General features: G+C 37.8%; 1 long non-coding RNA gene across 1 annotated transcript; it reads left to right on the top strand.

The window, feature by feature from the left end:
- Positions 1-24,575: 24,575 nt before the first annotated feature.
- Positions 24,576-43,949, top strand: LOC146889210 (uncharacterized). The gene is made up of 2 exons (XR_015000439.2): positions 24,576-24,654; positions 43,065-43,949. It is a non-coding gene; the product is annotated as an uncharacterized LOC146889210 (long non-coding RNA).
- The last annotated feature ends 28,140 nt before the right edge of the window (positions 43,950-72,089 follow it).

A 72,089-nucleotide genomic window follows, 5' to 3' on the forward strand; every position in this document is an offset into this window, starting at 1 on the left:
AAGTAGTCAGAATTTTCTCTTTCCCAAGGTAAATGTCATTTATGTCAGAACTAAGACAGCCAAATCTATGAAATAATTCATGTGGCCTAGCAAGAGGCCTAGGTTGAAATGCTTTAAAGTCTTGGGCTCAGGTAGGACTCTCCAACTGCCTTCACTTTTCATTGCCTTTGATTTTAATTCTCAACTGGGAGTGAAAAGCACACATTTGCAAAATGATGTCTATAAGGAGACCCTGTGATGTTGGACTAAGAACATCTTAAATGCTCAATTGTGCCACAAGGACATGTGCTCAACTATGTTCACAGCAGCATTGTTTGTCATAGCCAGAACCTGGAAACAACCCAAAAGTCCCTTGTTTGAAGAATGGGTAAGGAAAATGTGGCAAATTTACACAATGGAGTACTACACAGCAGAAAAAATAATGACATCTTGAAATTTGCAGAAAAATAAAAACATTATTTTGAGTGAGGTAACTCAAACACAGAAAGACAATTATCACATGTACTCAGTCATAGGTGGTTTTTAAACATGAAGCAAAGAAAGCCAGCCTACAAACCACAATCCCAGAGAATTTAGACAACAATGAGGACACTAAGAGAGACTTACATAGATCTAATTTACATGGGGACCTTGGGGAAGGGTTGAAGGGGAGGAGAGGCAGGGAGGGGAGCAGAGAAAAAGGTAGAGTTCAATAAAAATCAATAAAAATATAAAAATAAATAGGGGGAAAAGATTCAGTGAAGACAGAGGATATCAGTGTTGAGACAATTGATAAGAGCAGAGCATCATATTGGGGTTGTTAAAAGAAATGGTGAGCCAAACTAGTCGGAATGAACGAATGTCTTCAGAAGAACATTTTTTGCAGATAGGTTTGTGCAGGAATATTTGTTTCCTTGATTCAATTACATTGGAAGACACCTGGAACATGGTTAAAGAGCAAAGAGGAAGTTGCCAGTCATAATATTTTGAAATCCAGAGATAATCTTTATTTCAAATACTCATGCTATTTTAAGTCAGTGTTGTGATTTTTTTCTTTTCTGACAATAAGGAAAGTATCACCAGGAGGCCCAGGCCTGTTGATTATGAATACAGTGAAGTTACTAACCATGATTTTCTGCCTACACATGGTAGAACTGTATCTAAATCTAATCATAGATTGCATCTAGATTACAGATGTTCTTGTATCAATCATTTTCTATTTATAACTGCTATGCTATAGGTGAATTAAACATAAAAATACATTGGTGATCTGGAGGAAGAGTACTTAGACTTTGGACTGCAATGAGATAGGCAGGATCACTAACTGAATTTTCAGGGTTATTCCACAATATCATAAGGACATGACCTGCTATCTCTACTGAAATATTTATAAATGATAGCTCTGACAAAACACTTAACTTATATATCACAAGACTATATTAATCCTGAGCCTTTTGCAAAGATCTGCAACAGATCAACATTGAAAACCTGGATATTTCATCTCTTTAGGCCTCAGTTTTTAGAGTAAAGGCAGGGGACTGAACTATATAATAGTCTTCTAGTTTTCATATTTGCCAAATATGCAGTAGTGTTAGATAGAGAAATGGAGTTGGACCTTATACTAGGAAAGCAAACTGAGATTGTACCTTTTTTGGTATCCAAGGGAATAAGAGTACCAATAAATACCTTACAAACCTTTCTCTTATTTCAGTATTATCAAAATGTGACCCACCACCTTCAAGGGAAAAGGTGTGACTGTGGGTAAGACTAGGAGTGGTGTTTATGCTCTGAGACTTTGCCATGTGTTTGCCTAGATTTACACATGGTCTAAAGCTTGTCTGTTCTGTGCCTGTATTGTTCCAACTTCCCTAATTTCACCTTTTCTAGAAACCAGTTTTAACCTAGTTCTTTCTGTTTTGGTCATTAAAGTTCAAGTTGATCCCTGGCTTTGTCTACAATCATCTTCTTTCTTTGATAGTAGATCTCCCTATCCAAAATGATGATTGGAAGCTTGAAAGCAGCCTAGTTCATGCTCCTTTCATTGGATTCAGTTTCTTTCTATTTACCTTCTTCAGCATTTATTCTCTATACCAGTGTCTAACATCTTGGGCCTCACATTCCTCTTGAATGAGGTGAGAACCTTTAGGTGTGAGGAAGCTAGATAATCCAATACCCTCGGAAATATGTTGTTAGGATGGCCACAACAAACATTACTCAAGTGAGGAACTGAACAGAGCCAGTCTGGTCCTCATACTTGGAAACTCTTCATCTGGCAAAATGCCCTCCATATTTGCCAAGAGTCTCTAGGGTCCCAATGGCCCTTACCTGACAACATAATGGTGCTGTGTGTGACACAGTGGCAGTCGACCCTGACTGGGGATGTGTTAGGAAATATTTGGAAACTTTGTGGTTGGAGATAAAGCCCTACTTTGCCAATTTTCATGGTGAAAGCATGGCCACTGTGGTCAATTATAAGCGAGTAGCATGATGCTACAAAATATGAAGCTGAAAAGAGAGGATACAAATTGCCATCTAGAGGTAGTATAGGCAAACTCTGGTATACCACTATACCACCCAGTAACTGATTGACTGACCTGGGGCTTTGGGGGTTATTAAGTCTTGAGGAAAGGAGAGAGAGTGATACTTAGACAGTACTGCCTCCTCCACCTGTTCCTTGGAAAAGAAGTTTAAGAAAATCTAAAAATAGTTCACTGAACTCAATCCCTGAAGGTTTTTCAGGTGTTCACCTGGTGACCTGGAGTAACATGAAACTTTATATCCTATCTGCATGAAGCAGAGCTTATATGGGCTGATGTGGAGTGAGAATGTTCAACTAGCGTTTCTTCATTAGCCTGCAATATCATATATGCTGAGCTCTTCAATGGGAAAGTGGAAAATAAATTTTAACACAGAAGAAGTAATTGCTTTCTCGTTCATGGAATGCCAAGTTTTAATTCCAAACCAATAGTCAGACCAAACAAAGGACTATCTACTTGGCAGTGATTGAGGCTATTGTAAAATGAAATTGTAACTCTGATTTAAGGAGACTTCTCTAGACTCTGCCAAAACAAAGATGAGTGTTCATGGTTTGGTTGGCTTTAAAATGAAGATATTTTTCATTATGTGTGATATGATAGCCAAAAGAACAATTCCATGTTTATAAAATTAGATTTTAGAGCTAGAAAGACCATAGAAAACAAAATGGAAATACCAAGAAGCATCATCATCTACACTGGGGCTTAATCCTACTTCCCCTCCCAAATCAATCTGAACAAATGGCAGCCATCTTGGAAGAAGTTTAGCATGCTGCAAAATGTATACTGTACGTATAAGTCGGGAACATTTTCTTGGGCAGCTGACCTTGCAGATTTATTATTTTCTGCTCTTTCTTGACTTTCCCAATAAAAGAAAAGACACAAATGGCAGATAAAATTATATATATTGGAGAATGTGACTATTTGCCACTATAGTTGGGATATAAATGGTAACTTGAAAAAGCTTGTTTTAAGGTTGAAGCAACATTTGATATCAAATAATGAATATAGCATTGGAAATGAGTGTAGAATATCATTTACTTAAAGATCCCAGGAGGAAAGCTCTGTCCCAGGTATACTCCTGAAAACCTTTCTTTTTATTTTTTCCCTTGCATTTAACTCAAGAAAAGTTTCATTTCCATGTCCCCCCAAAACACTTCCTTTTTATTGTTTTTATTGAGCTATATATTTTTCTCCACTCCCTTCCCTTTCCCCTCTCTTCCCTTCTACCCTGTCCCATGATACCCATGCTCCCAATTTACTCTGGAGATCTTGTCTTTTTCTACTTCCCATGTATATTAGATCCATGTATGTCTCTCCTCAGGGTCCTCTTTGTTGTCTAGGTTCTCTGTGGTTGTGAATTTTTGTTTTATGCCTAAAAGCCATTTATGAGTGTGTGAATATTATATTTGTCTTTCTGGGTCTGGGTTATCTAACTCAAAATGGTATGTTCTAGATCCATTAATTTGCCTGTAAATTCCAAGAAGTAATCATTTTTTTTTCTGCTGTGTAGTACTCCATTGTGTAAATGTACCACATTTTCCTTAGCCATTCTTCAGTCGAGGGGCATTTAGGTTGTTTCTAGGTTCTGGCTATTACAAATAAGGCTGCTATGAACATAGTTGAGCACATGTTCTTGTGGTATGATTAAGCATCCTTTGGGTATATACCCAAAAGTGGTATTGTTGGGTCTTGTGGTAGTTTGTTTCCTAATTTTCAGAGAAATTGCTACACTGATTTCCAAAGCATCTGTACCAGTTTGCACTCCCACCAGCAATGGAGGAGTGTTCCCTTTACCCCACATCCTCTCCAGCATAAGCTGTAATTAATGTCTTTGATCTTGACCATTTGGACAGGTGTAAGATGGAATCTCAGAGTTGTTTTGGTTTGCATTTCTATGATGGCTAACGGTGTTGAGCATTTCCTTAAGTGTCTTTCAGCCATTTTAAATTCCTCTGTTGAGAGTTCTCTGTTTATTTCTGTACTCCATTTTTTATTGGATTATTTGTTGTTTTGTTGACAAGTTTTTTGAGTTCTTTGTATATTTTGGAGATCAAAGCTCTGTCTGATGTGGGGTTGGTGAAGATCTTTTCCCATTCTGTAGGCTGCTGTTTTGTCTCCTTGACTATGTCCTTTGCTTTATGGAAACTTGTACTCCACAAAATTGGAAAACTTAAAGCAAATGGACAATTTTATGGATAAATATTATTTACCAAAATTAAATCAAGATCAGATAAGCAAATTAAGTAGACCTATAAGCACCAAAGAAATAGAAACAGTTATCAAATGTCTCCCAACCAAAAAAAGCCCAGGATCAGATGGTTTCAGCACAGAATTCTACAAGATTTTCAAAGAAGAACTAATACCACTACTCCTCAAACTGTTTCACACAACAGAAACAGAAGGAACACTGCCAAACTCTTTTTTATGAGCCTACAATTACCGATACCCAAACCACACAAAGACATTACTAAGAAAGAGAATTACAGACCAATCTCTTTCAACAACACTTTAAAGAAAGCATACACCATAATAAATAAAGAAATCCCCTTCTTGGTACTTAATGAGCAAGAGCATCTACATTGATAGTTCAGCAGAACTGCCTAAAATGAGATTGTATCTTGAAATCAATCACCAGATTGATGGCTCCACAGTAAAGACAATTTCTTTCTTTGATTTATTTCATATATGTTGCTTGATAGATGTTATAAGTAATATTGATGTATATTATGCCATTTATTCAATTATGTGTCTACCTAACCAATAGTTAGTAAATCCTCAGATATTTTATAGAAGGGTGAGGAGATGACTTAGTGGTTGAAGTGCTTGCTGTGGAAGTGGGAGGACCTGAGTTTAGATTCCCAGTACTTATGTAAAAGCTTCAGACCTCAGCATATGTGTCTGTAGCCCAAGCACTGGGGAAAGGGTGGTGGTGGGGTTGGAATAAATACATGTGAATCTCAGTGCTTCACTAGCCAATTAGTTTAAGTGAAAGAGTCAGTGAACTTCAGGTTCAGTGGGCAACGCTATCTCAAACAAAAAAATAAAAACACAATACGAGAAGACATTTGATGCCACCTTCTAACTTCCACATGCATGGGCAACGATACTAACACATGTATACACATGCATATACACAATGTTATATAGATAACATCTCATGTATTGTGTATTGTATACTCACTATGCACTAAGTTTTGCCCAAAAGGTTCTAAATGTAATATCCTATGTAATTTTCCCTAAATGTTCTCTGAAGGAGGGATTATTTTTAATCTCATTTTATAGTTGAATAAACCGAGAAAGAGTCAGTTTCTTGCTTAGGATCCCACAGCTAGGAAGTAATAGAATCTGAATTCAAACTCTGGCAATCAAGGTCAGTAGTCTTTGTGCTTAACCACAATAAATACCATAAACACAGAATTGAATGACCTATGAAATAAAACAGCTCTTTTAACTCTATAGTCTTAAGAAGGCTGAGTTCTGATTCCGACTATATGAGACCTAAACTCCTGTTTTCATGCATCCCTACAACATACAAATATCAAGAGAACACGATGGAAGGTGTTGAAGCACCAGCAACTTTTCAGAAGAGAGTTGAAGGGGTTCCAGGTGTTATGCAGTTTTCTACTGTCTTTCACAGATCCTATGGGGGAGGAAAAAAGAGTTGCTTTTGCTGGCTGTGTGTTTTGCAGTTTGACCCTTGTTGTTCTCTTTTCAGTCCCTTCAGGAGAAGAATCCTTGGAAGATACACTTGAAAAATGTCCAGTGGAGTTGTCAGCCCCTTGCTTGTTTAGGCAGGACAGCTCTGCATGACGCACCCCATGTGTTTTTGTTTAGTGTTTCCAACATTCTAAACAAAGCATGCCTCTTCCCTTGAATTCTTCCTTGGATATTTTGTCCAAATCTTTCTTGTCTTCTGTAAAGTCAATCTGCTGCAATGTGTTGTCATCTTTCCTGCAAATATAAAGCATTGAAAAAGCACCTTTGTTTGTTTTTGAAAGCTCTGGCCATGAATATTCCTCTGCACCATCATCATGACTGCAAGATACTGGATTTTGTTTGCACCAGGAAGAAAGGCTCTAGTTCCCAGGAAGTAGCATAATGTTGGCTGTGTCAGGGGTGGGGATGCGGAAACCCCTGGTACTTAGATCTGGGTCTGGTTATTATTATAGAAATTAGAGGGCTGTTATAAGAAATCTACACCATGACTCAGACAGCAGTGCTCCCTGAACATCATCAACATCCTATGGCTTTCCATCTTTTTCTTTCCTGTCCTGTCTCTTTCCCCAGCAATAGCTCCTTGAGTAATCTAAAGTAGGATAATCAGGCAAATTATCATGTAATCAATGTAGTCTTAGAATAGGCATAATGTTTCAATCAAGATAACAGGAGTGAACTAGTTTGTCTGCAGCAAACCAAGAAACTGGGTTCCTTACCACAGAAGTCACAGAAACTCTTCAAATTTCCAGAATGTGGGTCCACAGTAGTGAATCCTATTCTGTGCCTACATGTGACATCACAGGGATGCCTAGTAGAGTTGCTCAGGACAGTGCCGTAAAATGAAGCAGCCAATTAGCTAGTATTCTCATGTAGACATCTGTGCAGCATGTTGTTGGGTAAAATTGCCGTGCTGAATGCAAGAAGGAAGAACAATTAGAGCATCAATTAATTAGAATCTTGCTTTTATTCTGCTGTGAAAGGTAATTTTTTTATTAAGGTGAATAAAATTCTAAGCTTACCCCAAGCTTTAATTATAGTGCTATTATTTTAAAATATTGGCTGGCCTTGTTCCAAGATACAGAACTGTTTATATTTCAATAATCTAAAGGTAGTTCAAACACATTATAATTTGCTGATTGATACTAATGACCTAAAAGAATTCTGGATTGTTTTGTTCAAACAGTTGATTAAGATGACAACAGACCTGGAATTACACTAAACCTTTTTCTCTCTTTTTCAATTTAAATAATATTTTTTCCATTTATTTTGCATACCAACCAGTTTCCCCTTCCTCTTCTTCTCCCATTCCTTTCCTTTTCCATCAACCCCTCCCCATCCACTCCATCTCCATTAAGAAAGGGCAGGCCTCCCATGAGTTTGCACAATGCATGCCACACCAAGTTGAGGCAGGACTGAGCTCCTCCTATTATGTCAAGGCGGGACCAGGTAATTCAACATGGGGAACAGGTTACCAAAAGTCAGCTAAGCACCAGGGAAAGGTCCTGATTTCACTGTTAGAAGCCTTACTAAGAGACCAAGCTACATGACTGTCACACACGTGCAGAGGGCCTAGGTCAGTTCCATGCACGTTCCCCGACTATAGGTTCAGTACATGAACTCTTGTGAGCTCTGGTCAGTTGTCTGATGCTCCCCCCGCAACCCCACCACGCTAGTTCAATCCCTCCTACCTTTCTTATGTAAGACTTTCTGAGTTTAGCACAGTGCTTGTTTGTGGATCTCTGCCTCTGCTTCCATCAGTTACTGGATAGACTGTCTCTGTTGGCAGTTATAGAAGTCACCAGTATGCTTAGAGTAGATGGCCAGTTCAGATACCACCTCTACCATTGCTAGGAGTCTTAGTGGGGATCATCCTTGTGGGTTACTAGGGGCTTCCCTTCACCAGGTTTCTCCCTAACCCTGAAATGGGCCTCCTATAAAGACATTTCTTTTGTTACTCTCCCTCTCTATCCTGCCTCCAACCCGCTTCCTGCACCCAGATGGTCCAGCTCTTACCCTCTAGTTTCCATCCCTCCATCCTCACAACTCCCACCCCCGGTTTACGCAGGAGATCTATTCTACTTCCTCTTCTCAGGGAAATCCATGCATCTCTCTTTGGGCCCTTTTTGTTATCTATTCTCTCTGGGACTGTAGATTGTAGGTTGGTTATCCTATACTTTACTCCTCATAACCACCTACGAAAGAGTACATACCAAGTTTGTCTTTCTGAACCTCAATAAGAATAATTTTTTTCAAGTTCCATCCATTTACCTGTAAATTTCACAAGGTTGTTTATTTTTTTTTCAGCTGAGTAGTACTCCATTGTGTAAATGCACCACATTTTTCTTTCCCATTCTTTGGTTGAGGAAAAACTAGGTTGTTTCCAGGTTGTTTCTGGCTATTATGAATAATGCTGTTATGAACCTTGTTGAGCAAGTGTCCTTGTGGTATTATTGTGAATCCTTTGGGTATATGTCTAAAATAGGTCTTGAAGTAGATTGATTTCCAGTTTTCTAAGAAACCACCATACTAATTTCCAAAGTGGTTGTACAAGTTTGAATTCCCACCAGTAGTGGAGGAGTGTTCCCCTTACTCCCCATTCTCTCCAACATAAGCTGTCATTAGTGTTTTTGATCTTAGCCATTCTGACAGGTGTAAAATGATATTTCATAGTCATTTAATTTGCATTTTTTGATGACTATAGATGCTGAGCAATTCTTTAAAGGTCTTTCAGTCATTTGAGATTCTTCTGTTGAAAATTCTCTGTTTAGATCTGTACCCCGTTTTTTAAATTGGATTGTTTGGTATTTTCCATTGTATAATTTTGACTTCTTTGTCAAAAAATCAGGTGTTCATAGGTGTGTGAATTTATGTCAGGGTCTTTGATTCAATTCCATTGATCTATGTGTCTGCTTTTATGCCAATACCAAGCTGTTTTTATTACTCTATAAGCTTTATAAGCTTTATAACTTTATAAGCTCTATAGTAGAGCTTGAAGTCAAACAATCATGTACAATACAGAAACTTCTAAAGGTATCATCATTCTTAATCCTATTTCAAAATTCCCTTGGCTGAGGAGCATGAAGATCCAAAAATGGCTATGCCTCTGCTAATAGATATGTGAATTGTCATGAAGGACTGCAAAGGAAGGGAAGAAGAGAGTGGCGGCTTTTCAGGACGCAGATCTGACTTGGCATTTCTGTTCTACTGTAACCACAACAGCTTCATGACTCGTGGCAAGTTCCTAGCTACTATAACTTTAATATTTCCATTTGGTTAATGAGTCAACATATGTAAAGTGATGAGCACTCTGTAGTGTCCTATTTGCTGCATGATACATGAAAGCAATTCCAGCTTGCTCAGTTGTCTGGTTTGTGATGGCATTTCCTCATGCACAGTTCTCTAGAATTCACATCTGAATTTGTGTGCATGATGTACTCATGGAGATGCATAGATGCGCATTTCAGTGTTCAGCAATGAGTACCTCGTTCTGCATCTGTGTGAGTTACAGAAGTTTTGGCATACAGCTGCATTCATATATTGAGGAAGAGAATGTGTGTATGAAGATGTTCTGTCTCCACAGCTGCACATATGTCTCTTTGCCCAAAGCATTTTTCCTCTACTTTTAGGATACCTTTTCTTATTTGACCTTGATTTTACCCTTATGGGAGTGACCCAAGTCATATAGATGATTTGCTTTTGTTTTTATCTGTGTTGTGAGTGTATGTAAACAAAGGATATGAATCCCATGGTTAATTATTGTACTTCTTTATTCCTTATTTGTTTCCATCCTGCTCTCAAATGTCTCTTGTTTTCCCTTTTTTAATATGCCATCTTCCTGGCTTTTTATTCCTACTAGAGCACTGGGAAGTGACATCTAAAGTGGATAGAACAGTTCTGAAATGAGGTGTGAATCCCTGATTGATCTGCCCTTAGTTGCTCACTCCTTTCAGGTACAATTCAAATCCCAGGAGAATGTTTCTGAGGGCTCCCAGAATTCTTCAGAATTTGAGATGAGAATAGAGATTCACCAAGTGGGACAGAAGCAGATCAGACAGACCATTGTGAAATGTTTTTTTGGTGTCTTTTCTGGGTTTGTTTTTTGTTTCTTTTTTTTTCTTTTGTCATTTAAGAAGCAGGCCTAACATCTATCTATATCTCTGCCTACACTTAAATAAACAGTGTCCGTATCTTCTCAAACTAACCTTCTCTTTGTTCTTGCTCAGCTAAATCTCCCAGTTCTTTCTTAGTAGAACCTGTCTAATTCTTAAGGAGGAAATATTTCCAATCATTTTCATTTGACTTACAGTATGAATTGTAACTATATTAATTTGCTTATTTTACTTAAAAATTAAGCATAATATAATCTCAAAAATAAATGTACATTTTGAGGGAAACTTGAGTCTAATAAATGGAGATAATTCTATTACCTGTTTCATAGGGTGCTGGAGTTGAGTGCATGAGAAGAAGGCTAGAGCAAATGGCTGATATATATAAGTGCTATCTTTTATTAATAATTCTATACATGCCATATATTATTAATAATTATTCACTACACTTTAATGTAGAGACTATCAATATGTTAACTTTAAATATTAGGAAACAAGCCTGGAGAGATGGCTCATGGATAAAGAGTATGCGCTGCCCTTTCATTGGAACAGAGTTCAGCAGCTCACAACTACCAATAACTGCAGCTCCAGGGGATCCAACAGCTTCTTCTGTACTCCCTGGGAACCGGCACTCACATGCACCTATCCACACACAAGACAGATGACCAGGAATATGAGGCTGGATAGCCCAGAGAACTATGATACAAAAATATCAATAAAATGATTGATTCCTCATGATATTCCTATATACTCATAGATCAGTGCTTCCAATCATTATCACAAAGGCTTCCCACAGCAGTTGATGGAGGCATATGCAAAGACCCACAGCCGAACATTAGGCACAAAGAGAACCCAAATTGGAGCTATCCATTGAGTCCATCCCTTTGGAGCTCTGTGAACCACAAGGAAGAGGGGAAAGAAAAACTGTAGTAGTTGGAGGGGTGGAAGACACCAGGAGAACAAGGCCCACAGACATTAACTAAGCAGGGCTCATAGTGACTGAAACAACAATCATTTAACCTGAATGGGTCTGTGCTAGGTCCACTCCATATGTTATGGTTGTTCGCTTGGTGTTTTTGTGGGACTCCTAACAGAGGGAGTGGGAGTGCCTCTGACTCTTTTGCCTGCTCTTGGGACTCTTTTCCTCCTACTGGGTTTCCTCATGCAATATTTATGGGAGAGATTGTGCCTAGTCTTATTGTATCATGTTATGACATGTTCTGTGGATATCCCTGGGAGGCCTGCTCTTTTCTGAAGGAAACTGTAAGAGGATAAGTGATTTTAAGGAATGTTTATAAAATTGAGGTTCAGGGAAGGCTTGATCTCATCAGCATCAAACATACAGTATGTGTACAACTAGTGCTAAATTCAAGTCCATATGGTTTTAGTAACTCAGAACCACTTTGATACTTTCTATTTTCTAGCGCATTGTTTGTTTTGTCATATTTATAGCGTATATGACAGGTAGAAATGATGATTGATGTGCCAGTTCTCCTCACACTTACTTTATTAAGTATAATACTTATTACCTTTCCATACAATTCTACCTTTATAAAATCTATTATTAAATGGTAGTAAATTACTGAGTTGTAATTCATCCTGATGCATCTAAATTTTGCATTTGTATTTTATAATAGGCACACTGGCAGTGCACACTTTCATACTCGAACATCTGTAGCCAAAACCTAATGTTTTACTTCAGTTATTAAATCAATGCACTATGCATTAGCATTATCAGTAGAATTCTGAATCATGAACTTACAAACTGTTATTTTTGCAAATGTGATTGTTTTCTTTTCAACTTGTGATTGACACAAATTCTACCAATGTAAAGGAATGGTAAACACACGTTAGTAGAAGTAAGATAATGAGGGCTAAATACATGTTTGTGGAGAGGAAAATAGCTGTGTGTGTTTCGTGTTCTGGATGAGCCTGCCTCTGCCAAAAATAAGCAAACAACTAAAGTAAACAAACCTTTGTCAGTTGTCCAATCAAGCTGAGAAGACTGGAAGACAGATAGCGTTGCCTAGGCTGTCGAAATGATGGGAAAGAACATTTGGCTGCCTGAAGGGAAAATAGTCAAGGTAGAATTGCTGTTTGGAAAAGGTTCTAAAAGATTTGGAAGTGGGGTGTGTCTTTAGAGACCCTGAAGCAGGTATGCCTTCACACGTGAGGTACAATCTCAGAGTGATGAGTGCAGTTTCAATACAAACATATCTGAATTTCATACCCCAGTAAGTGCTGTCATCTCCAAAACAGAATCTATCTTCTTAACATTAGCATTTAAAACATACTTTTGAGAATTCTTTTCTGATGTATAAAACTGTGTCCACTTACTCCAGAAAATGGAAATGGCCACCTGGTTTCTGAAACATAGAAAACAGTTCCTATCTTCTCAGCCATTACTGAAGATGATTATTTGGGAAGCTAAAGGGGCATTGAGAATCCTATTATACTAAATGGAGTCATTGTATGCGATTAAAGGCAGTGAGATTCGTATGGCCTGGGATATTCTCTTAGGTCTAACTCTCTCTTCTCTGATGCAGGAGAATTGTCTGTATTCTGTCAATCATATTTTAATAAAATGCTGATTGGCCAGGCAGGCAGTATAGGCGGGAAAGCCAGACAGGAAGTAGGGGTGGAGCAAAGAGACTGGGAGTATTCTGGGACACAGGAAGCTCCCTCCGCCATTCCTGCGCAGACCACCGAAGAGGCAACATGTAAGCTGTCACACTGAGAAAGGTACTGAGCCCGTGTGGCTAACATAGATCAGAATAATGGGTTAAGATAAGTCTTAAGAACTAATAAGTAGCCTGACCTAATGGACCAATCAGCTTTATAACTTATAGAGTTCTCCGTGTGATTGATTTTCCTTGGGAGTTGCCGGTTGTGGAGTACCAGGCAGGACAAATACTCCAACAAGCTGGCCCTTCATGTTACACTTCTCTTTTGTTTTTAAGTTGAATAGGTGCTAGTCCATCATGTAGGCATCTATTTTCATATGGAGAACTAATGAAGTTAAGTGAAAATATTTTATGAAATGTACCCCCATGAGACCCATTCATAGATGCAGACAAAAACAAATGACACCTCAGAGGGAAATGGGGTGATACAAATCTGAATAGCTAGATTTTGTGCAGGTGACAAACGTAACCGGTTTAGGACTGTTGTCCTGGAAGCCATTTTTAAAGAGTTTGATAGTGTACACAGGGTTTGTTCTAGCAGTAGCTTCAGAGAGATACACCATTTTAAAAACATACAACTATTCTTTACATGTAATCAAAATACATGAGAAAAATTAAAAAGTTTGAAGAAGTTACAGGGCATCAAAGTGACAATGGACATGGCTCAGGTAAATGTTGTGGCATGTGCATTTCATGTCATGTGTATAAAAATGTCATTACAGTGTTGTCAAAGCAGGACAGACACAGACAGAGTCAAGGGTTCCAGGGCATCCAATGTTAGACGACATGGGTGAAAAAGTAAGAATGAATTGCAATGTTTATTTTTCTAGTTTCCTTTCAGCTGTTGTCACAAAATATCCTGTAAACAAGAAATGTAGGAGATAAATGGGTTATTTTAGCTCACAATTCCATTAAAATCTATTCCATTTAGCTTCATATTCCATGACTGTCTATCACAGTAATGGGGGAAGTCACATTGGTAGGAGCTTAAGGGAGTTGGTCACATCATATCCGTAGTTAAGGGCAGAGAGAAATAAATGCATACATATTGACTTATGCTCATCCCCTCCCTATGCTTATATAGCCCTTAGCTATGGAATGGTGCTACCCACATTGTCCTGTGCTCTTCCATGTAAGTTGACAGTCAAGTTAAAACACTGACATGTCCATGGACCAATATGATCTGTGCAATCCCTCAATTTAGATTCCCTTTTCAGACGACTCTGTGTCAACTTGACAATTAAAACTAATCATCACATTTGTTAAGCATTTGCTATGTGCTAGATTTCTTCAGTACTTTTCTTTAAATCAGACGTGGAAACAAAGGCCTGTAGTCTCAGTTACTTGAGGAGCTAAGACTAAAAAAATCCTCCTCCCATCTTCCCAACATTCTCCCTGGCCCGAAAATCCTGCTATTAGGCTTTTTATGAAATCATTTACAGTGCCATATCTTCACAACGTGTAAAGGAATATTCCACAATGGTTTAAAGCCTTCCTGGGCTATAGTGAATTTCAGGCCAACCTAGGCCACTTACTAAGATTATTTCTCAAACTTACAAAACAGAAAAAAATGGCTATGGCTACAACTCAGTGATAGAACAATTGCCTAGCATGTGTGAAACCCTGAGTTCAGTCTCAGTACTGATTTAAAAAAAAAAAAAAACAGTGTGTGAACTAGAGCTCATTTCTCAGGTGAAGAAACTAGGACTAAGAGAGGTAAGGAAATATGCACAACAATGCACATATAGTAATTGGTACAACTACTATTGCTCACAGACCTCACAGACTCCCAATTTCATGTTCTTCTTTGGTTATATTAAGTCACTCTTCAAAGATAGGTGTGTCTGGATTTGCTCATGGAGAAGAAAGAGCTACAATAGAATAGCCTTTTGAATAATACTAACAGTGTGAAGGAGTGGAAGCCATAAAGGTGAGCAGCTAGCGATGGTGAATATAGGAGAAATAGTGAAGTAGTGTTTTGAATCAAGTGTGTAAACTGCTATACTGTTGACCAGCTCTAGCCAACACGCATTTTGTCTGGATTGCAAAATGAGTTTTGAAAATGTAAAACTTCTTGCCAGGGTCTAAAATGAGAATATTACACATAAAAATTCTGGTTTTCAACTTTATCCCCTGCCCCCTGGAAAAGCAAAAAGCCTGGAAACATAAAGCCTAAGATCCTGCAAGGCAAAGTTAGGTAGAGCCAAGTTGTGTATGCACTGGATACTCAGTTCTAGGCTGCAGAGTCAGTACTATAGCTTAACACGGGCTGCTTTTGCATATAACTGATCTGGGTCACTCTCAAATACTTTGGTTTATAAGTAGTAACTTAGATACTTACTGTGGATGTTTATTTGAATAAAATGCCATTTTCTGAGAGTGGTGACAAAGACAATAGGGTGTGACATCCTTCATGAGGTTCCTTAAGATGCTCAAACTTCCACATGGCTCATTGCCTAATGCTTGAAAGAAACTTGAACCATTTTGTGATATCAACTCTGACAGAGTGGAAAGTTGAAACTCTCTTCCTTTTTTTCAGTTTCTCAGGGTACAGGAGGTGGGGGTACTGAAAACTTTTGCCATATTTGGTAATTTAAGTTTCAATAGTGATCAGGTTTAGTTGGCAAATAAAAACGACAATGGCAGTTTCCATTGTCTTGGTAAGATGATGTCGTGCTTCTGACTGTATGCCTTGTCACCATGAAGAACAGTCAGATGTGGCTAGATGCACTGTTGTCCCCCTAAAGTGGAGACAGTAGCTTTGAAGTAATAAATTTAAAAGAATGCCATTCTACTCTGATTGCTACACACAGGGTTAGGGACAGACTCTAAAAGGAATGGAACATAGTTGTTTGTGGACATAGTACTTCTTCTTGGGATTGTTAAAATATTCCAAAATTATATAATTATATAATATTGCTGATTGCAAATCTTGGTAAGATTTGAAAAGAATCGAACTGTACACATTTGAGTAAATTGCGTAGTGTATGGTTAGGTTTGTAGCTCATATTCAATTACAATAAATTCCTAAAAATTGTCACTGCCTGCATTGCATTGCTCTCTAAACTTGAAGTGATTTCTCATTTTTTTTTTGCTGGGGTTTCCACTCCTCCTTACCTTACCAAAAGGCCTTTAAGTCACCATTCCTTAAGAAAATTGATTATGTCTTTAAGTTAATTAAGCAAGCTGAAGACTGCTTTTCAGGACAGTGGTCCCATTCAAATTAAAACCCTTGTTCATCTTCCCATTTATGTATTTACCTCACCCTCACTGCTCTCTTCAGTGTGTCTCTTTTCTCTCTCTGAGCACAGATGAAAAACATCATTGAATAAGAAACACAAGATAACTAGTCAACTCACTACAATACTAAAAATAATTCTCACAGTATAATGATGAAATGAAACTTAGAATGGAAGGATATGCAGGAAACAGAGATAGGTAGGAAAATTCTCTATATTAACGTATTTACAGTGGTGGGGTTGAGAGAGTCTCCTTGTCTTTTCCAGCAGTTTCTTCTATTATGAAACCTCAACACATGGTTGAGAAGCCCCATAGAGTACCCAAAAACCAACCCTAGACCTCTGGAGAGCCCTAATGAATAAAAAAATGAAGCAGGGTAAAGAACATGGTTGTTGGAGGAATTAGTTTCCACCAAAGAGTTTATAAACTAACCAGGACCCAGTACTTCAGCTCTTAGACCACAAGTAAATTACACTAGTTATGATAAAAAGCTTTTCTTTTTTTTTCAAAGTTTATTAAATTATGAAAGTTTCCATTTCCGCCCATCCTCCCAACACCCTCCCACTCCCCCCCTCCCCCTCTTCCTCCCTCTCCATCCCTAAGAGCAGTCAGGGCTTCCAGCCCTGTGGGAAGTTCAAGTTCCTCCCCCCTCCTTCCAGGTCCCGGAAGGTGAGTATCCGAACAGACTGGATCCCAAAAATCCAGTATATGCAGAGGAAACAAGTCCCAGTGTCATTGTCAGTGGCTTTTCAGAAAGACTCCGGGCCAGCCACATTCAGAGAATCCGGCCACATTCAGAAAGTCTGGTTGGATCACATGCTCGTTCAGTCCCGGTCCAATTGGCCTTGGTGAACTCTCATTAGATCAGTCCCCTTGTATCAGTGGGTGATCGCACCCCTCGCAGTCCTGAGTTTTTTTTTCATGTTCTTCCTCCTTCTGCCCCTCATTTGGACCATGGGGGGCTCAGTCCGGTGCTCCAATGTGGGTCTCCGTCTGTATCGCCATCCATCGTCGGATGAAGGATCTATGGTGATAAGCAAAATCTTCGTCAGTATGGTTATAGGCCAAGGCCGGTTCAGGCACCCTCTCCTCTGTCTAGAGAACAGTCTGGGGATCTCTCCTTGGACCTGGGATCCCATTTATAATCAAGTCTCCTGTAAACCCTAAAATGACTCCCTTAGTTGAAATATATTCATCCCTTTTCTATTGATATAGAAAACAATGACTTTAAAGAGGAAACTCCCAGGCTATTCCTAGTTTTATCTAAGACTTCCTTTTCTCAATTTAAAATGCAATGATTTCCTCCTGTGGTTTTTCTCAATGGGCCAGAGGTCTGATAAGATTGTTTCCTTTCTGCACTTGGAACTTGGCCATCTCACTTGGAAGAAGTAATAGATTTGTCTTTCTGGTCTGGCTCTGAGCTCAGTGGGATAAAAGGCACTTGAGATGTGGGTTCAGAGAATGTAGAGAGGGATAAATATGCCTAGCCTAGGGTAGCCTTTGACTCGAGTCCTTTACCTCAGTTTCTGAGAAGGCTGGCCTTTCTGCAAATTGCCTTGGTTTGCCAAGATGTTCCAGAAGTTGAGTAAAGGTGATGTGTTACTATAATACAGTGTTAACTATAAACATCAGATAATTATTTTCTAGAGGTCTGGAGTTTGAAAGTCTAAGGTCAAGGATTTACAGGTTCGGTTTCTTCTGAACAGAACAGGTTCTGTTTCTACTTCAAAGATGATACCTCATTGCTATATCCCTGGAAGAGAGGAACATTGGACCTCAGCATGGTGGAAGAGATGGATAGAGAGAAAAGAAGTGAACTCAAGTCAGATTCTTTACAAAGGCATCTAATCATATTCATGAGCATATAATCACTACATAAGGGAATAAATGAAATTGGGTTTCAACACAAATTTGCAGGAACATCCAGACTATAGTCGTACTTTTGTTCACAAGCAAAATGTATTTATTATATTTATTTTTTATTTATTCTATTTTTATTTATTACCTTAGTCATGCTTTTTTCACAAGTAAAATGTATTTATCACATTTTAACAACCTTATATGTCTTTCCAGCATTCACTGAAAATATAAAATTCAGAGTATTATTTAAGTCAGATATAAGTTAGGCTCAAAGAAACGTTTTATCATATGGCAAACACCACCCCCTCCAAACTAACAGCCTATGAAATAGAAGAAGTTATATGCTTCCAAAATATATTGATGAGACAAACAGAATAATTATACCAATTCTAAAGAGGAGAAAGGGGAAATAGATAAGAAGAAAAGAGTATTGGGTCCCAAGTAAGTTCAAAATGCAAGAAAGCAAGCAACGTTTAAATTTGAAGGTATAAGAACAATCTGACTACATGTTATATCTTCAAAACTCACTGGGACAGGATTTGGCATCCCAGAGTTCAAGGGATTCCCACTTGTACAGGGTTGCCAGACACAGCTCACATTGATGCTTTCATATGTTGATGTATCTTCCAGGTTAGGATTGCACGTGAGTACATGCTGTACAGTTCTGGGGGCTCCTGGGTAGCTCCATGGCTTCACTAAGCATTGCTTTAGTGTGAAATTTCTGTGGTGTCCCAGACCATACTCTGAATAATTTGCACCCTTTGAAATCTGTAGATAGAGATGACCTTGTACATAATGAACACCTACAAAGTCAGAAAAGCTTGTAAGTCACCAAAATAAATCACGCAAACCCTTTGTACCTTAACCACATGATCCACCAATAGGGTAGCTAAAGAGGGTTGGAGTAGAGTCTAAGGAGGTGAAATGTGAGGTTGATACTGGCAGTCACACATGATCCTAGAGGCTCCCAGTCTCCTGCTTTCAAATTTTTCTTCTACCAAAGTCTACCTTGATGGGCCTGTGATGGGACTAGATACCTTGAAAATGCGTAAAATGTCTCTGAACTCAATCTCCAACTATCTTGATCAGTAGCACACAAATATTTTTTTTATTTTTTAAAACAATCTTTCTTTTTAAATTTTACATACCAATTCCAGTTTCCTCTTCTCCCCTCCTTCCTTCCCCCCACCTTTCCACCACACAACCCCCATTCACTCCTCAGAGAGGGTAAGGCCTCCCATGGGGAGTCAACAAAGTCTGTCACATCACTAGAGGCATGAACTGTCTTTTTGGGGCCCATTCCCCATGGAGGGATACCTTGCACCCAGAGTTTTTATAGCCTTAACTTGGCTTTGGCTTTCTCTCCCAAACAAGCATGTGTGCGTGGTGTGTGTGCATATACATATATATATGTGTATGTATGTTCATATGTGTATTTGTTTCCATGCACACAAATGCACACACACACATGCCCAGGCTGAGAATTTTCCAGGTTGTTATGTTTTGCCTTTGGTTAGAAATTCCAGCTTTTAATCATGTCTCCGCTTTCACACGCTATTGTAACAGTTCAGAGAAGCCACATAGTGCCCTAATTTCTTGTTGATTATAGTTTCTCCTTAAGTCTTCATTCATTACTCACAAGTTCATTGCACAGACTCCTATGACATTGACACAATTTGGCCAATGTTTTTGTGACTTTATAAATAAGGTTGGCCTTTCTTCCACTTCCCTCTACCATTTCTATCAGACACGGCATAAGAAGAGCCTTCATGTTGGCTCATTCCTACCAGTGTCCTGTACATGGCCACTTGCATAGAGGCTTTCATTATAGTTTTCCTTTCCTGAGCCCTCTCAAGAATTTCCTTTGATGGTTAAATCTAGCCTTTCTCCACTGTCTTAGTTGGGGTTCCTATTGCTTTGAAGGGACACCATGACCGTTGCAACTCTTATAAAGGAAAACATTTAATTGACGTGACTTACAGTTAAACATTTAATTGAGGTGACTTATAGTTTCAGAGGCTTAGTCCATTATCATCACAGTGGAACATGGCTGCATGCAGGCAGGCATGGTACTGTGGCTGTAGCTGAGAGGCAACAGGAAATTATCTGTTTTTATGGGTATGTTGCTACTGCCTATTGTGAGGTCCCCATTTCCTGGGGTGGGGGGTAGATTGGGAGAAGATGCGGAGGCAATGGCATAGACTTCAAGAGATTCTAATACAGAAGCTCTTTTCGTAAATAGGTTGGGTTTTTTTTTTTTATGGGGTTGGGGAAGTTAAGCAGTCACAGGAACATTTCTGGTTGGTCCTTTTGAAACTGGCAGGTCATGGCTAGCATGTTGTGATTGGCTAGTAATGTGCGTCATTAGTCACTGTGCTTTGGTCAGCTGACAGGTTGCCTTGACCAATTTTGCCTACCTATTGTGAGTTTGAATGAGCTTGCTTGTGCTTCTGCTATTGTCCTGCCTCAGTCTGTGACACTGGGTGTGGCTTGAGCATATATAAGTTCTCAAAGTATACCTTCACAATGGCACACTTCCTCCAAAAAGGTTCTACCTATTCCAACAAAGCCACACCTACTAATAGTGCCACTCCCTTTGGGGTCCATTTTCTTTCAAAACACTTTACCCAGTATACACTAAACAAACAAACAAACAAACAAACAAAGGAACTATTCCATATTTGACTCACCACCTGGGTATAAAACCACTCCCCCATTTTCAGATATAGTTACCTGTCAGATTAGTTTCAGGACCTCTGTGAATAGCAAGAGTCTATGGATACTCAAATCCTTTATTAAAAAATAAAAAGCTGTCATTGGGCCTGGAGAGATGGCTCAGTGGTTAAGAGCACATATTGCTTTTCCAAAGTCTCAAGTTCAGTTCTAAGTACCCTTGTCAGGGAGTTCACAATTACTTAACTCCAGCTCCAGGGGATCTGACACCTCTGGCTGCTACAAACACCCACATACATGGCATATACTGCCACATACACATAACTAAAAATTTTAAAAAATAAAGGTTTTTTTCAAAAATGGTGTAGAATTTATATACAGTCTATTCTTATATTTCTATATGGTTTGAATAACTTGTAGATTATTAATAATACATAATATAATACAAATACTTTGTAACTAGTCATTATACTTTTTAGGAAATAATAACAAGAAAACAATCTTGTGTGGATTCAGTAGAGGTGTATGTAACTTTTTACTGAAATTTTTTCTTTTATTTTTAACTGAAAATAGGTTTTTAATACAATATTCTGATTACAGTTTCCCTTCCCCCAGATCCTCCCAGATCTCCCCACTTCCTCACTCCCCCAGATTCACACCCTTTTTTCTTTTTGCTCATTAGACTACAAACAAGCATCTTTAAAAATAAAAAAACACGTGATTATCTCATTAGGTGCTGAAAAAGCCCTTGACAAAATCCAACACCCCTTCATGAAAAAAAATCTTGGAGAGAAATGGGCTATAAGGGACCTACCTAAATATAATAAAAGAAAATTATAGCAAGTCTGTAACCAATATCAAATTAAATGGAGAGAAACTCAAAGCACTTCCACTAAAATCATGAATAAGACAAGGCTATAACATGAGGGCCCTGCTTGTTGGGGTTTCTGTCCCACCCAGTAACCCACAGCCGGCAAGCCCCAAAGAAAATCACACACAGGACTCCATAAGATTATAAACTGATTGGCCTTTAGCTCTGGCTACTTATTAGCTCTTATAACACATATTACCCCATTATCCTTATCTACGTTAGCCACATGGCTCAGTACCTTTTCTAACTGGGCAACTCACATGTTGCTTCTTCGGTGATCTGGGCAGGACTGCGGAGGGAGCTTCCTGCTTCTCAGAATACTCCTGTTCTCCTTGTTCCACCTCTACTTCCTGTCTGGTTTTCCTGCCTATACTTCCTGCCTGACCAATCAGCATTTATTTAAAATATGATTGACAGAATACAGACAATTCTCCTGCACCATAAGGCTGTCCACTCTTTCCATAACTATTCAATATAGTACTTGAATTTCTAACTACAATAATAAAACAACTTAAGTAATACAAATTGGAAAGGAAGAAATCAAAGTATCATTACTTGCAGATGATATGATAGTATATATAAGTGACCCCAAAAATTCTACCAGGGAACCCTTATAACTGATAAACACCTTTAGTGAAGTGGTTGAATAGAAGATTAACTAAAAAAATCAGTAGCCCTTTTTTATACAATTGATAAATAGGCTGAGAAAGAAATCAGGGAAACATCACCATTTACAATAGCCACAACAACATAAAATATCTTAGGATAACTCTAACCAAACAAGTATAAGACCTTTATGACAAAAGCTCAAGTCTTTGAAGAAAGAAATTGAAGCAGATATCCAAAAATGGAAAGATCTCCCATGCCCATGGATTGGTAGGATTAACATAGTAAAAATTGCCATCTTACTAAAAACAATCTATGGATTTAATACAATCCCCATCAAAATTTCAACGTAGTTCTTTACAAACCTTGGAAGGATAATACTCAACTTCATATGGAAAGACAAAAAACCCAAGATAGCTAAAACAACACCATACAATAAAAGAACTTCTGGAGAGATCATCATCCCTGATTTCAAGTTCTAATACAGAGCTATAGTAATAAAAACTGCATAATATTAGCATAAAAGCAAACAAGTGGATCAATGGAATTGAATCAAAGAACCAGTAACAAAGTCACACACCTAAGGACACTTGACTTCTGATTTTATAATAAAGTCAGAAATATACAATGGAAAAAAAGGAACTATTTTCAAAAAATGGTGCTGGTATAACTGGATGTCTGTATGTAGAAGAATGCAAATAGATCCATATCTATCTCCCCATACAAAACTCAAGTCCAAATAGTTCAAAACCCCTGATTGAATAGAAAGTGGGGAATAGCCTTGAACACACTGATACATTGGACAGCTTCCTGGACAGAAAACCAATAGCACAGGCACTAAGATCAACTAATAAATTGAGTCTTATGAAACTGAAAAGCTTATGTAAGATGAAGGACACTGCCAATAGGACAAAATGGCAGAAGGAAAGAAGATCTTCACCAAGCCCACATCAGAAAAGGGATTAATTTCCAAACTATATAAAGAACTCAAGAAACAAGCCATCAACAAACCAAATAATCTAATTTAAAATGGAGTATAGATCTAAACAGAGAATTCTCAACAGAGGAATCTCAAATGGCTGAGAAACAAAGAAATGTTCAACATCCTTAGCCATCAGAGAAATGCAAGTCAAAATGACTTTGAGATAACTATTTTACACCTGTCAGAATGGCTAAGATAAAAAAAACACTGATGACAGCTTATGTTGGAGAGGGAACAGTCCTACACTGTTGGTAGGAGTGCAAACTGTCACTTTGGAAATCAATATGGTGGTTTGTCAGAAAATTGGGAATCCATCTACCTCAAGACCCAGCTATACCACTCCTGGGCATGTACATAAAGGATGCTCCATCCTACCACAAGGACATTTCCTCAACTGTGTTCATAGAAGCTTTATTCAAAATAACCAGAACCAGGAGATAAGCTAGATGTCCCTCCAGTAAAGAATGGCTAAAGAAAATGTGGTACATTTGCACAAGACCTCAAGTGGAGGCATTGGTACACCAATCCAGCTACCAAATCTTCAGCCTACAGTTTTTCCTGCCTACAGAGTGTTCTGGAACTGAACCCTAGCAGAATTGTCATCAAAGAGACCAGAGAGACTTCATCCAGCAACTAATGGGAGCTGATGCAGAGTCCCACAGCCAAACATTAGGCTGATCTCAGAAGTCCTGTGGAGGACGGGGTAGGAGGACCTAGAGGGATCAGAGAAACTAAGAGGACACAGTCCATGGAATCAAATGAAAGGGACTCATGGGACCTCACAGAGATCTGGGAGCCTGTAAAGGCCTAGACACAGGTGTCATTCATTGTACTATATTCATACATGAATACAATGTCTATTGATGATGTCCAAGCATCCTTCTTTAACTGAGCCCTCATAGAGTCTGCCTTCAGTCTCCTTCTAAAGGCCACCTCTACCAAAGCTGTTGAATCAAAGATTTGACTTCAGCATCAATTTTGGCAGAGACAAAAACTTACAAGCCACAATACCACAGTGTTCCTCAAATTTTATCATGCATTTAAGTTATCCATAGAACTCATTAAAGTGTACAGTGAACACTGAGTATAAGTTTTTCTAGACCTTTTACAAGGCACTAATCCGTTTGTGAGGGCAAATGACAGAATCACTTTCCCAAGTTCCCTACCTATTCAATTACCACTGGAGTTGGTAACAAGTTCCAACAAAGAAATTCTGTGAGCCATTCAGACTGTAGTAGTTTGGAAGCAGTCATGTGTCATGCATGATTCTTGGGAGTATCCCAGGGTTCAAAAGAGTATCTTTTTTGTTATTGGCATTCTAGCTAATACAGCTTCGGAGACTTTATTCATCTGAACAAATACCATGACCCGAGAAAGTCACTGTATGGATCTTCTAAAGGTAAGAGCTCTTGAGAATTTGAACAATGGGACAGAAAGTTAAAATCACTTTCAGTGACTCTGGTGCTCCTATACCCTAACCAATTTTTTTTTAAAAAATAACAGAACAACCTTTCTTCTTTGGCAAATGCCCCTAGTGACCCAACAGTATGAGCCTCATCCCCACAATTGCCTTTTCAGAAGCAGAATAGACAGATCTCTTGTCTCCACATTTTCTTTGCTTATAATATGCTTGGTATTCTATCTTTTGAGGGTGATTCCTTTGGGTTAACTCCTATTCTAATTCAAAGATACAAAGGAATAGTGGCACATAAAGCCACCAAGCACATTTAACAGCTCTGAAAGAGTCCTCTGTGTAGTAAAAGGAAAAGCAACTTCAGGATCAATGTAATCAGATGTTACAGAAAAATTTTGAGCAGGATGCTGGATAGAGGACAATTAATGTAAAAAGGATGGTGCTAAAAAGACAGGTAGGAGGATGCCAAAGAGAGTCTGCAGTTCTGAAGTAGTACTTGAACTCAGAGGAGAATCCTTATCAAAGGGGATCTTTGTGTCTTCCCTGATCATCTCAGATAACTGGCTGATGTGACTACTTAGACTGGCACAGCAGCAAGAGGTCTGGCAACTAAAGAGACTAACTAGCAAAGCAGCATCTTTGGCAGACACTGGAAGGTATATGGCAGTTTTTAAGCAAGAAGGGATGTGACAAAGCCTTGCATTTGTAGATGTGTGGCCTACATGCCACAACAATGAATATAGGGAGAGAATGGGGACAGAGAAGAACAAAGGTTCAGTGAGTACCAGTGGGGAGAGGTGGTGGGAATACAGTAAGCTAAGTATAATATGTAAGGAATCTAAGGCCCTCATGAGTGGTCCTCATAAAAGTTCGGCACTTGTTTTTATTTCTACTTGCTCCTTATTCACCTTGGACTTCTTGTTTCACTCTAACTTCTTCTGTGCTTGGGTTTCTAACATGCCAGGGAAACTCGTTAGTGTTTCTTTGCCTCTATCCCTATTGCCATCCCAGCTGGTGTCTCTTAGGACCCATGAGGCTGTCAAAAGGCATCATATGCACAGAATTAAATCACATATCAGTCCCCAAATTTCTCATGAGTGATGTTAATGATCAGCTCATTGATGGATTATAAGCAGCTGCACACTTAGTGTGTTTTTCCGGGGCTGCACAGGGAGCCCCGGCAGCTATCACTGCCTTGGATTCTGGGTTCTGTGGGTCTGGAAGGATCAATTTGTATGGTTATAGGAGACCTGTTAGAATTTCTTTCCTTCTCCTTGACAAACATAATGGTCCCTTTTTAACATCCCTGCTGATCCCCCTCCCAGCACAGGGCTCAATACCCACCACTGTAACACAGGAGATGGTAAAACAGCAGGACTATCACCTTACCCGGCAGGGCTTTTCTTGTCCTCACCATCAATTTTCTTCCAGACCCTATAATACTAGACTAAGAGAATACAAGCATACAATGCCTTCTGTAAGGACTTCAAAGGTTCTTTGTGGTGTTAAATGGAGCCTGAAATTTTCTTTCTTTCTTTCTTTCTTTCTTTCTTTCTTTCTTTCTTTCTTTCTTTCTTTCTTTCTTTCTTCCTCTTTTCCCTGTTTTTTGTGACAGGGTTTTTCTGTGGCTTTGAAACCTGTCCTGAAACTTGCTTGTAGACCAGGCTGGCCTTGAACCTACAGAGATCTACTTCTGTGATTGAAGGCATGCACCACCACTGCCTAGCCCACTGCATGAGTTTTTGTAAAGTTAGAAAAAGGTGGAGATGGTAGTGAGTTGAGAGTGAAAGAAGTGGGGCTTTGGGCTTTTGTCCTGATTGAACATGCTGTCTTGTGGGCATGAGGAGTGTGCCATGATATCTTCATGCCAAGTACCTCTCCTTGTAGATTATAGAAACACAGGAAACCTCACGGTATTTTTTTTTACATGAAGGACACTGGCAAGAGGGTGTGGGTCACAGGAGTCCTGGCTTCTGATTTCTCTGTTCTAGAGATTGAAGCAATAGTGAGAAAACCCTTTCCCATATATGTTTCAAATGCCAAGGTTATCCCTGAGCCTCAAAAGTAGTCTAGGCTTAATTGGCTCCTTCACCCAAGAGTTCAGCTGTCATTGAAACTTATAGTTGACATGAGCAGTAAGTAAGAGGTTGGCGAGTTTGTTGGCACTCTTGGACTAAGTAGAGTCTTGGGACCTGGTGAGCTGACAAAATGGTGGTAGGAGTCAATGCATGAGAATGAAGAGGAGGCCCATATTAAAGTTTTCCAGAAAATTCAGTGGTCTTTGAAGTCTACACTGGCAACTTCCATTTTGTATAAGGAGATGAACAACATTGGCTATGCTTACTGAGCTGAAAGAGAGAATTAAATCATATATTTGAAGAACATTGTCAGGTTTCCTATTATTCATATGGATGCCTTAGAAAAAGGGGTTAGAAACACACACACACACACACACACACACACACACACACAATTTGTAAGATCCCCAAATAATATTGTGTCTTGGTTATAACCATTATACACATAAGAATAAAATTTCCTATTTGGAACACACATTAAATGTTAATTGACTGATATAATATTTGAGACCCAGAGAGGTGAAGTATCTTACTGAGTTCCTACAGTGAAAGGAGGAATATACCCTTATACTTATACTGTAACTCCTGTTTCACTATCAGAATAACTTTTCACTATTGTGACCACAATAGGAAAATGGAAATTCTGTACTTTTGAGAACTTTACACTAGCTTTTATTAATTAAGATGATCAATTTACCATAAGCAAGAGTAGTGAGGGTGAAAGAAGTGGTTAACCCTCACATATAAAAATCGCATTCCCCAAGTAAATTGTATTTCTAAGAACTCCCTGTAGACTTGTAACAATGGTAATACTACTAGTATTTTTTCCCATATTTAAAATTAAGATCCTGCAACATTACATGTTTTGTGTGTCTCTGGCACATTTCCCTTTAAAAACAAATTTCTTTTTCATTTTATAAAATGCTAAGCCATACAATGGATCCTTCTGCACATTCATTTTCTTCTTGAAAACATTATTCTTTAAAACCTTGAATCCATTGGTTTATAGAAGCAAGCTTTACTGTTAATGACACTGTATCCAAGATGTTGCTAGCCAACTCTTAATTATGCTCCTTTTTGCTAGTCTTCATTTTTCTCTATCTTGTAACTATAAATAGTGTAATGTCCAACTTAACATGCCTGCTTTTAGCATGTTCTCCTAGTCAAGGTCCTGGGAATCAGCCAGTCTTTTGTAAGTTTGGTTTGGACACATACCCCAGAGTTTGTCCAAGTCTCTAATCTGCCAAACTTGCTTAACAATCTCCTAAAATTACTTTTTCTGCTGTACTCTATACCTTGGATTTCTAGAGGATCTATTCAGTTAGGTCTTTGTCTTCCAAGAGGCACTGTTATGCTGCTCTCTGAATCATATCTATCTAAACAAACTGAGCAGGCTGGTGAGCTGCCTGGGTTGTCACCATCAGAAGACAGCTTCCCCCTTCATTCATATTTCACTACATTTTTCCAACAAACATTAAGCACTTGGTTGCAGAGGAAAAGACACATTCCCTGGACTCCTGGGCTCTTGTTCTGCAAGAGTCAGTAGGCACACAACCCATAGACACACAGATAACAATGACATGGCTTGGAAATGCCAAAGTTGACAGAACTGAACAGTGCAGTATGTGCCCGCGTGTGTGTGTTAAAACTACATAAATGGGCTAGGCAGATGGCCAAGTGGGTAAAGTGTTCTCTAGCACCTAAGTAAAAGCCAGGTGTGGTGGAACATGTCAGTAACCTCAGCACTGGCTGAGTGGGGAGGGTGTGGAGACAAACATCCAGGAGAATTGTTGAGCAGTCAGTGTAGTTGGAATGGCAAGCTCCAGTTCAGTGAGAGACCCTGTCTTAAAAATAAAGTGGAAAGCAATCTAGGAAGAGACACCCAGTTAACCTCCAGCTTCCACACATGCATAGAAGGGTACCTGTACTCTCATACAGCATGAACCCCTGTGTGCATACAAATAAAACTATGCATAAAACAGAGGCATTTTCCCCTAAGGCTTTTGTTTTTTTTTTCCAGAAAACTGGGAACTGGAAAGAATATAACCTAAATAGAACTGTTAGTCAATAATAGCCTTCTAGGCTAGTGTTCCCCATCTCTTTTTAATAAAGGAAAAGACAATCCTGCAGTGATGCAGCTATATTTTAATTTTATTTAATAGACAAAGGTCTTCCCATCTTATGGATTATCAATTATTTCTTGCCTTTTTTCTACTTCTTTACCCATTTTCGCATGTTGTTTCATAACCTTTTGCTCCTTCAATTTGCTCCCCTCACTTCCTTTCTTAACTCCTAAAGAAGGAGTTGAAGAGATGGGAGAGGGGGAGAGAGGGAGAGACAAAGGGATAAAGAGAAGGAGGGAACGGAAAGAGAGGAGAAGATGGAGTTAAATAGTCTTCAACTGTGCCCCAATTATCCATAAATACTCTACAAAGAGTATAGTCTGTGTCACGCTTATGAAGAAACCATCATTTATTTATCTGTTAAACTCATAGTTACAAACTTGCTGGAAAGGAACAAATCCAGATATTCTCCAGGACCCTCCTCTTCCCAGGGTTTTCTTGCATTTAGCTTACTGTCTTTGAAATGCTTGGCTGGTGGTCACTTAAAGCTACCCATTCATACACAACTCAAACACAAAGCCTCCGTACTTGGTGTAGACTGTAGTTGATTTTTATTTATTCTTTACTTTTAGTATGCCCACCACCCAGCTTTTAAATACATACATGGAGACTTATTCTTACTTACGAATGACTGGCCTTAGCTTAGCTTGTTTCTAGTCGGATTTCCTAATTTAAATTATCCCATTTCTCTTTAACTATGTTTTTGCTTCTGGACATTTTACCTCACTTTATTCTCTATCTTGCTTCCCCTTTTAATCTGTGGTTGGCTGTGCAGCTGTGTGGCTGGCCCCTGGCATCCTCCTCTCTTTCTCCGTTTCTTGATCCTCCTTCTTTCTTTCCTTCTATTTATTCTCTCTGCATTTCAGTCCCAGCTATTTCTCTCTCTTGCCTAGATATTGGTCATTCAGCTTTTTATTAGAAGAAGCAGGGGTTTTAGACAGGCAAAGTAACACAGTTTCCCAGAGTTAAACAAATGAGACATAAAAGAATGCAACACATTTTTGCATCGTTAGAGAAATATTCCACAGCATAAGCAAATGTAACACATTTTAAAATAATATTCCTCAACAGTAGACCAAGCTAGATATTTCACATACAGTAGTGAATAAAATAGCATAGACCAAGTTTCATGGGATTTGTTTTTCTAGTTATAGAAGTAGAAACCAAAAAAAACTAGGCAAAAATATAATCTCAACAAGTGCTATGATGAATCCAATTGGTAAGATCATGCTACTATGAATGAAAAAGTCATGGACACATATTTAAAGAAGTATTGTTTAGAATAAGGTCTGGAGAAGGACAGAACATTTATTCTCAAGGACAGAGAAAAGGCTTACCACAAAAGGAAATATACTTTCACCCTTCTAGCTAGAGTTTTGCTTTTTGACATTTGTCAACTATAATCATGCTCTGTCTAAAAGTATTAATTGGAAAGTTCTGGAAATTTTAATGCATGCACTCTTCTGAGTAGGCTTATGAAACATTGCAGCATTTCTTGTTGTTCTACCTGGGATGTGAACCATCTCATTGTCAAGTTTGCTAATGCTGGATACACTACTTATCCATTAGTCACCAAGGAGTCATCTCTGTCATCAGACCAACTCTCAGTATTGCAGCAGTTTATATAAATAACCCCTATTCAACATAACCTTTATATAACAATAGCCTTAAAGTACAAGAACAGTTTAGTTGACAATTTAGATACATCAAGGATAAGCAGAATACAGCACTTTTCCTGTAAGTGAATTCATAAAAGATTCTTGACTTAATAAAGGAAGAAAGAATTGTACATTGACGTTTTTTCTGAGGTAAGATTGAACTTTCCATTTTTGAAGTTAAAAATATGGAAACAGAAATTAATGCTAGTTTTTCTGTCTCCCCTCCCAAATGCAAAAGTTACATTCCCAGTGCAGGTCAGGCACTTAGTAGAGATATTTAGGAGGCATCAAATTCAGTCTTGTACAGGTGAAATTACAGTTTATGTAGGATTTCCTTCTACATGTTTTCAGGTACTTAACAAATGTCTGGAAACATACATACTTGAAATACAAAGGAAATATTGAAGCTCTCATTTTGTAGTGTGAACAAGTAGAACAAATATGAAGAAATGAAGGTGAAGATTGTACCCAGGGTATAAATAAAGGCAGTATATGGTAGGGTGTTATAGAATAACTCAGGCTATCATACATCTTTTTGAGTATACAGGCATATAAGGCATTCTTTCATCAAACTATGTAAGCATGATGATGCTGTTGCAAAGACTTACAGGGCAGTCATAAATCCAAATGTTTCATTGCTGTTGCCAATATCACATTTTAGAATGAGTATACATGTTGCAATTTATAGTTTAGAGAATATGGTATAGCTATCTATATCCTGAAGTATCTGCCTCATGTTTATTTTGTAGGATGGATAGGTGGGTACAGAAAGTTTGTAAATAATGAAGGAGACTAGGGTTTAATATATAGTTGGCTGTTAATATATTACTGGTTTGTTATTTTTGCACTGCTGTGACCATAATAGCTAACAGAAACAGGGGAAGATATCCTTCCTTCTGCTTAAAGTTTTAGAAGGTTTCAGTCTGTGCTAATGGCTAAGATGTAGAAGAATAGCTTAGTTAATGGCCACACAAAAATGTGGAGGAAGATATTTACATCACAGCAGATAGGAGGCCGAAAACAATGCTATAACCAGAAATCAATCCATAAATCTTCAAAGACTTGCATTTATTGACCTGCTTCTGCCAGGTAGGTCTCACCTTCTAAAGAACTTACAGCTCACTCCCACTGCCCACATAAACACCACAGCACTGCAAAAACAAACACAAACAAAAGCAAATAAATAAACAAAAAACCCACAAGTATTTAGAGCAGCAGTTCTCAACCTGTGGGTAGTAACCCCTTTGAAGGTCACATATCAGATAAACTGTATGTCAAATTTTACATTATGATTCATAACAGTAGCAAAATTAGAATTATGGAGTAGCAATGAAAATAATTTTGTTTGGTGTTCACCACAACATGAGGAACTGTATTAAAGGGTCACAGCGTTATTAGGAAGGTTGAGAACCACTGATGTAGAACAGAATCCTGAAGGGTATAACTCAGATAGTAGAGTGCATCCATACCATGGGTAAGGTCCTGGATTCAATCCTCAGAATTAAATATGCACACACACACTCCACACACACCACACACGCACCTGTTATGAGCCTGTTTGCGGACATTTTCTTTTCAAACCAGAACAAATGGGTTCTAGGTCCATGGAATAAACCAATCTCAGACTAAAAATAATATAAAACAACTTGTGAACATTTCAAGCCAGCCAAACCTGGCCTTTTAGGGTGCTGAACACTATGTGGAGTATATCTAAACCCGGGGATGTGTAGGCACACCGAGTTTCCCCAGTATTTTACAGATTTTCATCTGTCAAACTTAATCATTGTTCAACTCATACTGGATGTACATGCAATTTAATCAGGTTTATGATGACTGTGTCCTCATTGAGCAGACATAAATGCTTTTTTGCCATTTTTCCTGAAATGATATAGTGTTGCAGCTATTTATATAATATTTATGTTATATTTGCTGTTATAAGTAATCTTGAGGCACTATAAAACACAGAAGTATATATATTAGCAAATATTATAGCATTTTAATGAAGGCTTCGAAGATTCATTGATTGTGATATCCAAGGGGGTTCCTGGAACTAATAACCTCTGGACACTGAGTAAAAAGTGAACGAGGAAGGAGAATTTATAGAATCATGGTATATTAGCTGTGCATCTTTCTCAAAGCCTCTTTCTGCTTGCCACTCTCCTACCCAGAGGGCTGGAAGAGTGCTGATAATAGCCAACTATTTTCAGAGTAGAGTTTTGAGGGGCAGACTCTTTAATCAGTCAGGAAAAGCAAGGATGCTTTTTTTCTTAGTGCTGAGAGGAGCAGGAGTTGAATGTGGTAAGCCTGAGAGGGGACTGCAGTGCCATGACCGAGAAACAGTTTGACAGTTCCAAGGTCTACAGCTGGATAATCAAGGCACAGAGAAAAAAGTAAACTGCAGACCCATGAGAGGGCTCTGCAGACAGAGGTGCTTACTCCCAAGTCTGATGACCTGATTATCCTAAGAGTTTATGAGATGGCTGGAGAGAACCAAAAGTTGTCCTTTGACCTCCACAGGTATGCTGAGGTACACATGTGCCTACATTCACACACATACAGATAAAGAGATTGAAGTAGATGATAGGTAGATATTTTCATAAATAAAACAATTGTAACAAATAAATATTTCTAATGTCAGTGAATAGAAAAGTCAGGAATAAAATTTAAGGGTTTAGGGCAGTTATATTAAATGAGGTCTTGAGGTTGGGGAATTCTTTTTCTTTGGTCACCTGCCATGTAGTGTATGGGTGAATTGACTCAGAATAATGTCATGGGGTTGAAAACTCCCTCGTTTTCTCAGCAAGAATGTGTGCCTTTTTTTGAGTTAGGAGGTTGGTTCTCATGAATAGCATGATAAGGCAACAGCTTCTACCACTGCCTCTCCTCTTTCTTCCAGCACACAGGTGACATGGTGCCAGAGAGAGGGACATATGAAGGCTAGGTTTAGCCAAGGGAAGAAAAAGCCACTTAATCACTGTGTGGTTAAGGTTAATAGAAAAGAAGGCAACACTGCCAATAGTTCTTGAACTATTAATAGGCACAGCAAGATGTTTGAACACTTAGTGGAGTGGATATGATGTAATCTGAGAGGCAATAGTGTTCAGTGATAAAATGTTTGAGGATTTACAAACACACAGATTGAAATCTAATCTCATATCTGCCATTCTAGTTGTGTGATCCTGGGTGAGTTACTCTACTTTCCTGTAGCTCAATTGCCACAGATAGAGAACAAATTTAATAAATTATTATTGGACCACTTTAGTGAGGTTATAGATAAACTACTTATCACTGTACCAGGCATTAAAGTAAATGTATATGAGTGGTGATTTTTATTTGGGAACAAAGATTGGTGGAGTCTCCCATCTAAATTGTCTCCCTAGGTGCTTACAGTCTATAGGGCTTGGGTTGGTGCTTAATAATGCAGAAAGGTTGTGAGGTGGAAATTAACATTGCAATGATTGAATTCAGGGTGCATTACTGATACAAAAGACTCCTGCAGTGAACTCAACAATGAAAAGGATTCACACTGTTGTATAACCTGTTCTAGGAAAGTTCTAGAAATGTTCTGGATTATTCAGATGTTGACCTAGGATTGGACTTTTCAGTGATTGGTGGAGCAGCCACACACTGGCAGATCCAGAGGGTAAATGCAAACTTTTTTCTAAAAAGTACTGAAGATCTAGATGAAAAGAGGACAAATGAACAAATCTTAGAGAGCTGTGGGAAGACAGAAAAAGAATCCATGCCAAAACAAACTTATAGGGATCTGGTCTAGAAAGAGTGGGCACCCAGAGCAGCAACCCTGTTGGGGGAATTCTAGTTGGTTGACATAAAGCAGACTTGAAGACTAACCTTTGGTTTTATTGAAAGCCTGCTAAGTAGTGGCTTGGGTTGGTATAGGCTTGGGGTGACAGTTTTAATAATTTTATTAAATAAAATTTAATAATTTTATATAATTTTATATAATTTCTGTTATGAGAGGAAATACAGAGGTAAAGGTATGAAGCAATTTGTCTTATGACACTCAGCTGATCACTCAAAAAGATAGAAAGGTGGAAATGAATAAATTGACACCTTATGTAAGACAAATCACCATAAGTAAAAGAACATTAGTAGTTAGATTATTTTCTCAGAGAATTAGAATTGGAATAATAAAGAATGCATTATAGTTTAATGGCTAAGAAATGTTTACTGGAGTCAGACAATTTATCAGCTGTGTGGTCTGGAGCAAATTACTTAACCATTCAGTGCTGCAGGTTTCTCATCTGTAAACTGAACCAACAATAGTGTACTTACCCTCAGTATCTTTAGTGAGACTTGTTCCAGGCTGCCTTGCAAAAAATCCCAATCTACAGATGTGCAAGTCCCTGATTTAAAATAGTAGAGTATTTGCACAGAACCTGCACACATGCTCCTATATACATTAGCACTTGCATGGAACTTCTTACATGATTTTCTGGAGGGAGAAAAGAAATTTTAAAAAATGATATAATGATGTTCTAATTTCAAAAATAAAAAAATGTAAAAGTTGTTTCTACAATAGTTATTAATACTTAATACAATACAAATGTTATTACTTGCTATGTTCTGTTGTTTATGGACTAATAACAAGAAAATGGACATATTCATACTCAGTACAAATGCAAATTTGTAGATGGAGACTGCACTTTCGTTTCCTATCTGCCCAGGCCCAGAATGATCAAACAGAAACTATATTAATTACAATACTCTTTGGCCAGTGGCTCAGATATACTCCTAGCTAGCTCTTACATCTTAAAGTAACTAATTTCTATTATATATATTTTACCACAAGGTTTGTGATTTGTTACCACACATCTTGCTTTTGGGGCTGCTACATGGCATCTGCTTGTCTCTACCTTCTTTCTCCCCTCACTCAGTTTAGCTTTCCTGCCTAAGTTTTAGTCTTAGATTTATTCTTCCCTGCCATATGTCAAAGCAGCTTCTTTATTAACCAATGGTAATAAAACATATTCACAGCATGCATAGGGCAATCCCATATCATTTCACCTTTTGTGTCTAAAGAAAGGAAGGTTCTTAACTTAAACATAGTAAAATTACATATAACAAAACAGTTACCAAGCAAGAATTACAGTTACAATATTTAGCCTATTTGCATTATGCAAAAATTAAAGAAAATATTCTATCATCTATATCTCTTTGTGAGGCTAAAGTTTCATATCTAGTTTATCTTTTATAATACTAAGAAAAACCATAACTATAACTGTGTCTTCAACTCCATCAAAAATCTCCGAAGAATATAATATTACCTAAGTAAACAGGAAGTACATAGTAAGCAACTTCCAAAACTCTAGAATTGACAGAGACATCTCACTGCCTGGACAGTCACCCAAATTTCATCTGTAATATTCGGGTATCTATCTTTAGCCTACAGACCCATAGTATCTGGCAGACTTTTGCATGAAGCAGGAAATTTGAAAGACTATTTGCCTATATTGGCAGTTTGTCAGTTACTTTCTTCTGTGTTCAGCAGAATGTCTGGCAGACTCTTTCATAAAGAAAGAACCCTGAAGGACTGTCTCACTTATTTTGTTGAGTTCAATGATCATTTTTCTGTGGGTCCTGCATGTCCAGTTTATACAGAATACTGTCAAACAGTCTAGGCAAGGACAGTTTCTTGCCCAAATGGCTAGCCTTGTCACATTGAAAGCGAATTCCATAATGAAGTGCTTCAATGTCCATCAACTTCTCTGAAGTAATTGGGTCTTCCAGAAGCAGACACGTCTCACTGTTGAGAAAAGTCTATCTTCTTAAAACCTTTTAAATGCCATATTCTGTAGGTCTTTGAAGTGTTGAAGATTATCTAACTTAAACATATCTCTGTATATCTAGAAAACCTACCTAACATGACTACAGGTTTGACTATTATAAATGACTATCTATTAATCTGTAATTTTAAATTATACATTACATTTTAAATGACATGTGTAAACATAACACTGTAAACAAGAGTAGAAACATAAATATAACAAAACTGACCTTGAATTTGTATCAATAAACCAAAGTCCATACCAATGTAAAGTATCATTTCTGTAACATATCACCCCTTTCTAGAAAGAGATTTACTGTGACCATTAACCACTTATAATCAACTCCCTTTAAATGAAAACAAACATTTATAAACAATCATTTTGGGAATTTGGGCATTGTTTTTTCCAAATTGCTTTCTGCTGTTTGTTGGGCAAAATATTTTTAGGGTTTATAGAGGCCTTTTGGGGGGGGGTCTTGTTACATCAAACCACATTAACCTGAAAGGAATCCGAAGGTTCTCAACTACTGTGGAAACAAAAGCAGAACCTTGATGGAGGAGGGTTAACTATCTATGTGTTACTTTCATTGGTTCATAAAGAAACTGCCTTGGCTTTTGATAGGACAGCAGCTTAGATAGGTGGAGTAGACAGAACAGAATGCTGGGAGGAAGAAGGCAATGAGGCAGTCGCCATGACTCTCCTCTCTGAGATGGACTCCGGTTAGACTCATCCCGGTAAGCCACAGTCAAGTGGCAATACGCATTAATAGAAATGGGTTGAATCAATATGTAAGAGCTAGCCAATAAGAGGTTATAACTAATGGGCCAAGCAGTGTTTAAAATGAATACAGTTTCCGTGTAATTATTTTGGGTAAAGCTAGCCGGGAGGCAGGCGGCGGGAAGAGGCCTGCCGTTCCCTTCTACAGAACCTCTTTTCCAAAGCAACATATTTAGACTCAAATTTTGATGTGAAGATATCTTTAAAGTATACATGTTGGTTTAGCTTAGCAACACCCAGAATCAAATGTTTTTCAGCAGTTAACTTATTAACAGTCAAAATTCAAAGAAAACACAATAATATAGATAATCCATACTCTCTGTGTATATTCCATATTTATGTGGCTTATTTTTTTACTTTATTACTTTTTAATATGTATTATCTTTATTCCTTTAATCTATGGCTGTCTTTACTCTTTCTTCTTCTTTCTTCTCTCTTTCTCCTAAGCCCATGTATATCCAGCACTGTGACTCATTCAGAAGTCTTTTTTGTTTGAACCTGTCTTATTGGGTATCTTTAATCATTTTATCACCAGGAGAGGTTTTTTTTTTAAAAAAAATGCTAACCAACCATGGCTAGGACTAATGCTGTGGCTTTGTCTGTTTGCTCCACCCCTTCCAACATTATGTCAGTATGTTCACCACCTCTGTGAGAGATGTTCACCACTTCAGCTCTAGGGAAGTAGCAGGTCCATGTTGCAATTAAGCAATTTCTAATACGTTGCTTATAAACCTCATTTACGTGCTCTGTAGAAAGAACTACAGTCATGCATGCCACCAGTATAAACCAAAGAGCAATCTCTTAAAGAAGCCATGCCTCTGTTTGTGGCCAGCAAACAGTATATCTGAAAAAAGTGTGACTAAAAAGAAAATTCAATTGACTCCTGTTTTTGTGCATCTAGAAGCCCTTTTTAGCTTTCTTAGGCTTTATGTGAATGCATGATTCTGAACGTTGGGTGCCAATATGTGGATGGAGATTGCACTTTCGTTTTCTGGCTGTCCAGATCCAAATAATCACACAGAAACCATATTAATTACAACACTGTTTGGCCAATAGCTCATTTGTATTCCTAGCTAGCTCTTACATCTTAAATTAACCTATTTCTATTATTTAATATTTTGCAATGAGGCTTGTGGTTTATTACCTTACATCTTGCTTCTTGGGTAGCTACATGGTATCTGCCTAACACTGCCTTCTTTCTCTCCGCATTTAGTTTAGTTTTCCTGCCTACCTATAGTCTTCCTTGTCATAGGCCAAAGCAGTTTCTTTATTAACCAATGGTTAAAAAAACCATATTCACAGTTTACAGAAAGAATCATATTCATTACAGATGCAGTTATTCATCCAAATAACATCAGCACATATTTCATTGAATCCATAGATATAAAACTTGGGGAAATAGTACTGGTTGTACCTACTGCTTAGAGATGTTCTATGACTTAGTTAATATAAATAAGGCACTTATGAAAGTGTCTGGCTCATAATATGCACTATTTAATTGCAAACTATAAATGACATTATTATTAATAATTAGGATTATAGAGATTAAGTTAACTAACATATATAAAGCACATTTTGGGATGCCTTCACATTATAAACACTACCTCATTATAAATAAAACACTGAGAATTAAATTAATATAGAACTCAGAAGTAATGAACCAATCTTACAAAACCATGGTAGACTACCTTCCTTTTAGACATTTGGGAGAGACTGGTTGGTCAAAAAGAGTTCTTTATAAAACATACTTTTAGTTTTAAAAGCTATTTAACACATATTTTATTTTACCTTTTTGTGTTGAGGTTTAATTCAACGACTTTGTGAAAGCCACACAAGTTCTCTATCTCTGAGCAAAATCCTCAACTGTGAATGTACCTTTTTAATTGCCAAATAAATAGAGTGTCCTAGGATGTACATTGTTTCCATCACTGAAAGTAGTAAAGGACCTAGTACAAATTAATTACTTAGCGAGATTGTTCTATAGAGGATTAACAAATAATCAAGATGGTATCTAATATAGATATTTTTTAGTGTCTCTAGTCTAAAGATAAGGAAATTGTGTTGCTTAAGATAATGTAGCTACTAAGTAGCAGAGGTCCCATGCATCTCTGTGGCATCTTCCCATGACATATACTAGATTCAGTGTTCCATACTGTAATGTGCAATCACCAGAATTTGATTTCTTCAAGGAAGGAGAAAGGGAGATGATAGTCAGTACTAGATTTTGAGCTATTAAATTAAAAAGCAGAATGATGTATAAAAGAATACAATGGCTCTAATGGGATCACTTAAGTCAAACTTTATGACCCAATATTTTTTTTGAGACAGCCTTAAGAATTAGACTTTGACACATGAGTCCCATACTGCATGAGTTCTTATTTTCTTGAGCTCACAAGGGACTTCAGGATCAGAGATAGCCCCAGAGCTCCTAATTTGTAAATGCTTTGCCCACATGAGATATTTAGACCTATCCTAGGCTGAAGGGGGATACTTGATTTTGCTCATTACCATGGGCTCTATTTATGTCATGGGTTTAATTTAACATTAGTGATGTGTTCTGACAGGAAGAGAAAAGAGACTCTTGGCATGTGGAACCATTTGGAAACAGGAGTGAAGAAATCATATTTACTGACACAGGAAACAATATTACTTGCCTGGAAGAAAGAATTTAAGATAGACAGTAACAGGAACTGAAGGAAATTCAGTAAGGAGGGCTTATTAAAAGAGGGATTTGACACATAGCAAATTTGAACTTCCTATGAGAAGTTATTGAATATCTGAATAGGAGAATTATATGCAAATACCCCAGGAATATTTTTCTTACTTCTATGTCCTGAACTGGAAGAAGTAAGACAGAGGTCAAAAAGGCTTGAAGATAGGGATTTCTCTGAAAGACAATAAAGCATTCCCTTTTGGATACAACTGCATGGGAAGAAAATCAAAGCCACAGGAAAAAGACTGGAAATAAGGGATAACAAGAAAGTAAATGGTTGATATCAAAAAGGCTTGCTGGTCTATTTTACTGTTTGAAATGAGACCTCTGCCTAGAACCAACTTTTTACTTTTCTTTATTTGCCTCACACTCATTCTTCTAGACAGAATCCATTCTCCACAAAGGTTCTGTGATCTCTCAGACCAACTTAAAATGATTAGCTCATGTATATGTTTTCTGTACTATGTTGTGGGAGCTCAATCTGTTTAGTCAACGGAAGACTTGCCTTGGGTTTGGTTTTCTCTGATATGTGACCTGATAAGAACTGAAGTGAGGGGGAGCTCTTTGTCACTTGAACATGGAAGACTTCGTGACCACCATTTGTTGACCTGGTCCATAGATTTCTCCATCTTTCCATGGTGGACAAAAAGGCAATGGTGTCACTTTCCACTATATTTGTGAGTGTGTGTGTTCCCTATTTCACCCCTTAATAAATAAGTTTTCTTCCCAGGCATTTGTGGATTTTTTGCAATACATCTACATGGAGAATTTCTTCCCTTCCTCTGGACTTTCCATCCTCTTTCCCCCTCTTTATCCTCATTTTCTTCCCTTCCCTCCTCTTTATCCCCTCTCTCATTTTTTCTCTAACTATTTTTGAAGACTCAATACAATCTAAGGAAAACCAAAGAATAATTGAAGACAAGTCTTTCCTTTGACTGACTACTCCATATCTGGAAAGTGATTCAGTTTCTTATGTGGTGCTATTTTAAAGACCATCAGAGAAAATGAAATCCAGTGTTGCTAACATAGAGAGTATGGTATAATAAATAATGCATTTTGGCTAGGATTTCCCTGAATTATAGGTCTGCCTTTGCTATGCTAATTAAAGAGGCAAAGTTTGTAGGATACAGAGTGGTTGCCAAAATACCTAGCAATATAATTAGAAAATTGGAGCTAAAAGGAAACCTTTCATGGAAGTTGGGAAGGCTATAGACTGAATGAAATTGTGTGGCCAATGATTTAACTAATTATGCCTGTGCAATGGAGCTTGATACTGAACATATTAATGTATTGAAAAGGTGATGTGCCTGGATTCCACAGAGTGTTAGAGATTTTGTATCACTCTCATCCTCAAGACCTTGCCTTACATATGTCTTCATGTGATTGTTCATTTGTGTAATTCCCAATAATGTGGTAAGCATCAGTATAACCAATAACAAAGAATTAAACCTCGAAAGGATTATGGGATCCCTGGAATTTGGAGCCGACTAGGAAGAAGTGTGGGAGGGTTGGGATTACTTACATTTGTAACCAACATTTGAAGAGGTGGGAGTTTTGTGGGAGTGAGCCATCAACTTGTGAGACTCTCCACTAACTTCAGGTATTAAGTGTCCAAACCAACAACTTCGTCTTTATCTTGAGGAATTGGCAGTAATTCTATACACCTAACTTCAGGATGGAATGGATAATCATAGTAAACCAAGCCAGTACCAGACAAATAATATAAGAAATGTAAGGAAGAGTTGAAAATAATGTATTATGAAGCATTGGCTTAGCAACAGAGCAAGTACTAAAGAGAAATACCAACAATTTATGAAATGGGGATGATTATTCTAGCCTATAATGCAATTTCAAGGATCTTTAAATGTGTGAGAGTCAGGTAGAAAAGGTTTCAGAATGGTGTAACATGAGAATTGATTGATTGATCATTGCTGCATTTGAAGTTGGGATAGAAGAAACCATTAGCTAAGGTATGAAGGTAACTTTGAAGTATGAGAAAAGGAGTAGTCTGCTAACACAGTGAGCTCCATTCCAGCCTTATATTAAATTTATGGTAATTTCTAATAGAATCCCCAGAAAATTAATACAGAGTCATATTTTCTTCACTTTCCACCATTATCCATATTGGCCTGTCTTGTGTTCTGATAGGTTACAGAATATTATTTTGGTTTTCCTACATTTATTGAGACTTGCCTTGTGTCCTAAAATGAGGTCTGTTTTGGAGAAGAATAAATAGTCTTTAGTGTTTGGGTGGAATATTTTGTACATCTGTTAGGTACACTTCGTTTATGATGTCATTAAATTTCAATACTTCTCTGTCTTCTTTTTGTTCACTCGTGTGGGAGGTCCTTCTGTCTATGTGTTGCCTTTATTGGTTAATAAATAAAGAAACTGGCTTGACCTATAGCATGGGAGAAGGAAAGTGGGGTTAGAAAGACAACATGGAGCAGCCACTGGAGATAGACATGCTGAAATGTTGCTGGTAGGTCATGACCTCATGGTTATGCACAGATTGATGGAGATGGGTTAAATGAAGATATAGGAGTTAGCCAATAAGAAGCTAGAGCTAATGGGCCAAGCAGTGATTTAATTAATACATTTTCTGTGTGATTATTTCAGGTCTAAGATAGCCGGGTGGCCAGGAACCAAGAAGAAGCCAGCTGTTACAAATTGGTGCCAACATGGTAGACTAAATCCACTTAAAAACCTGAGAGCTTAATTCTAGACACAAAAATACAATTTAACATAGCTTCTTGCTGTTTTCTTGCAGAATGCTGCAGCTCCTTTAAGAGAGGTTTTCCTGATTCAGCGGTAGCAAAAAATAAAAAAAAAAGTTATTTTAAAATGCTGGCTTTCTGGGCCCACATGAATTCTAACTCTTTCAGGCAGGAAGTCTGGATAAATGTACGTAGGCTTGGAACAGAGAAGAAAAAGAGTATAGAGAATCATAAAAGGAAGTTAATGGTCTAAAAAAAGGGTAAAGCCTTTAAAGAAACAGAGTAAAGATAGTCATAGATTAAAAGGAGTAGAGAACAATAAGTCACATAAAGATGGACTATACACAGAGAGTCTGGATTATGTATATTATTGTGTTTTCTTTGAATTTTTGATTATGAATGAGCTAAGTACAAAGAGACATTTCACTGTATGGTCTGCTAAACTAAACCAGCATGTGTATTATAAAGGAATCATGATTTCCAAATTTGGGTCTAAGGATATGTTGCTTTGGATAAGAGGTTCTTCTCTTGTTTCCACAGAAGATGAGAACCTGTGGATTGCTTCCAGATTGGTGTGATTTGATGGAACAAGACCCCCCTTGACGGTTGCTATAAACACCCCCAAAAAGAAAATTGTTAGATGAAATGGACATGTAGGATTGACAGAGAAATGACTGCTGAATTTGCCTAAAGGTGAGATGATCCTTCAGGGTTCCTGCTTCATGAAAGAGTTTGCGAAACATTCTGCAGGAAACAGAAGAAAGCGAGTGGCAAACTATCAATATAGGCAAAATTGTCTTTGAAATTTCCTGCTTCATGGAAAAGTCTGCTGGATACTATGGACTTGTAGGCTGAAGATGGATGCTCCAATAGTACAAAAGAACTTTGGGTGACTGTCCAGGCAGTGAGATGTCTCTGTCAATTCTAGAGTTTTGGAAGTTGCTTATAATATACTTCCTGTTTATTTAGGTAATATATCCTTCTGGAGTCTTTGATGGAGCTGAAAAGTAGACAGTAATAATATAGTTTTCCTTAGTTATGATAAGAGATAAAGTAGATATAAATATTTTAAATGTAATTATTGCTTGATAAATGTTTTTATTTGTAATTTTACTATGTTAAAGTTAAAACCTTCCTTTTTTATTTAAACAAAGAAGGGGAAATGGTGTAGGAGGGCATTCTGTCTATGTGTTGCTTTTATTGGTTAATAAATAAAGAAACTGACTTGGCCTATAGCATGGGAGGAGAAAGATGGGGTTAGAAAGACACCATGAAACCACCACTGGAGATAGACATGCTGAAATGTTGCAGGTAGGCAACAACCTCATAGTTATGGACAGATTAATGGAGATGGGTTAAATGAAGATGTAGGAGTTAGCCAATGAAAAGCTAGAATTAATGGGCCAAGCAGTGACTTAATTAATACAGTTTCTGTGTGATTATTTCTGGTCTAAGCTACTCAGGGGGCTGGGAACCAACAAAAAACCTGCTGTTACAGTTCACATGACCTGCAATCAACAACAAGCTGTCCTTTCATTTCCAGGTGCTTGAGATGGCATACATGTGTGTGCAAACACACACACACACACACACACACACACACACACACACACACACTAAGCTATTCTCTTTCAGGTGCTTGAGATGGCATACAGGCAAATGCAAATAGACACACATGTGCACGCACACAGACACACACACAATGTACATCAAGCTGTCATCTCACTTCCAGGTGCTTAACATGGCATACATGTATATGGAAACACACACACACACACACACACACACACACACACACACACACACCAAGATATCCTCTCACTTCCAGGTGACTGAGATAGCATACATGTTTATGCAAATATACACACAATTCAAATGTAAAAATTATTTTAGATTTATGATTTTAAATATTTTCAAAGAAAACTCCAAACTTGGTTATCTTCAGTAGTGAGTGAATCCTATTATGTATTCAAAGAAAAATAAATACTAATTCTTCACAAATTTTTCAAAAATCAAGGGATAGAAACACATTTCAATTCATTTTATAGGTTCAATGTTACCTTGATATAAGAATCTGACAGTCATAACAAGGAAACTGTAAATCAATATTCCTTATAAATATGGTGTAAAACATGTTGTATAACAGTTTCCTCTGAGAGTGAATCATTCCATCCTGTAGGGGAGTTCTTTTTAAAAGAAGGTAAACAATTCAAAATAGCTTCAAGAAATCCCTGGAACTGACCAAGTTCACCAGGCTTCTTCCTTCCAGAGTAAGTAGAGTCAAGCTTCACAGAAGACTCTCGGAGGAATGGAGATGCCAAGAAGACTCTCAGACAAGCTCGGCTGCAAGGGAAACTCTAATACTAGACTAGCTTCCTGGAAAAAGCAGAAACCAGCTGAAGTGCCTAGAATGGGTTAAGACCATTGAGCCAACTGAAAGGAAATTCTTCAACCTGTTGAGCTGCCTTCAGGCTGTAGAATGTTCCAGTTTCATGAACCATCATGCATACTGCAGTGCGATTTCTTTGGTGATGTAGCTATCTTTGACTCATTTCTGCTCCTGTAAGCAATGCTTTGCCCATACTCCTGTAAGTAACCCCAGTAAAATTCATTGGTTCACCAAACTGGACTTTAGTGGTACCCATACTTTGGTCTGTCTGGGATTCCCTAACTGCGGTGAATAGACAGGTGTGTTGCATCTCTCCATGAAAAGTTTCTTCACACAACATTTTCATCAAGACATGGACAAAAAAATACATTAGCCCATGAGAATTACTATATACCACAACAAGAAGTACTTATCTTAGCAACATAAAGGTATAACAATGTACCCAAATCAGTACAACACACCACCATAGTACAATATAGGACAAAACTCACATGAATATCAAAAGACAGGGGAAAGGAATTTGAATTAACATAACACACATTCATGATTAAAATTCTCAAGAGATTTATCAAATTATTCTGGAGAACTTTTATTTAAAAACCCCTCCTAGCTCACTTATAACCCCTTGAATTCAGCCTTGTGGTATGGACCCAGGGTCCCCTGCTCTTTCACCCACACCTAACCAATCTACATGCCTTTGTGACTCTCAGTCAAACTGCAGACCAGTTCTCTACCAGATACACTAGAGCTACCACAATTAGCTGGGATCAACGTAGGCTACCTGTGACTTCCTTCCCCTTCTCCATTCTGGTCTGAAGTTTCCATTTCAATACAAAATACATACTAGAGAAAAGGCAGCATTGTCAACAAATAGTACTAAAGACACTGTATAGCTGTGTGTAGAAGAATAAAAAAAGATCTATATCTGTCCCCTTGCACAAAACTAACTGCAAATGGATCAAGGACCTCAGTGTAAGGCTGGATACCCAGGAGAGAAAGTAAGGAATAAGTTTGAATTCATTGGTACAGGAAAGAACTTGAACAAGATCTGACTGTGCAGGTACAATAACAATAATGGGATCTCCTGTAGCTAGAAAGCTCTGCAGAACAAAGAACACCACCATTCAAGCAAACCAGCAGCCGACAGAATGGGGAAAAAAAATCTTCACCAATTATATACCTGACAGTGAGTTAGTATGTAGAATATACAAAAACAAACAAAAACTGGAACAAACAAACAAAAAAACCAAGACCTTGAGCATCAGGAAATCAAATAGCCCAATTAAGAATGGAGTTTAGAACTAAGCAGAGATTTCTGGAAAGATAAAAAATATGTCTGAAAGCCACTTAAAGGAGTGTTCGACATCCTTGGTTGTCAAGGAAACGTAAAATAAAACTACTTTCAGATTTCATCTTACTCTAGTCAGAATGGCTAAGATTAATAAAAAAACAAATGACATCAGGTACTAGCAAGTATGTGGAGAAAGAGGACACTTATTCCTTGTTGGTGGAGGAGTAAACAGCTATAACCACTATGGAAATCATCATGCAGGTTCCTCCAAAAGCTGAAAATCTATTAACCAAACATCCAGCTATACCACTCTTTGGCACATAACTGAAAGATTCTATAGCTTATTACAGAGATACTGGTTCATTCACATTAATTGCTGTTGAGTTCATAATAGCTTAACCTGGAAACAGCCAGATCTATAATGAAATATGCTACATTTATAGAAAGGAATATTATTCAGATGCTTAGAAAAATGAAACTATGATTGCAAGTAAAGGAATTGGTTTAAAAACAATCATAATGAATGGTGTAACACAGATCCCAAAAGACAAATATTGCATATTTTCTCTTATATGTGAATGTTAACTTTTAAGTTTTTTAATGTGTGTGCTATAATCTGAATAAACACAGATGTAAGGGGCCTAATAAGAGACCAAGGGGATATCTCTCCTATCCCAAGGTAGGAGAAATAGACTATAGTGTTGTTGAGTGATAAAGGGGAAGCAAGAATCAGAAGATTAAATGGGGAAGAGGATGGGAGAGCAAGATAAAGGAGGAACTATAGAAAGGGACAACTAATACTAGAGATCTTTTTTAAAATTATATGAAAACATACTACTATAAAAGCTTCTTAAAATACATACATAAATGAAATGAATTTAAATGGAGTCACCACATAATGGGGCAGACAATGTCCCAAATAGACATTTTATACTACCAAGTAAAACCTCCAGTTTCAGGAATTGGTTTTATCTTTTTAAATCATTGACCAAAGGGGTCTGATAAAATACCTCCAAATATCACAGGTAATTTAAAGGGCTGTTTCAGCCTGATAGTAGGGTTATATTGATGAAGTCAAAATCTATTCATATCATCAACCATGGAGCTAGTGCCTAACTGGAGGCTTCACTCCAACTATCAATCGTGCTGGAGAGTACTCTGCTTACTACATGGGGAGTAAAGTAATCAATCATCTGCGCTATCCAGCTAAAAACTCTGTAAACTACAATAGCAAGACATACTGGTGTCATAGTGGCACCAATGTTATGGGAATAACCAACCACTTTATTAAATTGGATTTAAGACCTACACTATGAGATTTAGTCCATAACTGACACCTGCTAAGGTCATCAACAACCCGAGATTAGATATGTCATGGACCTATAAGAAAACTCTTCTTATTACTCTTCTAAAAGAACATAGCAGTAAACTAACTCCTCATGACATATTATTGTATTCATAGATCAGTGCTTCACTCAATGCTCATTAAATAATCCCCTTCTTGGAGTAGATGGTAATTAACATAAAGAGCCACAACTAGATATTGTGCAGGGATATTTTGAAGTCCTCAACCCTAAATTGAATGTCTTTATCAAACCCCTCTCCTCCAGGCTCAAGGATCTTTGTGTATGGGGAGGTTGCAAAGATTCTAAGAGTCACAGGCAGTGGATTACTCCAAGGATTTAGCGGTTTTCAAACATGACAGTGCTGATACACATATGAACTTACATACATCATGACAGCATGGAAAATACCCTGTACAATTTCAAGCCAAACAAAACTTCATATGGAGAAAGGAAAGTGGGCAAAAAGTCCTGCCAAAAAGCTATACAGTTTATAGCTGCTGGGGGAGGGAAAATCAGTTTTCTCCATTGGAATGAGATTGGATAGATCAAACAAACTCCTGGATTGGTCTCATATCCACTACGTGTTAACCAGCACAAAATGTACTCCGTGTATTTTGTTTGTTTGTTTGTTTTTGTTTTGTCTTACTGGGTTTTTTATTTGTCTGTTTTGGTTCACAGTTTTTGTTTTTGAGAAAGAGAGCTAGAGAATGATAGTAAACAAACATGAAGTTGGGGAAGATCTGAGAGGAGCTGATAAAAATAGGTTGTATGAAAAAAAAAATAAGACATAATAGCTAATAAAACAACTAATATTTTATCTCTCCAATGCATTTTCACTTAAGTTTTGCATTTGAAATGTAATGTGCAACTCAAAGTTCACTTATTTGCATTTATACCACCAACATTTGCTGAAAATAATTTTGCTCCCACAAACTTTTTCTTGAAGATTTATTAAAAAATCGATTGTGCACAAATGTGTTTGTCCCATGAATTTTATCCTTATATAAATTCTCTGTACATCTTTATGCCAATAAAATACTCTCTTCATTATCCCAGCTTTATATTTTGAAATCAGGTACTGCTAGACGATCCTAACTTTGTTTTTCTTTTGAAAATGTTTATCTACCACAGATTCTTTTCACTTTTAGAGGAATTTTACAATAAACAGCTTGCCACATTCTATATAAAATATCTCTGGGAATTTGGTTGGAAATGCATTGAATCTACACATAAATTTGGGAAAGAATAACTTCTTCATGTCCCACTTTCTGAATCTGCGAATAGAAAATCTAAATTCTCGATTGATTGAAATCTTTACTGTCTCTCGACAATATCTTTGATTCCAATGGGAAGTCTAATGAATCTTTTATCAGTTTTGTCACAAAGAAAGTGGTACTTAACATTTTAACTTTTTGTTAAATATATTTTACACTTTAATTTACTATATATGATTGTTAACATACAATCAACTTTAAATTATGAATCTTTTATTTTGCATTTTAGATGAACTCATTTATGGCCCATAGTTTGTTGGTTTAGTGTTATGAAATCTGCAAACACAAAGAAAGTTACTTTGGTTTGGATATCTTTCATAATTTTATTCTTATGTTACTGCACAGATAAGAACTTCTTGTCAATATTATCTAATGATTATATCAAATTTCCATGTCTTATTCAATATTTTAGGGAAAAAACATTCTCACCTTCACTATTAACTATGGTATTACCTGTGGTTTTATTTTTGTATTGGCTTTTTTATACAATAATTTTGATCATATTCTTTTTGGTCCTGTAACTCCTCTAAAAAATCAAAAATATATTGTAGGTACCAAGGTCTTTTTCCCTTCTTCCTGGCGATTCACAGGGCTGTGTGACCTCCAGCTCCCTGGAGATTCTGCACTAGCACTGGCTTGAGGGGATAGTTTAGGAAGAACTTGACTCTCTTTGTTATGGTGATTCCACCTGTATTCAAGGTTCTAGCAGTGGGCTCCACACGCCTGGCCCCTCCCAGCTGATTCTGCCTGAGGCGCCTGGGCCTTTAATCTTCTCCTCCTGCTCCTGATGGAGGAGGCCTTGCCCTTTTGATCCCGGTTGCCCACTGGTATAAATACCCAACTTGAGTTTAATAAAGTGGCCATTTACTCTTGGTAAGTGAGCAAGGTCTTTTGTGTGTGTCTGTTTTAAACCCTCAGGACAGTCGTCCATTCTCGTGGGCCCGAGTTCGGGAAGGCGCACGCCTGGATCGGGTGTGGGTATCCACAGGAAGGCGGGGTCCAACAATATATGTCAAGCAAAACATAATAAATGCACACATACAAAAACATAGAGTTCATTTTGTAATGGTTACCTACTCTTGAGCAAGAACTTGTTTTAAGGAAGCTCAGTGGACTTCAAGTAAATGCAAAGAAACAATTCAATGCAATAAGAAACAAAATGACCAAAAAAATTTATTAGAGATCAAAATCACAGTTATGGGTCACATAAAGAACATTTGGTACAATGATGAACCCAATATGCAATAACAGACCCATAAGATTAAATCATCTAGTCATGCTATAGAGATCCGAGGCTATGTAAGTATGTATTTTTTTGCCATCCCTACATAAATAAAGCTGTTAAAAAGATAAAAGAAAATATTAGTAATTTTCTGCTATGTGTAGGAGGAACTATGTAATTTCAATGCTCTGATTTCAAGAACTTAATAGGTTCTCTTAAGGCCTCAAATCCTCCATCACTAACTTTGGTTTTCACTGTGGCTTTAATTAATGACACTTTTCATACAACGTATTTTAATCATTTCTTTGGGAAACATCCTTTCCCAACTCACAACTGCTCCAAGATCCTTCCTACATCCATATCCATCCAACTTCATGTCCTCTCTCTTTCTCTCTCTCTCTCTCTCTCCCTCTCTCTCTCTCTCGAGAGAATATGAGTATCTGTCTGAACCACAAGGCCTAGAAGTCCAGAATTTGTGCTTCTAGGAATCGCTTAATTACCCAAGAATTGCCCTTCAGGAGAAGCTGATTCTTCAAGATTTATCAGGAAGGAAAGCCCAGTGTAATGAAAAAGGTGGTTAAGGGTTGTAAATGGCAATAGGCTCAACAGAATGCTTGGGAAACCAAAGGAAATCTACTATTTAATCTAACTTTGTTTCATTTGGTTGAGGAATTAGTAATTCATCGTGATTGCCTAATATACTTTTTATCACAAAATAGTTCTCTCTCTCTCTCTCTCTCTCTCTCTCTCTCTCTCTCTCTCAACAAGTTGGTTATGAGCTGGTATAAATTCTGTTTATCATCATATTGAGTGAGGTAACCCAGACCCAGAAAACCAAATATCATATGCACTCACTCATAAGTGGCTTTTAGACATAAAGCAAAGAAAATCCAGCCTATAGTTCACTACCCCAGAGAACCTAGACAGCAATGAGGACCCTAAGAGAGACATACATAGATCTAATCTACATGGGAAGTAGAAAAAGTCAAGATCTCTTGAGTAAATTGGAAGCATGAGAACCATGGGAGAGGGCAGAAGGGGAGGGGAGCAGAGAAAAATGTATAGCTCAATAAAAACAATAAAAAAACCAAATTCTGTTAATAAATACTCCAGTTCCAAACTGGTTGTTTCTGTGCCACTTTGAAGAAATATGTTTCTTTAGGACAAATGGGGGTGCTTTCACATGCTTTTGGTAATGAAAAAGGAAACCATTTCCATTTTCGATGGGCAACAATCTCACAAATTATAAGTGCAGAAAGCCTTCTCTTACATTTTAGTAACAAACAAATTTTGATATCATGGAAATGAATTTGGAGACACAGAAAAACTCATCTACTTAGTATGCCTTTGAAACCAAAGGGCTGCCATTCTCTGACCATCAGAGACTCCCCTCAATTTTATATATATATATATATATATATATATATATATATATATATATATATACACACACACACACACACACACTTTTAAAAATCACTGGTTGCTTCTACTTAGTGAACTCTTCATGGCCATGTTTTCTATGGCTGCTAAGGTGTTCATATTTAGGCAAAATAATATCCTTGCCCTACAAAGCTATTAGATTATTATTATTATTATTATTATTATGTTGTTGTTGTTGTTGTTGTTGTTGTTAGATTTAAACATAGGCTATTTTCCAAATCTAACTGGCTTTTTTTGCTTCATAAAATTCTATAAGTATATTTGGAAAATGGCTCTAGGCTTTTAACATACTTTACAAAGAAGGGAATAAATGCCTTTTCAAAATACTATATTGATGCATCTCCTGTTTACTTAGGTAATATTATATCCTTCTGGGGTCTTTGATGGAGTTGAAGAATTGATAGTTATAGTTTTCCTTAGTTATGATAAAAGATAAAGTAGATATAAATACTGTAACTATAATTCTTGCTTGATACCCACTTCTCATATGTAATTTAACCATATTAAAGTTAAAAACCTTCCTTTTATTTAAACAAAAAGGGGAGACGATGTGGGATTCCCCTCTGTATGCTATGAATATCATTGGTTAATAAAGGAACTGCTTTGGGCTTATTAAAATACTATATTGTTCTAAATTCAAACATTTTCTAGCATTATCCAAGACCAGTAAATTCCATTCCTGTCCCTTTCATGTTTTTTCTACTTAAAGTTGTTCAGAGAATGAGCATTCCATTCCATTTTGGAAAACTCATTCTTAATGTGCCAAAGTTTAGTTTCTCAATGGCATTGAAATGAACACTGGCTTAGGGCTAAACTCTTTGAACTTCATTTTACTAATCTGTAAATCAATAAAACTGAATTACATTTCCAAAACCACAATCTCAGAAGCTTTATTTCTGACATTAAATGATTCATAACTCATTTGCATATTCATTGAGTCATCAAGTATTTGCTGAGCGTTTGGCATGCGTCAAGTCCCAGACCCAGTAAGAGTGTGATAGGGTAGCAGATGAAAGTATTAAAAATAAATGATCTTAGTTTTTATAAAACTCTAGTAGGCTTCTTTTCATGTCCTAGACCATTTCTTTAGGGAATGAGAAATAATTAGTGGTCTTATTTTGGATGAGGAGTCATATCTTATTTGCATTTAGAAAGCCAGGTGTGATTTTGTGAAAATTAGTGAAGAGGCACTTGCAAGGTTTCAAACACAGCGAGAAGGATTTGAAGTAAGGTGATTCAGGGATATATCAAGTATTGGCCAATGTAAAGCAATGAAATTTGAGGACCTTTTGAGTGTTTAGTATTGTAACCACTGTAGGACTTGCAAAATAATATTTGATTCAACCTCTCCCAGCTTAGTTTGAGAGTACATACTTCCTTGAGAAAAGTCCAAACACATACAAACACTCAAATGGAGATGGGCAAGACAATGTTGAGGACTTCATTCTGATGATTATTTCCTCAATGTGATGCAAAACACTAAAAGAAGTGAAGGAGAAGAAAGAAATGTCCACTAACTAAAGTAGTTAAGTAAAACATCATGGAGATAGAGAATGAGAAATTTTTGATAGGGGAAAATATATGAAGGCAAGAGGACACAAGTTAGGAATGCCCCTGTAAAAGTTGTCCTCCCTCCTCCAGACCCATGATGTGTCATATGCATATCCGCATGTACACACCATAAAAAAGCCACACATAATAATAACAACAAAACAGAGTTTTAAAATAAGTAATTTTTAAAAGACAGAGAGTGACAGAAAGCTTTTGGAAAGGCCAAGAACTGGGTCTTGAGAGTTAAGAGCACTTGCTGCTCTTTCAGACAACACAGGTTCTGTTCATAGCATTCACGTGGCAATTCACAATCATCTGTAACCCCAGTTCAATGCACTCAGACACTCAGGCACCAGTCATGTACATGGTGAACAAATATGCAAGTAAAACATTAACACACATGAAGTAAAAAATAATCAATCAATTTTTATAGACCAAGAACCAGCTATAGACTGCGTATGTAGACTCAACAACTTTGAGATACCATCTTACACCTGTCAGAATAGCCAAACTCAAAAACACCAATGATAGCCTATGCTGGAGAGGATGTGGAGTGAGGGGAACACTCATCCATTGTTGGTGGGAATGCAAACTTGTGCAGCCACTGTGGAAATCAGTGTGGTGGTTTCTCAGGAAACTGGGAGTCAACCTCCCTCAGGACCCAGCAATTCCACTCTTGGGAATATACCCAAGAGATGCCCTATCATATGCCTATACATATGTATGTATGCCTATACATACATACAAAGCATTTGTTCAACTATGTTCATAGCAGCACTATTTGTAATAGCCATAACCTGGAAAAAACCTAGGTGCCCCTCAATAGAAGAATGGTTTAAAAAAGTGTGGAACATATACACATTAGAGTTTTACTCAGCGGTAAAAAACAATGACATCTTGAATTTTGCATGCAAATGGATGGAAATAGAAAACGCTTTACTGAGTGAGGTAACCCAGACCCAAAAAGAGGAATATGGTATGTACTCACTCATAAGTGGATTCTAGCCATAGTTAAAGGTCTTTGAGCCTATAATTCGTGATCCTAGAGAAGCTAAATAAGAAGGTGAACCTGAAGAAAATCATATAGTTATCCTCCTGGATATTGGAAGTAGACAAGATTCCCAGGCAAACTTGGGTGCACGGGGGATGGGGGGTGGAAGTAAGGGGAGATGGTTAGAGAGAAGGGAGAGGGGGAGAACTGGGGATGGCTTGGGGGAATGGGATGGGGGGAGGGAGGAAGGATGGATATGGGAGCAAGGAAGTATATATCTCAACTAAGGGAGCCATTTTAGAGTTTGCAAGAGACTTGATTCTGGAGGGGTTCCCAGGCCCAGGGAGAGGTCCCCAGATTGTTCCCTGGGCAGCAGAGGAGAGGGTGCCTGAACTGCCTTGGTCCATAACCATACTGATGAATATTTAGCATATCACCATAGAACCTTCATCTGGCGATGCATGGAGATAGAGACAGAGACACATATTGGAACACTAGACTTAACTCCCTAGGTCCAAATGAGAAGCAGAAGGAGGGAGAACGTGAGCAAGAAAGGCAGGACCAGAGGGAACCTTCATCTGACGATAGATGGAGATAGAGATGGAGACCCACATTGGAGCACTGGACTGAGCCCCCAAGGTCCAAATGAGGAGCAGAAGGAGGGAGAACATGAAAAAGGAAATCAGGACCGCGAGGGGTGCGTTCACCCTCTGATACAAGGGGACTGATCGAATGAGAGCTCACCAAGGCCAGCTGGACTGGGACTGAACGAGAATGTGATCAAACCGGAGTCTCTGAATGTGGCTCACATGGGGGCTGACTGAGAAGCCATTGACAATGGCACTGGGTCTTGTTTTGTCTGCATGTACTGGCTTTCTGGGATCCTAGTCTGTTGGGATGCTCACCTTCCTAGGCCTGGATGGAGGGGGGAGGAACTTGAACTTCCCACAGGGCAGGAAACCCTGACTGCTCTCAGGACTGAAGAGGGAGGAGGAGAGGGAGTGGGGGGGGGGAGGAGGAGAGGGAGTGGGGGGAATGGGAGGGTATGGGGAGGAGGGGAGGAAGTGGAAATTTTTATAAACAAATAATTAAATTAATTAAAAAAATAAAAAAAAACAAACAAACAAAAAAGAAAACTTGGGTTGATGATTGGATTATGCACAACTGTAATCCCAACATTTAGGTGACTGACACAGGAGGAGCACAAACTTGAAAGAGAGTCTGGGTTGCAAAGTGAAACTCTGTGTCACCAGAGTCAGTGATGAATGAATTAAAGGAAGAAAACGAAAGAAAGAAGGGACGAAACAAATGAAAGAAAAAACAGACTGAAAGTAAGTAAAAAAATAAAACAAAGAAGGTACTTATTATGAAAACCAAGGAAACATGGCAACTATACTTAAAGAGTAAAAAATGTATTTTAGCTAGGTATTGGTGCACACACCTTTAATTCCAGCACTCCAGGGGCAGAGGCTGGCAGATATCTGTGAGTTCAAGGTCAGCCTGGTTTACAGAGCAAGTTTTAGGATAACCAGTGCTACAAAGAAAACCTGTCTTGAAAAACAAGAAAATATAATAAAATAAATGCATTTTAACTAAAAATATTTTGGAAAATATCAAGATGGTCCTTATAGAATAATAAAGCTGTCAATGCAATACTTCATTTTTATATATGAACCCAATATCACAATATAAAAAAAATAATAACAATGCATATAGCAAATATTTACAAACGTGAAGACAAATGAACATTTGTACTTACTTGTGGGAAAGCAATGTTTTCCTCAATGATCAGAAGAGAATTCTTATTGTATTCAATGCAATACTAAAGGCTCACATAGAGCAATTAGTTAAGAAAGAAAGGAAGCAAAGAAGAAAAGGGAAAAAGGGGGAGAGATGGGGGTAAATAGGAAGGTAAGAAAGGAGTGAAGAAGAAAGGAAAGAAGGAAGAAGGTCATTCTGAATGAATAGGAAGATGAAAAATTGTTTCTGCAGATTTCATGTTATTTATATAGAAAACTCTACATACCTTGAAAAAACTCTTAGAACTAAGAAATGAATACACTAAGCTTTTGTTATACAAAACCAACGATCAATAACATTTCTATATTTTATTAATTAGGTTTGTGTTACTAGAAGGAAATGTCTGAAGTAGTTAACCTATAAATATAAAAGCTTTGCCTTTGCTTAAGGTACTGGAGATTGCCATCAAATACTGTATGTCGTCAGGGCATTAGGCCTCTTGTGAGGACATCAAAGCATAGAGATATCACATCGTGAAGCAAAATCCCTCACCACACAGGGCAGGAATAGATCAGAGTCCTATAATCCCCTTTGAGAGTGGTTTCCAATGACATAAGGATCACATACAAAACTCCACCTTTCCAAATAGTGCCACCCTTTATCACAAGGCCATTTGAGGGACCATTACACTAACCATATTATTATGCCCGGGAACATCTAATGGCTCATGGTTCATGTCCATTTCATAATAAAAATTGTATTCAGTCAATTCCTGAATCTGCACAGTCTTAACTGTTGCAACATCATTTAAAATTCAAAGTGGAAACTCTTAGAATAAAGGCACTTTTGTAAGTTTTAAAAGTGAAAAGTAAGAGTAGATGTTTGTGTTCTAAAAGGAAAGAAAATTGGCCCAATGTATGATCAATACCTAGCCAAGCAAATGAAACTTCTCAAATACCCGTGCCTGTCATCAAGAGGACATAGTGGTAGGTATGGTCCCTCAAGGGCTTGTATAAACCCACCTTTATATACTGACAGGTTTTAGCCACCATAGCCATTCTTGGTCTTGCTTTACACACTGCCTGTACCTTTCCCAATTGGTGTGTGCTGCCGAGTGACTCCTCTCCCTTTCTTAGTTTCTATTGTATCTTTGAGTTTACTCCCACAGTTCTATTACATACTAACTGTTGGGGGCTTTGCCAAGGGATTTTCACCCTGTAGTATATGGCCTGACCACACAAGATTTCCTTTGCAGTATTGATGCAAGCTGCCATGACCCTGCTCCCCGAAAAAAAAGCACCTATTATAATTCTGCATGTCTGAAAGACCACCACTACATAGATTATATCAAGTACAAACTGTACTTGGACCTCTTGGACCTCTTTAATCCTCAACTACAGCATCCTTTGAATGTCTTGGTCGGTAAATATGAGAAAATGAAGCCATGAAAAACTCCGATATGGTCTTTGTTGTAGAGAGCACCACGAAGCTCTTTTCTGAAATAGTTCTGTCCTGGAATGTTTTTAAAATCAATGTGAATTTCCATACCTTTGAAACTGTGGTAATGATATGAGATGATAGCATTATAATTATCTTTATTGGGTAATTACTTTCACATACGCGCACGAGTGTGTGTGTGTGTGTGTGTGTGTGTGTGTGTGTGTGTAGCATCATAGTGTAGCATGAATTCTAATTGATCTTAATAATCAAAACCCAGAGTCAGATATAGGAGTTAGTGCTGAAGATCAGAGAAAGCAGAACAGCCAGCCACTAGTTCCTACCTTTGACCAATGTGGTAGTCCTCTCTCTACTAATCCTCAGACTGAATGCTCTCTACAAAATCTCAGCCTGAATGCTCTCTACAAATCCTCAGACTTCATCCTCAGACTGAATCCTCAGGCTGTCTTCAGAATGAATCTTCAGGCTGTATCCAAGCTCCCGTCTCCTCCTGCTTTATAGTCCTCTTTTCACCCAGCCATATCCCTTTCCTGTTTCCACTTCCCTAGTGCTGGGATTAAAGACATGTGAACTCAAGTGCTAGGATCACCTTTATGTAAGTTTTCTTTCTCTCTCTCTTTTTTTTAAAAAATTTATTTATTTATTAAAAATTTCCACCTCCCCCCTCCTTCCATTTCCCTTTCACTCTCCCCGCTCCCACTCCCACCCTCTCCAGTCCTAAGAGAAGTCAGGGTGCCCTGCCCTGTGGGAAGTCCAAGACCCTCCCCTCACCCCTCCATACAGGTCTATAAAGGTGAGCATTCAAGCAAACCAGGCTCCCACAAAGTCTGTCCATGCAGTAGAATAAAAACCCAGTGTCATTGTCCTTGGCTTCTCAGTCAGCCTTCACTGCCAGCCACGTTCAGAGTGTCCATTTTGATCACATTCTCCATCAGTCCCATTCCAACTGGCCTTGGTGAACTCCCATTAGATTAACCCCATCGTCTCAGTGGGTGAATGCACCCCTCGTGGTCCTGACTTCTTTGCTCATGTTCTCCCTCCTTCTGCTCGTCATTTGGACCTTGGGAGCTAAGTCCAGTGCTCCAATGTGGTTCTCTGTCTCTATCTCCATCCATGACCGGATGAAGGTTCTATGGTGATATGCAAGATATTCATCAGTGTGGCTATGGGATAAGGCCAGTTCAGGCACCCTCTCCTCTGCTGCCCAAGGACCTAGCTGGGGACAGACAGATTCAATCTTATGTAGCCCAGGGTGGCCTTGAACTCATAGAGATCGTCTACCTCTGTCTCCTGAGTGCTGGGATTAAAGGTGTGTGCACCATTGCCTGGCTTCTATATTTAACTACTGACTTAGCTCTGCACTCTGGTCTTCAGGCAAGCTTTATTTGTTAGGTTACAAAAAAAAATCACTACATCATACTGTGAACCTTAACTGTAATAATTTTTAAAAATATTTTAACTATATATCAATACAACTGGAAAATGTATTGTTAAGAGTTTATGCTGAATATACTATAAAGGCGTGGGTTTATGCATTTAATTTTTGAGATTATAATTATAATATTTCTCCCCTCCCTTTCCTTCCTCTAAACCCAAATACCCATTTTTGCTGTCTTTCAGAAAATAAGATCACTGCTATGGGCTTCAGTGAATACATTTGATGATAATGTAGAAGTTAAATCAAAGAAGAGATTGGGAGGTCAATCAGTTTGTCACAGTATATTATGATTAAACAGTCCACCTTGTTAATTAGTATCTCTTTCGCTCTTCTCCTCATATTCTTTTTTTTTCTGTCTCCTCTCTTCTTCCCTTTCTCCTCTCTCCTCTTCCTATCCCTCTACTCTCTTCTCTTTTCCTTATTTAACCCCTGGCTCCTGTCTAGTAATATCCTTATGCGTTTGGAACTACTATTCAATAAGCATGTCTTGGTTGGTCTTGGTAAAGAGAAAGCTTCCTTTCTATGCTGGTTCCAGTCACCTAGATTCCTTCCAAGCACCACTGAGTGAGCTGCCTCTGGGAACTGCCTGAGTCTCAGGTTCAACCACCTCTTTGCCTGACATGAACTTCGTGTCTCATTCTCCTACCTTTCTTAGCTGGCCTATTTTCCAAACATTTACACAAACAGCTTATCTGCAAAGTCAGTTTCACTGCTCCAGCACACAGAAGGTCTTGAAACCACAGTGACGTCTTAAGAGTTAGCGATCATTACAGGTGTCTAAGAACTGGACCGGCATTTGCAAACCCACCCAATTAGCTCAGGATAAGGAAAATTCTCTTCCCTAGGGTAGCCTGTGTTTTATTTCCTAGAATGTCACAGCTAATGGCTTCCTCCAAGATTATTCTTTCATGATGAACGTACTAAAATCTGCAGAGAATAAGTAGATTTTCCGAGATGACTCTGCTAATTAGTAAAACCTGGGATGAGGTACAATTTCTAAAGCCCCAGGTCTGCCTTCTTTTCATTATATTAGGCTCTCAGGAGAGCATTGTTCTGATGCCTGTTGCTAAATCCTAAAGAAAAACTTTCTCTCATGGGGCTATTTTTCAGGAAATTGAAGATGTGCAGATAAGAAAGATTTAGAGACCTGTTAGAGTGATTAATCAACTATTGAGAATTGCAAAAGAAATCAGAGGCCGCGTGTGAGAATCACAGAGTAGCCAAGAACAGAGCAGCGACATTTTTAAAAAATCTGTTATGTTCATGCAATTCATTTTAAACGTACATTTATTTACTTTGATTGGACTGTCTCAGATACATCTTTAAAAACATTTTTATATTTTGGAATTAAAATATAAGTACATCATTTCCCCTCTTCCCTTTTTTCCTTCCAATATTTTCTTTGTATACCCTTGCTCTCACTCAAATTCGTGGGTTTTTTTTCTTTAATCATTCACACCCACAACTACAACCACAACCACCCCACACACACCCTCCTTGGTCTGTATAATATCACTTGTATGTACATGTTCTCAGAGCTGACCACTTGATATTAGATAACCAATTTGGGGACCTTTTCCCTGGGGAAGACTATTTCTCCTGCTCTCAGATTGCTTTGGTTGCCTGTAGTTCTTTATCTAAGGTTGAGACATAGTGAGCTTTACCCCTTCTTTGTTAGCATGTCAATTGATGCTGTCCTTATACAAGTCTAAACTTAAATTTTAATTAATAGAAACATAAAATGTATTTACTGATAGGTATAGAATAATGTTTCAATACATACATGCATGATACAATGTTTAAATATAGTTCAATACATTATCTCTAATATTATTTCTTTATGATGAAAACTGTCCAAGTTCTAGTTTTTTAAATTCACAACATATTATTATAATCTAAATTCTTTAATGTGCAATATTGCACCTCATCTTCATGCTCCTGTCTAACTATAACAATGATGAATATTTTTCAAAATTATACTCTCCATAGCCTCTAATTATACCTTTTTCTTTTGTTTTTTTCTTCCCATCTCCTTTTGTTTCATTTGTTTTGCTTCCTGCTCCTCTTCCTCCTCCTTTCCTGCAGATGAAAGCAGTACTGCATTTTAAACTTCAGTGGCTTTATGCTCATTCCTTTATGTTGAAACACTGTACTTGGTTTTAGCAGTTTGATTTTACATCCCATGCTCTTGCTGAATTAACATTCCTTTGGAAAGATTTATTTTTAGCTTCTTGGGAAATTCTATGCAGATAAATCATATTATCCTCAAAAAGGGAAGTATTTATTTCTTCTGGTATATAAACTTTTATTTTCTTATTCTTTTGCATTGCACAGAACTCCCTTTACTGCTTGAAAGGCAGTCATTTTTCATCATTTACTGTAATGCTAGCTTCAGGTACTTTTCAAATGCTCCTCCCGCTGAGGAAATTTCCTTCTACTCCTACTTTTTTTCTTAAGAGAAATTATCATGAATGAATGTAGAATTTAATCCAATTGCTTTCCTGAATAGACTGATATTAATATGTACTTTTTTCTTTTGTAGACTGTTAATACACTGAATAGCACAGATTTTCAAATGTAAACCAGACTCGTGTCTCTAGAGTAAACGCTACTTAATTATGGTATATACTTCCCATTACATACATCTGAGTTCCATTCTTAGTATTTTGTTAAGGATTTGTTGTACCTATGTCTATGTGTCACGCTGTCTATAACTTCTGTTTTTATGCTATCTTTGATTTGAGTAACGGGGTAATAATAGTTTCTGAATTCTCACCCCTATTTCCCTCCAAGAGATTGTGAAGAAGTTGAATTAATTCTTCTTTAAATTCTAGGCTGAATTATCTGGTGACAACTACTGTGATCTGGAACTAAAACCAGGAAACCAGTGCAAGACATAAACTACATCTTTTCAAGTTTTTAGTCAGTGGGATTCCATTGGCCCACTCCTAAACATTATGGGCTATTGCTACTGCTTTTAGTTACTCTCAAGAAATTTATAGAAAGACCTGTTGTTAATAATGCCACACACTTGAGTCATGGGACATGGAAAAAATCAAGATGGTACTGATCTGGAAGTTTCTTTGCTATTGGCTAACTTTGGTAGTTCTAGAAGGTTCTATGCATGCTATCAGGGTAGAAAAGTAATCAACAGCCTTACTGAGCTATAAACCCTTTGAACTTTAGTAATGATATGTGTACTAGGGCAACATTCTCATAAATTTTATGGGTGTAACCAACAACGTTCTACTAAGTTTTAAAGTCTACTCCATAAAACTGAATATACACTGGTATTATTAACTGGGTCAAAACCTGTGCCTGTCTATGCCATAGATTCTAGAGAAGAACCTAATAATGCTATTATTTGATGAAATGGACATAGTATTTTCCTTCCCCATAAGTTCTTGTCTTTATACCCATAGGTTGGTACATCTCACAGCCCTCATCAGAGGAGTTTTTTTTCAATAGCTGGAAATTAATGCAGAGGTCTACCATGGTCAACATGCAGAGAATAAGATTGTGGCTAACAAGTTCAAATGAGCCACTTTTTTCTCACCCTATCTACTTAGTGCTCGGGGCTCATTGCAGAAGAGGGGGTGGGGAGACTACAAAATCTAGAGGTAGCAGATGTCTGCAGCAAAATAATATTTGACAGACATAACAATGTTGCTGCACACATGAACTCATGAAAGTTGCGACTGCATGTACAAGATCTGCACAAGAGCAAGCCAAAATTCCAGCATGGACAGGGAGAGTGTTATCAAGTCCCATGCCTAGTTTAAAAGTTATAGGCAAGTGATGGCATCTGGGAGGGGGACAGTCATTTTTATTCAGGGATGTGGCCTTTGAAAGGGTACTTATATTCCAGGAAATGATTGCATACCTTTGAAAATGGGTGTATCACTAAGTGAGGCTTTTTAAATTCATGGGAAGTTGGGAGAGGTGGTGAAGGAGTTAGGGGGAGAATTGGAGGGGAAAAAACAGGGGAGTGGTAATTTTAATCAAAATACAATATGTTGATATATGAAATTCATAGATAAAAAATTTTTAAAGATCATATGAGCTGTTAGGTCATTGAAATCTCTCTTCCTTGTTGAGTCATAGTTTTATTTGCATCCTTATTTGTATCATTTCCTCTGCTTGCTTTGTGCTTGTGTTGCTTTTATTTCTTTGTAATTCTAAATGCTAAAGTCATTGATTAAATATTTCACTTTCATGCAGTATGCAGTGCTGTGCATTATCATTTTGGTGTTACTTTTAGCTAGCTCCCAAATATTTTTTGTATGTTTTATCAATGTTTGAATTCAGCTCAACATATTTTTGAAAAATTTTCAACTCAATGATCCATTGATTACAATTTGAGCTGCCCATATGATTGTGGATGTTAGACCATCAAATAGAGTGTGACCTACCTACCAGGAACCATATCCTTAAAGAGAACTGACTCTTCCTCCTTCAGAAACTATCAATTGTCCAGTTCCTCACTTATGGGTGGATATTAATGAACTCCTTTCTACTCCATGCCAGAGTATTAACTGGCTGGACCTTTTGCACACCTTGTGCAGGCAACCACAGCTTCCATGAGTTCATGAGGGCAGCAGTCAGTCCTGTCATGTACAGAAGACATTGTTTTGCTCAGAGTCTCCTGACCTCTGACTCTTATAGTTTTCTTGTCCCTCTTCTATGGTGGTCCCTGAGTCTTGGGATGGGCATGTGATATAGATGTTCCATTTGTGATTGCACACCCCATAGTCACTCATTTTCTGCACTTTGACCAGTTGTGAGTTTCTCCATTAAATCCCATCCATTGCACAAGAGTATCTGTGATGAAGCCTGAGAATTACCCTACAGTATGAACAGAGAGAGAGAGAGAGAGAGAGAGAGAGAGAGAGAGAGAGAGAGAGAGAGAGAGAGAGAGAGATTAAGAGGGCAGATTTATACTACTTCCCATTTAGCAAAATAATGATAATAGGCTCAGCCCTGGGGCTTCAATTATGGTTCTTGACCAGATGTGCAGTACTAGGCGAGAGTTTCTTCTTGTCATGTGGGCCTTAAATCTAACCAGAAAACAGCTGATTATCCTCCATAATATTTATGCCACTGCTGCACCCATGGACACACCTTGTCATGTCAGTCATTATTGCAGTTTACAGGGTTTGAAACTGGGTCAAACTGATCATGACTTTTTAATTCCAGCAACCTCATAGCTCATTCAGTATGTGAGAGCTATTCATCAGGAAGCTTCCTATTCAGCATTGACTTTATTTCTTCATGTCCTGTGACCAGTGTCTGCTATGCCTGAGCAATACTATCACATTCTGATAGGCAACTAATTGCAATGGCAATGGCTTGTATTGTCTGGAGAATCTTTGGGATACTTATGAGCAATTGTAAAGGAAATATCCCACATCTTACTTTTTTAAAAAAAAATTGGTAACTTATAGCTTCCAGATGAGCATAATCTCTTGTGTGGATAACTCCAATTATAACTTTATATGAAAAATACATATAATAAATACTAGAGCTTCATATGGCTTTAAAAATGGCCTTAGAGTTAGTTATTCCTCGCCTAATTACTTCAATTTTTTTCTTCAGTGTTTCAAAGTTTTCACTGCTATACAGTGAAAGGTTTTTCACTTCCTTGGGTAGGTTTATTTTAAGGGATTTCTTTGAGTTACTATGAATGGGATTATTCCCTAACTTCTTTTTCAGTATGTTTTTCAGCAGTGTACAGGAAGGCTACTGATTTTTGTATGTTAATGTACCCTGTCACTTTGATGAATTTATTTATCAGTTTTAAGATTTTTCTGATGGAAATATAAAGGTGTTTAATATATAGAATCACATAGTCTGTAAATAAGGATACTTTGACTTTTGTCTTTCATATGTGTATCCCTTTTATTTTCTTCTCTTGTCTTACTGTTCTAGCAAAGACTTCAAGCACTATACTGAACATGAGATGGGGTAATGGACATCCTTTCCTCATTTCTGATTTTAGTGAAAATGTTTCAAGTTTTTCTTCATTGCATATCATCATCTCAATGTATTTTAAAATTTCTATTTCTATTTTATCTTTGATGCATGGGTATAGAAGTATGTTATTTAGTTTTTAAAAGCCTGAAAATGCATTTATTTTCTAATTAGAGCTGTGACCAAAGAGCACAATCAATACGACTTTATTGCTTTCAGGTTTGTTGAGGTTTGCTTTATGGTCATTAGTATAATCTAGCTTTGTTGTTTTCTCATAGTATCTTGAAGATAATATGCACTTAGAATATATATTCTGTTATGTATATATATATATATATATATATATATATATATATATATCATGAAGACTTTCTTAATTGATTGTGTGGTTGAATTCTTCAATAACTTTACTGATTTTTCAGTATTAATTCTCCCAATTATTGTTGAGAAGAATACTTTAATCTCTATCCATAGTTGTAGATTTTGCTATTTTAGCTGTGTCATTTTTTATTCAGCTTTCTGTAACACTATTGTTTAATCCACATACATTTACTAAGTCTGTGTTTTTCTGATTGGTTATACTTTTGTTATTATATAATTTCTCTCTGTCCTTGGTAAATATATGTGTCTGAAGTTTGGATATATTTGTAGGTAGTCTAAGATTGTATTTTTCCTTCCAGACTCCCACTCTTTTAATTGCTATATTTACATTGTTTACAACTAATGTAGTTTTGATATATTATGGTTGATTTCTGCTTGATTCTTTGTTCTTTGTTCTCTTTTCCCTCATTGTATTCTCCTTTTTCTACTTTAGTATAGGTTGCTTTAGTACACATTTAAAGTCACACCAGAAATGCTATACATTTTGCTTCAAAAATTGAGAATAAGAGCATAAAATGTGTGGAAAGCATCTTCTGTTCACCACAGGTTTTTTCTTTTCTTTCTGAAGTTTAATTATTCCTTCTTTTATTGTTTTTCTGTTATTTAGAAAACTCTTTGGAGAAGAACGTTTTTCTTTGTTTGAGACTGACTTAATTTCCAGCACAGTTCTGAAGGCTATTTTGACTGGGTGTAGTAATATGAGTTAACAGTTTTATCAATACTGGAAAACTTCAGTGGTGCTAGTTTCTAGTCTCTATATTTTATATGTGTGGAAAATTTGGTGTCATTAAAATTGTCTGTGCCTTGTACATAAGATGCCATGTCTCATTATAGCAATATACTTTCTTTGTGATTAAGTTTTCAAAAGCTTAGTTATATGGCTTGATGTGAATCTTGGAGTTTTGTCATTTGGGTTGCCCCAAATTCTTGAACACTCGATTATTCATTTGAAAGTTCCTGTTTCTTCACCAAATATGTGATATATAAATATATATTTGCATTTGCTTCCAATTTATAATTATATATACTGTATCTTATTTAAACATTAATCCATTCATGGCGATATAGACTGATTCCATAGCTTATCTATTGTGGATAGAGCAGCAGTAATACACTCATGCATGTGCCTCTTTGACATACAGATACAGTCTCCCCTGGATATTTTATGAATAACAGAAAAGGCTTCAGACACATAGCAATGAAAAGAAAATTGAACTATTAAATATGCTGGTTTGGTTAGTATTTGCTGTATACCAATTTTTAAATGTTACTTTATGCCCTATAAATTTAGAGAAATAAAAATAATCATTAACTTTGGGGTTTTTTTTTTGTTGTTGTTGTTTGGTTGGTTGGTTGGTTGGTTTTTCGAAACAGGGATTTTCTGTGTAACAGTTCTGGGTGTCCTGGAACTCCCTTTATAGACCAGGCTGGCCCCAAACTCACAAATATCCACCTGTTTCTGTCTCCCAAATGCTGGGATTAAAAGTGTGCTCCGCCACTGCCTGGCTCATTTAGTGGTTTTTTTATTTATTTTATTTAATTAATTAATTTGTAAGTAACGAAAGTTGTTTAGTTGAAGTTGAAGAGAGGGAGGGAGAAGGGATTTTATGAGCAAGGGTGGTCAAGATCATGAAGGGAAACCCCACAGAGGTTTGTAAATTTCCCTCTATATACTGGCAGGTTTCAGACACATGATCTTGAGGAAGTTCATGAACTAAACCAACAGTTGGAGAGCCAGTATGGGACTGAACCAGGCTTTCTATAAGTGGAAGACAGTTTTGTAGCCTGGTCTGTTTGTGGGACCCCTGGCAGTGGGACCAGGATCTATCCCTAGTGCATGAACTGGCTTTTTAAAGCCCATTCCCTATGGTGGGATGCCTTGCTTGACCTTCATATGGGCATGGGAGGGTAGGGAGGAGAGGTTGGATCCTGCCTCAACTGGATGTGCCAGGCTTTGTTGATTCCCCATAGGAAGTCTTACCCTTTCTGGGAAGTGGATGGGGGTGGGTTGGGGGTAGATGGGCAGGAGTGGGAGAAGGGGAAGAAGGGGGGATTATGGTTGGCATGTAAAATGAATAAATAAATATAAAAAATAAAGTAAGAGACTATGTATTGGAATTTTTATTTTTAATTTTTTAAAAAAGAAAACAGTCTTTTTTATTTTACATACAAATCCCAGTTCCCACTCCCTCCCCTCCTCCCATACCCTCTACCCCTCCAATTCCTCCCATCCACTCCTCAGAGAGAGTAAGGTACTATGCTTTGGGGAAGGTCCAAGGCCCTCCCTACTATATCTAGGCTGAGCAAGGTATCCATCCCAAGAGAATGTGTTCCAAAAAAGCCAGTACAAGCAGTAGGGATAAGTCTTGGTGCCACTGCCAGTGGCCCCGCAGTCTGCCACAGCCCACATTCAGAGGGACTAGTTTGTTCCTATGCTGGTTCCTTCCCTGTTCTTCCTGAGTGGGTGAGCTCAGCCCAGTGCTCCACTGCGGGTCTCTGCCTCTGTTTCCATCAATTGGTGGGCAAAGGTTCTATGGTGACATTTAAGATAGTCATCAGTCTGACTACAGGGCAGGGCAGTTCAGGCATCCTCTCCTCTATTTCTTAGGATCTTAATTAGGGTCATCCTTATGGATTCCTGGGAATTTCTCTAGCACCAGGTTTCTTAATAGCCCCATAATGGCTTCCTCAATCAGATATCTGTTTCCTTGCTCTCATCCCTGTCTTTCCTCCATTTTGACTATCCCATTCCCTCAAGTTCCCTTCACCCCTTCCCTTCTCCCCTCCTCCTCTTTCCCTTCTACCCTCCTTTCTCCCCCACCCCCATGCTCCCAATATTCTCAGGTGATCTTGTCTATTTCCCCTTTCCAGGTGGATCTATGTCTGTTTTTCTTAGGGTTCACCTTGTTACTTAGCTTTTTTAGGGTCATGGACTTTAGGCTCGTTATCCTTTGTCTTACAGCTAGTATCCACTTATGAGTGAGTACATACCATGTTCATCTTTTTGGGTCTGGGTTACATCATCACTCAGTATGCTTTTTTTTAGTTTCATCCATTTGTGTACAAATTTCAAGATGTCATTGTTTTGTGTGTGTGTGTGTGTGTGTGTGTGTGTGTGTGTGTGTGTGTTTCTGCTGGGCACTACTCCATTGTGCAAATGCACCACATTTTCTTTATCCATTCTTCTGTTGAAGGGCATCTAGGTTATTTTCAGTTTCTAGCTATTACAAGTAATGCTGCTATGAACATAGTTGAACAAATATCCTTGTAGTATGATTGAGCATCCTTCGGGTATATGCCCAAGAGTGATGGTATTGCTGGCTCCTGACGTAAGTTGATTCCCAATTTTCTGAGAAACTGCCATACCGATTTCCAGAGTGGTTGTACAAGTTTGTATTAGCACCATCAATGAAGGTGTGTTCCTCTTATGTATTGGAACAATCTTATGGGGCTTCTTTAAAACATTTGTCAGAAAATTTTACTATCACTGTCATATTGAAGCCATGTATTGATTTTCTTTTTACTGAATTTGAGGTCTTCTTAGTTATAGGTACAATAATAGTATTTACTAAACTGTGGACAAGTGATGTGTGCTATATTAGACTCTGCGATCTGTCTTGGTTACTTCTCACATTGCATTGGGAAAGACGGGCACTTCCCTTATTGCTACCAGGTGAGAGTGGAAGTCCAAATCTATCATTCACCTTCCCTTGACATTGACGCTGCATACATTCCTTATTGTTCTTGCAGAAAGTGGGAATTCTAGTGCCTTTACTAGTTTACACAGATACTTCCCAGATGAGAAGGGTAAGGAAGATTTGCTACGTCTTTCCAAATGCCATTCTGTCTGCTGAAGGTAGTTCAGTGAAAATGTGAACAGACTGTGCAGGTGTCTCTTTGCTATACGGACACAGTCTGCCTTGGTAAGGGTGGAATTAGTGTTGCTAATCAGTGAGGAAAGTTCTTGCACTTTGCTATGTTTCCGGAAAAACCACTTCAGCATGGAGGAGGAAGGGTACCTCATTACTGCTGGGTTCCACTGGCATGTGGAGGTTAAAAAAGATGTCTTTATTTTCTGCTTGCAGTGATAAAAATCCCAGCTCCATACTTGGGCTTCTCTCACAATAGCCTGTTGCTATTTAGCTGCCTAGTCATAACCCTGAGAGGGCTGTAGGCAATCTACATGTCCTTTACTGGCATGTGTGGGATCGAATCACAGATTTTTTTTTTTTTAGTGGTGCTTGGCTAGAGTAGAATAGTTATTATCTAAAAGTTTTCTGGCTCACTAAGCTGTCCCTTTTTCTTGTCCTTTGGCTAGGGAGTATAGGCATTTATTGGGAACTTTTTGTTTCCACTCGTTGGTATTTCTTAGCTAAAGACTTCTTCAGTCTCATTTCTGGGATATATAAGGCAAACAGAAAATAAAGGGAACTCAGCACTATGTTATTCCTTGGGTCCCCAGGTCACTATTTGTCCTGATTTTGTCTTCTACTTGTTTTATATACAATGTTTAGTGTTTTACTTAAAATTGGGTAAGTAAGGGAAAGTGAGTCTATTCCATTTTTCCAGGTTCTGAATAATCAACTATCTTTTGAAGTAGAATTGTATGTGTGTGTGTGTTTACTCATGTACATTTTCTCCCTTTGATCAATTTTCTTGCACCTGACTATTTCATGTCGTGCCTTATCCACTTATGCTAAGAAGGCCCATTGCATTGGTCTAAGTCTTTACTCCAGAGTGTTCAGAGGCATAAACTCCAGAGAACCTTATCTTGGGACTGAGTCCCTGTTCTGTTACTGTGAAATCTTTTGAAAAGTTATTTAACTTTGCTTGCCTCCCTTAACTTTTGCTTCATTTCTGGAATAGGTATAATGAATGCACTGATCTCAGATGATAGGAATAAGAATTAAATGAGCTAATATGTGTAAAATGCTCTCATAGCTATATTCAAATTATTATTGGCCAAATCAATTGAAGTGGTGTGCTCTACTTTACACAACTAAGAGGAAGATCTTGTTTATGTCTGCTAAGTCAAACTCTGAATCATTCCCATCTCTCCAGCCGTAACCCTACTCTTCTCCAGTTCCCTATAAACCAGTTACCCTAAATTTTACACACTTCCACAAGTTCATAAAGGTGTCCTTCAGCTCTCCGCCTCCACACTTTATCTTCCTCATCCTTGACATGCCATAGGTACCTTTTAAGAAGCACACCAGTACTTTGTTTTCCTGTAAGGCACTGTTGAGACACAGTTCTCAGCTTCAAATCCAGCAGTGAGAGATCTCTGATCACTTTTTGTGGCGTCTTGGGTTATTTTTGAGTGCAATAACCCAGTGAGACTAAGTTTGGGATACAGATACTTTGAGAAATGATGTTGGAGAGTGTTCAGAATGCAAATATGTATAAGGCTTGTGAGAGCGTAATAGGTTAGCCTGAAAAAGTAAAAAAGAAATCCTTATTAAATCTGCTCTATAATTTCACTAAAAAAATAAACAAAAGACCCCGGATAGGCAAAGGGATGCTGAACAAACTCAGGAATGCTTGAAGTATCACAACACCTAGTTTCAAAGTATACTACAGACCTGCAGTAACAAAAGCATCATGACGCCAGGCATGTAGATCAATTAATGGAATCGCGTATAGGACACAGAAACAAATTTATTCAGTTACAGCCACCAGAGTCTTGACAAAGGTGCCAATGAAAATGCATTAGTGAAAAGACAACCTCTTTCATAAATGGTTCTGAGGAAACTGGACATCCAACATGATTCTTCAAAGAACTTGAAAGAACAATTTTCATCTTCATATGGAAACACAAAAACCTAGGATTGCTAAAATGCTGCTGAATTGCTAAAATGATAAAATACTGCTGGAGGTATTACCATACCCGCTCTCAAACTAGAGTACAGAACTGTAATAGTAAAAACAACATGGTATTGGCACATCTGCCCCTAAAAAATCAGCCATGTTGAACAATGGGATCAAGTTAAAGTCCCAGACACAGGTCCACACACCTAAAGACATCTGAGTTTTGACAAAGTAGCCAAAAATATCTAATGGAAAAGAAACAGCATCTTAAACAAATGGTGCTGATCAAATTGGATGGCTGCACGTAGAGGACTCTAAACAGATTCATACCTACCACCCTGTACAAAATTCAACTACAAATGGATCAAAGATCTCATCATAAAACCACATACACTGAATCTGACAGAAGAAAAATTGGGTAATAGTCTTGAACTCACTGGTACAGGAAAAGACTTTCTGAACAGATCACCAGCAGCACAGGCACTAAGATGAACAATTTATTGGGACCTCATAAAACTTAAAAGTTTCTGTATAGAAAAGGACACCATCACTCAGACACAGCAACAGGCTAAAAAATAGGGGAATTTTACCAACTGCACATATAATAGAGGTCTAATATAAAAATATATTAAGCACTTGAAAAATTGGACATCAAGAAAACAAATAACATGATTAAAAAATGGAATACAGATCTAAACAGAGACTCCTCCAGAGAGAAAACTCAAATGGCTGAGAAACACTTAAAGAAAAGTTCAACACCTTTAGTCTTCAGGGAGATTTAAACCAAACCAAAACTACTTTGAGATTGCATCTCCTACCAATCAGAATAGCCAAGATTAATAAAACAGATGATAGCTCATGCTGGCAAGGATGTAGAGTAAGGAGGACACTCATCCATTTCTAGTAGAAATGCAAACTCGTACAGTCATTATTGAAATCAGCATGGCAGTTCCTCAGAAATATGGGAATAGATTTACTCCAAGATCCAGTTATATTATTCTTGGGCATATAACCAAAGGATATTTCATCCTACGACAGAAACCCTTGCTCAACCATGGCCATTGCAGGTCTATTCATCATAGTCAGAAATTGGAAACAACCTAGATGTCTGTCAATGGATGAATCAATAAAGAAAATGTGGTACATTTACACAGTGGAATCTTACTCAGTCATTAAAATGAAATTATGAAAATTTCAGGTAAGTGTGTAGAACTAGAATCAATCATCCTGAGTGAGGTTAACTCAGGCATAGAAATAGAAATA

The sequence above is a fragment of the Myodes glareolus genome, chromosome X (assembly GCF_982192425.1).
Source record: "Myodes glareolus chromosome X, mMyoGla1.1, whole genome shotgun sequence".
Taxonomy (NCBI): Eukaryota; Metazoa; Chordata; class Mammalia; order Rodentia; family Cricetidae; genus Myodes; species Myodes glareolus.